Source organism: Globicephala melas, chromosome 6, assembly GCF_963455315.2.
Source record: "Globicephala melas chromosome 6, mGloMel1.2, whole genome shotgun sequence".
Taxonomy (NCBI): Eukaryota; Metazoa; Chordata; class Mammalia; order Artiodactyla; family Delphinidae; genus Globicephala; species Globicephala melas.
The window spans coordinates 16,462,995-16,535,083 of NC_083319.1; the positions used below are offsets into that span (position 1 = coordinate 16,462,995).

At 38.2% G+C, this 72,089-nt stretch overlaps 1 long non-coding RNA gene across 1 annotated transcript; it reads left to right on the forward strand.

Annotated features, from left to right (window-relative positions):
• The first annotated feature begins 9,959 nt into the window (after positions 1 to 9,959).
• Positions 9,960 to 32,915, forward strand: LOC132597395 (uncharacterized). The gene is made up of 3 exons (XR_009564169.1): positions 9,960 to 10,049; positions 10,318 to 10,406; positions 32,545 to 32,915. It is a non-coding gene; the product is annotated as an uncharacterized lncRNA (long non-coding RNA).
• The last annotated feature ends 39,174 nt before the right edge of the window (positions 32,916 to 72,089 follow it).

Genomic DNA, 72,089 nt, shown 5'->3' on the forward strand with positions numbered 1-72,089 from the left:
TGTGGGTGTTTTTTTTCTTTGTTTTATCTGTCCTTTGCTTATAGAATTTTTCTATTTTGTGATAATGATAATAATAAGTGTATATCACTTTAGTAACTCAAATCACTATTAAAGTCAAATAAAATTTGGTTAATTTATATTAAATATTAAAATAAACTTTTCTTTTACCACACCTACATGTCTTTGTCATTATTATACATTAAATAAAATTTACTTAATACTCATTAAGAAAAATGTTAAACTTTTTTAAACCATACACCTAGCAATATTCTATGTCCTCTGGGTTCAAAATGTATAAATTAGACTCTTTTCAAGAGCTCAACATCTTGGGCCAACAAGATATGACCCTTATGAATAAACAGTAAGCTAGTACTAACATTTTGTGCTATAGGAATCTAGCTGAGGGTGTGATGGATGAGGGAATTTATTTGCATTTGTCACATGGATAATTGCTAATATTTACAGAAAACTCAAAGACTTAAAGTCCGCAATGTCTATTATCTCATGTAATTCCGAAAGTAAATATGTGAAGTATTTAGGCAAAATATTAAGACCAGCTAATTGGTGATGGAGACAGCAAGGCTCAGAGAAGCTGAGTGACTTCTTGGGGGGTATATGATTAATATAAGGCAAAAGAAGGTTTTGAACACAGGGATGCTAACTCCAAGCCCAAGACTCTTTTCACTGTAGAATGTAGCCTCTTGTGTAGCATGTTTTGTTTTAGAAAATGTTTCACATTTGTTTATTCTTACTAAGGCATTTTTCTTCTACTTAAGTTGTATCTATTTATTTAAATTTAATAGGGATAATACGAGTTTGCTCACACACCCTTAAACTCCATGAGTTAAGTCAACTAAGCTAAGCTAAGTATTACTTCTATGTACTGACAGGATAGCAAATTATCTTACCTTTACTAGTTAGCTGTGATGATCATAACAACAAATATATATTGAGAAGTCTAGCGTGTTGCCAGATACTAAATTTAATATCTTTTTTAAAAATAAATCTTTTTCCTATTATGACAGTAATATATGTTCATGTTCATTGTTTTTAAAAATAGACAATACAGAAAAAAGAAAATAATAAGCCTATCAGAAGTTCATTCCCCAAGATACCCACATCTTCCACAATCACATTTCAAAAAACACACTGCCATATGTATTGCATTATGATTGTTTGCAAATGGTTTCTTTGCAGGGCTGTTGTTCTGCTGTTAAGGAAATTAATTTAACCAGTTTATGTAGAGTGTTCACTATATACCAAGAAATATGCTGAGTTCTGGGATTATAGAAATGAATAACCTCACAAGAAAATTATATTGGGGGGACTAAACACCTAAAGTATTTTTTAGAAACTTAACTACAGAAAGAAAAGTATCAGATAGTTTTTCCACCCTCCATTTAATTTACAACTCTGTATTTCCATAAATATTAAATTAAGTACATTCTATTTTCTTATAAATACAGTAAACTTCTCCCAACCCCCCTACCCTCTTTTTGTCTACATATAGTAATAATCTACTCATTTCTTTTTAACATATGTAGAAATACAATTGTAGAATATTAGATATAGAAGAGACATGATAATGAATATAGAGTAGTTACTCAAATATTTTTGTTCGACTAATGAGCAACTGAGTGAATGAAGGATGCCTGTTATTCAGAGGATCCAATGAGAGAAGTGAATGTTTTGTACTGAATTGTAGACACGAAACCTCCTGTGTGAGTGCAAATTGGCTACATTCTACCTATGCCCCTTGTACTTGAAGGCTTTTAAAGTCAGGACAAGAAAGCATGGCTAAAACTGGTGAAATCTGAATTCTTCCCTGATACCATATGTTTTTAAAATTATGAAATGTAATATGTAAAATTTTTACGTGATTGTCACATCTCACCCCGTCCTTATTTCATATCCATTACTGCCATCTAACAAAAATCCATGTTTTTCTATGTATCAATTATTATTTTTATATTTTATAATTAATACATTTCTATCACATAATTATAATCACTGTTATAACTTTTTTAAACAGACATGGCATCATACTGTGCATATTGTACTACAAAGAACTTGCTTTCTTAATCTGAAAAAAAACCCGATTTCTTGTGTTAGTTTGTGTTAGTGTTAAATGATATCATGGTTGAGAATATGGGCTCTGCATTTAGGCAGATGCAGATTTGATCCCATACTACCTAGGTCATCCTGCACAATTGATTTATCCTGTGAGCTTCAGTTTCCTCCACAGTTAACAGCAATAAAAAATATACCTTTCTAATAATGCTGTAGTGAAGAATACTTGATATAATCTGTAATAATTAATACCATTATTTATACAATGAAATATTGTAGAGCATGGATATATGGGTTGAATAGCACTCCCTCAAAATTAATGCAACATTATTTGGAAATTAAGTTAATGTTGCAGATGTAATTAGATAAAATAAGGTCATGCTTGATTAGAGTGGTCTCTAATCCAATGACGGGTGTCCTTATAAGACGAGGGAAATTTGGACACAGAGGTACACAGAAAGGAGAAACACACAGGGGGAACACAATGTGCTGTTTTCAGCAGAGACTGGAGGAATGCATCTGCAAGCCAAGCATTTCCAGCAACCACCAAAAGCCGGAAGAGGCAAAGATGCGCCCCTAGAGCCTTCAGAGCAAGCATAGCCCTGCCAAAACCATGACTGTGGACTTCTAGCCTCCAGGACTGAGACAATACATTTCTGTTGTTTTGAGCCAGTTAGTTTGTGGTAATCTGCTAATACTGCCCTATGAAACTAACACAATGGGTATAATTTTTAGCCATTTAAAAACTGATACACATTTAGAGTGTCTTTTCCTGCCTGTTTTTGTTTGTTGTTATACATAATGTTGTGGATATTTCTGTGACTGATTCCAGAAATATATTTGTTGAGCTAAGGGTAAATATATTTAAATTTTAGACAGCTACTGCCAAATTGCCCTATAAAAGGGCACACATATACACTATGGCATCAGCATGTAAGAGCGCCCTTTCTCTATATTCTCACTCAAAATGGATAGTATCAATTTTTGCACATGACAGCTGTGGAGGAGTACTTCACCACTTATTAAAACTTATCTGCGTCTTAATTTCTCCCACCTATAAAATTGAGATAGTAATAGCATTTACTTTTTAAGTTGTGTGAATTAAGGTGTCAGATACTTAGAATAGTACCTGATATATAAAGAACAGCTGAATAAATGCTTTTTTCCTTATTATTATTATTATGACTGAAATGTTTGGGAAGAACAACCAGCTCAGAAACCAAAATATTTTCCATTTAAGAATTCTTGCAAATTGTTGGTGATTGTGAACATGTCTCAGTCCAGCTATTTCCAAGTCTATTAGTTCTTATCAAGTAGAGTTTTTTCTTTTTTTTTTTAACATCTTTATTGGAGTATAATTGCTTCACAATGCTTAGTTTCTGCTTTATAACAAAGTGATTCAGCTATACATATACACACATCTCCATATCTCCTCCCTCTTGCATCTCCCTTCCACCCTCACTATCCCACCAGTCTAAGTGGTCACAAAGCACCAAGCTGATCTCCCTGTGATATGTGGCTGCTTCCCACTAGCTATCTGTTTTACATTTGGTAGTGTATATATGTCCATGCCACTCTCTCACTTCATCCCAGCTTACCCGTCCCCCACCCCGTGTCCTCAAGTCCATTCTCTACCTCCGTGTCTTTATTCCTGTCCTGTCCCTAGGTTCTTCAGAACCTTTTTTTTAGTTTCCATATATATGTGTTAGCATATGGTATTTGTTTTTCTCTTTCTGACTTCATAAGTAGAGCTTTTCTTGATCTTGGTCAAGCAACTACAAAAGAAATGTCTTATCTCTCTAGTTGCCCCTGACTGAGCACCTACTTTTTCTTTCTTTTCTCTTTCTTCCTCTCCTCTTCCTTTTTCTTTTTCTTCCACTCTTTTTCCTTTCTTCCTCCCTTCCTCCCTCTTTCTTTTTTCCTTTTTCTTTTCTCTCCTTTCATTTTTTCTTTCTTTCATTCTTTAAAAAAACAAACCGAGATTCAGAGAGGCAGCACACTATTTTGGGTAAATATGCCTCCTCAAAGATATACACTAGACATAGAATGAGAAAAAAACTGATTAATGTCCAATCTCTGCCATTAGTAAGCCCATTTATTTGGGACAAGACATTTAATTACTTTGGATGGTACTTTTGTTATTTATTCATTCATTTATTTATTTCACAAATATTTCTTGAGAAACTTCTATGGGCTGATATGTGAAGAGACAAAATAACAGAGATGTAGCAATTGCTCCCATGGGACTTTAATTTTATTGTGAGAGAGACATTTAAATCTAATATTCAATGATTTCTTTATTGTGGTGATATATCTACACTAGGGAAGTAAAAAAGCATGTAGCAGGGATGTTTATCTGGGGCTGAAAAGTCAGGGAAAACTCCTTTAAGGATGTGGCATTGAATCTGACATCTGAAATATGATTAAGAGTAATCCAGGCAAAATTGGAGCCAAGAAGAAGTTGTAAACAGAGGGACCATGGTATCCGAGAGGCTTGAGGCCAGGAGGTGTACAGACCATAACTGAGAATCTGAAAGAAGGCTTGTGTAGTTAAGGGGCAGAGAAAGTAGTAAGTGAAATGAGGATGGCTGAGTAGGCAGGGGCTAGACATGCACAGTTTATAAAACAGGTCAACAATCTAACTGCTTAAATGCAAAATAAATACATTTCCACTGCATGCCATGGTTGTGTGAGTGCTTTCATGACTACTACAATGGGTTAATAGCAACATTACCTAAAATCACACCAAGGTTGATTATGCTTTGGGAATTTCCCATTGTAATTATGGGGTATGGGGAGGTAAGACCAGATGCAGGGAAACCATTAAAGAAACTCTTATAATGGTTAAGGAATGAAGTGATATCATCTGAGTATCCTGTGTGAGACGAGTAATGTGTGAGAGACATTAAGGAAGAATGGACTTTTATAATTAAAGCAATGCCAAGACCATATAGCTTCCACCTGACGATTAAGTCTACTCACTATTCAGTTGGAGGTGGCTGCCTGAAGCACTTTTTGTTAAGAAAGATTCTGAAGCTACAACACGGGAAGGGGAGTGTATCCTGACCAATGAGCAATGGTCACCTTGGGTACAGGAAGGATGAGTGGCAGCAGAGATTCCCCACACATGCTCTGCCTGTCAAACGCTCATTTTATAGGCTAATAACTGAGACCAGAGAGACCAAGTGAGTTTTGATATTTCAGTTTCCACAGTTTGTACTAAAGCTGAGACTACTGCTTTTATTGCTTTCTTATTTCCTGTGCTCCCTTTACAGTTCACTTTGCTGGACCACACGGACTCTAAAGCAACCATTCCTCTTATTTATCCTTACATAGTTCCCTTCTAAGAAGTGTGAATCAGTGACCCACTCTCTTAGATCAGCTTCAAAACTTGTAAAGTCATGTAACATGCTCTATCTGAAATAACTGTAAAATACTTATCAAAGAATAGCTTTACATGATATTCTAAACAACTACTTGACTTAGGTGTTATTTCCCATGTAAGAAATGAATTTTGTTACTAAGCATTATTTTATATCGAATTTATTAAAGGCCCCAATTTTGGCCAGCCTGTTTCCATGGGCTCTGGAGGGCTTCATTGAGAAGAGACGTATGGAGAAGTTGGGATTGCTCTTTCTCTGAGAAGTATAGAGCAAGTTGAGAGGGTGTTGAGAAAGGGACTGGGAGCGCAGAAATAATGTTGTACAGGAAAAATGGTGAGAGTGGCAAGAGTAATAAAGATGTATATGTATTAGAGACATATTTTTGTGGCAGAATAAAAGTTCATTGCAGAATTGGACCTACCTTAGGTTATTCTAAGAGGGTCTTTTCATAATTTTTCCCCCACCATGGGTGAAACTTTGATGACACTTAACTCACTGTATTTTTCTAAGACATCATTAAAAACATGTGGAAATTACTGGCTATAGTAGAGACCATACAATGGTTTTCTGTCAAATAATTTCACTAGACTGATGGGCATTCTTTTCCTGGGAAACCACTCTGAGCCTCAGCTCACCTTTTCCTCCAGTATAGGCCCTATAGTATACAGTGTACCCTACCCAACAGATCCACACAGAGCCTCAACTCAGAGCAAGTGATACATGGGAAGCAGAGATTAAGTTGATCAGAATTTTTGAGAGACACTTTGTTAGACTGACCACATAACCCAATTTTCTCAGGACAATCCTGTTTTCATCTATTGCTGCAGTAACACTATTAATATCCTCCCCTTTCACTCTCAAAGTTTGGATGATAAATTATATGACCATCCTACCGTTTATACTTTTGTATCTCTCCCTTTATGTTCTTTTCTTCTTTTGGTATCTTTCTCTCTCATTCACACTTACTCTTTTTTCCTATCATGTACATCAATCTCATTGTATTTCAAGTCCCTTTACTTATGAAATGTTTCTTTCTCTTCATCATTTCCTCCACACTTTCTCCCTATCAAACAGCTATCCCTACTTCTTGTTCTTCACTCCTTCTTATTCTATTTTCTTCCTTCCTCAACGCCCATCTCTTTCTGTCCCTGTATCTTCATCTCTGTCTCTCTTCTACATTCTCCTCCTTCCTGCCTCTTATTTCCATCTCTGCCCTAGTTCTAGTATTTCCATCTGTATCACATACAGTGGAGTCTGGGAGAAGCATCCTTATGAGTGGACCAGTTGTCTTAGTTTAATTTTGGTCTGCAGATATGGGCCCAGGAATACAGGTGGCCTCTTAGGAGGATGAGTAATGACATGAAAATAATATATTTGTCACAGCTTGCTAGCAACAGAGGAAAGTTTAAAATAGGATTTGAAAAGCAGGGGTGGCCCAAACCCAGAATAGATGGCCTCAAAGCACTGATGATTTTAAATTTTATTTTATTTGCCAAAGGGCTGGGGTAAGGTTACTCACACTTCACTGCAGGCTTACCCTCCTTCCGGAATGTAATCACAGAGCAGCAGCATCATAAAAATAGAAATAGCTTATGCATCCATTTGTCACCCCTTAGGATACAGCTAATCAGAGCATCCCTGAGCGACAGCCAGGGAGCAGGGACATTAAAACAAATTTGTTGGTGCCACACAACAATTGAGTTCAGGGTTAGAAGAGAGGGCAGGATGGTTCTATGACTTGAGATGAGGCATATGACTCAAAAGGGTTTGCATCTTCCTAAAATGTGAACACATGTGACTCTAAACTCTACACGCTGACCTAGAAGTCAGGAAGGCAGGCTGTATCTTCCTATCAGTAGGATATAGGATTTGGCTGCTGACTCTGGCCATTTTCAAGTTTCCTAGAGAAGATAAGGGACCACCTAAGGTGACTTAGGTGATATTGGGTAGCTCAGATATGAACCCAGATTTGCCCACTTTCTATGATAACACACTCTTTATTTGTAATGAAGAACTGAAGGCCAATGTCTGAGGCTCAAAGAATATTAGATTTGAAAAAGACCCAAGGACCTAAATTAATATTTCTCAAACTTTAATGTGCAAATTACCTATGGATACTGTTCAAAAGGCAGATTCTGATTCAGTAGGTATGGCTGGAATTCTGCAATTCTCATAAATTACCAGGAGCTGCTGATTTGACTTTTGTCTACAGAACACATTTTGAAGAGCAAGGACCTAAGATGCTTCAATCTTTTTACTCATGTGAGAAAGACTTCAGAAAGAGGATGACTTGTCCAGGATCACCATATGCACTGCTAACAGAGGCAGACTAGACAGTTTTTACTTGTATGTTGTATCATTCTCACTAGCACAACCCCTGGAGTCAGACAAGTCCAAGTACAAACACAGGTCTACCCCACCAGCAGGTTTTAACCTCTCAGTTTCTTCACCCATGAAATGGAATAAATAATTCCTCTACCTCACCAAATTTTTATAAGAATTAAATGAGAAAACAGATAATAAATTGATTGGCATAGTGTCTGGCACATAGTATATATTTTCATAAAATAGTCTTCCTGTTTCTTACTACATTCAGGTAAAACTAATGATGAACAGAACTGTCAAAAAAACACAACAAAAATTACTAGATACTAAAGGGAAGAGAATGGCATTACTCACAGACAACTTGCTCTTCCTTCTAAGCATTTAACAACCAAATAATATAACCAAATTTCTGAATTTAAAGTTTCTGGTCTTAAGGACTACAGCACATAATTTTGCACATTGATCTAGGTACAAGTCTAGCAGCCACCATTCACATCATAGTTACCACAAAATTGCATATTCATCACAACTTTCTGGCAGGGAGCAGTATGCAGAATAAGAGGAAACTTTTTTCTGATTTGCACAAAGGTCCCTTTGGACTAGCATTGGTGCTGCCTTTATTAACCCTCTAGGTACGCTCGCCAAGGGGACTGTATAATATTGTAAGCATACTGCCTAATCTTCCTCTCTCTTGGCTCCTTGTCTGTCCTCAGAGACACAGGAAAAATTGTTTTAAAGATTTTACGAGTCAAATGCCCATTGCTCTTCTTCACAAATCAAGGAAAAATTTAATTATCTCACCTCTACTACTTACCCCACTTTCTCCCACTCAGTTCTCAAAAACAAAAAAAAAACACTCCTTGACCACAGTTGACTATGAGATCAATCTCACTCAACAAGTTAAGACACACTCACAACTAAGATGTTAAGGATGCCCTCCAACTTACCTGTAGTATGAAGACAAAATATCCATAACCACATTAATTATAGCATATATTGCACAGAAATTATACATATATAATATTAACATCTCAGTGAGATTAATTTTCTCACTGAGATTATGAGTAAACACTGGAGGATGTTAGAAGATTTGGGGACCCAATAATATAAAAAATTCTGTCCTCAGGCACAGATAGATCTCCCTGTATGGTGTCCATACTGTTAAAAACAAGTCCCCAGAAAGTCGCTGATGATAAGCCCCACATCACCAAACTGAGACTTAACTACAGTTTCCGCTCTCTCAGAAATGGAATCGTAACCCAGTCGATTGGGAATCTTCTGATTAGCAATAGATGGGTCATCTGCGTTACACAGCCCTGCCATTCCCTAAAGGAAAGTAACTATACACTAACCACTTTTTTTGCATAGTATAACTTCCTTGTTCTCGCTTCCTTCTGCTGTAAAAGTCATTCATTTTGTACAGCTCCTCGAAGCTCCTTCCTCTCTTCTAGACTGGATGCTGCCCAATGTGAATTTATTTTTGCTCAGATAAACTCTTAGAACTTTGAACATGTCTCAGTTTATCTTTTAACACTACAATGCAATATAATGTTTTCATTAGTTGAGTACACATTTGCTCCAAAGCCCGATAAAGAACTCTAGTAAGCTGAACATTATTAGTGCAATTTTGCATCAGAGTCAACCAACATTTTGTGGTCTCCACCATAGCTAATTCTTTTTGCATGGTTTTCCATTAATTCTCACAACAACATTGTGAATTGGGCATTATTAACATTTCACCACTGATGCAACAGTATCTCAGAGACGTAAAAACATCTTGCTTAAGATCACCAGCATGTAAGTTGTAGGGCCAGGATCCCAAACCAGATCTCTAGGATCCTTCTTTGTTATATTTTTATTTTTTGTAGATTAGGGCATCCTAGAGATTTGAAGAGACTCATCAGAGCCTAAATGGGTGGGTCACAGATGTTCCAACTTCTTCCCCACAGTCCATGCCACCTGGCACCACCTGGTCCTATGATCCACTGCCAGGTGGAAAGGCCACCTCATTCCATAACAATCAGAGCCTGGAATGAAAGCAGTGAAGTAGACAGCTGCCCTTTCCTGTGTTCTGTTTTCATTGCAATTGCTGCTGAGATAATCAGATGTTCCTTCCAAGTGATAATTTTTGGTTTGTTTACACTGGCCATTTGAGGCCCAAGCTAGGTTGTGGTTGGCAAGATGTGAATTCAGCAGGGTAGCTGGTGACATCTTAGAGTGGGGAGGCAAAATCAGCACCAAGAGGTATTCACAGCCAGCAATGAGCAGCAGGTAAGGTTCAGATTTTTCTAATATTCAAGAGGAGAAGGAAAGTCCCAGATCTCAGGCATTTACTCTGAAAATTTCAAGTTCTATTATCAAGACCAGAAGGACCACCAGTTGTAGGCTCAGAAAACCCGAGAGCACCTCCCTTACCCTCTCTTGGTCTTCTCTTATCTGTAAGAGAAAGCTAATGAATAATTTTGCTATAATCATTAAACTAGAAAGTGTATTCATCTATTTGAAATATAGATATTTATTGAGTGTTTCTATGTATCAGGCACTGGGCTAGTTGCAGCAGAGACAATGGAGAATAAGACAAACATGGTAGTTATTCACCCAGAGGTCAGAGTTCTCTGAACATCACAGGTAAGGAACAATGGTTATTTGCACTATAATGTGATAGTAGACAGTACTATTAAAATTCTCCTTGAAACTCTTTTCATTCTGCTTCTAGGATGCTATGATCACAGTTTCTCCTATTTCATTGATCTCTTCATATTTCCAAACACAAAAGACCTTTAAAATGGCCTAAAAAGTCCTACAAGGTCTGGCTCTATTATCTCTCATTGCTCTCCTCTTCACTGGGTTCACTCTGGTCTCGTGATTGAATACTGCTAAGCAGGCTCCCCTGCCTCAGGTTTAATGTGCTTTCTTGTCTTCTGCTAGAAATGCTCTCACTCTAAGAATCTGCATGGAATCATCTTTGTCCCTCAGCTTTGTGCTCTACTTTCACTTTTTCAGCATGTCCTTCCCCAACCACGCTACTTAAAAGTGCAACTCTCTTCCCACAGTCACCACACATCCCTTGCATTATTCTTCCCCCAGTCAGTTATCACCACATGAGACACTTTATGTAACATAATAAACAATTATATGGTAAACTAATAACTATAAATTCATGCTCAATAAGGAGAGGGGTCTTCACCTGATTTCATTCAAGGCTGTATCTCCAAATACAGGTATAGGCCCTGGCATATAGTAGGTGTTTGATAAATATTTATCAAATGCAGATATGGATGGGTGAATGAATGAAAGAATGAGTATAGTGTTTAACAGGAGGACCAAAACTTGTCTTGGATTATTAGGGATTTTAAGGTTTTTGTTTAGCTGTAAAAAAAAGTTATGTAGCTTTTATAGTATTTAATAACCTCAATTATAATTACAATTATTATTACCATTAGTAGAGTTATTAGTAGGTTGATGTGGAATCTGCTTTAAGTAAGTAAATTGAATCAATTTCATGCTGACTGCATTTCCTTTCCCCCCTCAATCATGGTACCAATCATTCAGTGTGATAAAATGAATTTCCTCCATGGAGAAAAATACCTTTTTCTCTCTAATGTACACTGTGCACACCAAGTGGGGCTCTCAAATACATTTGACAATACAATTAAAATATGTGGTGTCCTAATAGGGATCATTAAAGCTAGGAGAAGTTTATTAACATTGCATATATTGTAGATTTTGCCATGTACCTTTTGAAAAAAGATGTGTTATACATTTGATTAGACTCAGAAAAGCCACACAACAGAGGTTAATCTTGTTTTGCATCCATCTCATTCATTCTAAGGACAGTTCCAAAACATATTACGTATATTTAATAAGCTGTACAATGCCCTTGTGAACTGGGCACAGACCTTAACCTTATTGCACAAGAAAAGGTAGTGGTTTGTTGTGGAAACCAAATGACCAAGTTGGGAATGAAACTGAGATCCAAAATTGCCATGGAAGCATTATTGTACACCTCCTGGAAATTCTGCTTTCATTTTCAACAATGCACAAGTCAGTTGGAGGGATGATGGGTTTCTCTTTGTGATACATATTTGTGTCTCACTGTTATGCCTTTTAAATTATCATGGGACACCAATCTGGTATGCTTGCCCAATAAAGAATCATTGTGACTTAGTATAGGGGCATCAGTAATGGAGAAATGATTAATAGATTTTACTTCAGTTCTGTATTACAGCCAAAATCTTCTGAATAATCCATTTATAACTTCCTCATTCTACACCTGTAGGCATCCAAAAGGAGAAAAAATAAACAGAAATCAAAGGCTCAGTTAAACATTACCACTGAGTAGAAATATCACTTAGAATACACAGCCCTTCAGCCTTGAAAATTTTCTGTTGAAATCTACTAATTTGACTTGCCAGGTGATCATGAACAATTCTGATTTTCTTTTATCTTCTCTTTTTATTGAAGTATAATTGACCTATAACATCATGTTAGTTCCAGGTGCACAATAGAGTGAATTGATATTTCTGTATCTTACAAAATGACCATCATGCCAAGTCTAGTTACCATCTGTCACCATACAAAGAAAGTTATGACAATATTACTGACTTCATTCCCCATACTGTGCATTTCATTCACATTACTCATTTATTTTATAACTGGAAGTTTGTACCCACCTATTTTATTTTTTAGTCCTAATAGTGTTTTGGTGGCGTCTTTAGGATTTTATATGTAGTATCATGACATCTGCAAACAATGACAGATTTACTCCTTCCTTTCCAATTTGGATTATTTTTATTTCTTTTTCTTGCTTAACTGATGTGGCTAGAACATCCAATACTGTGTTGAAATAAAGTGGCAAGAGTAGGCATCCTTGTCTCATTCCTGATCTTAAAGGAAATGCTTTTAGCTTTCACCACTGAGTATGATGTTAGCTGTGGGTTTGTCATATATGGTCTTCATTATGTTGAAGTATGTTCCCTCTGTACCCACTTTATTGAGACTTTTAACCATAAATGGATGTTAATTTTTACTCAAAATGATGTGTTAAAACAGTATTCCAGAACATTATTCTTCATAAGTATCATCCCTTTTCATAGTTATCATACAAAATATAGTGATCCATGGACAGGTCTAGCGTGTCTATCCAGTCAAATTATAACTATAAGGAGAAATCCCAGAATGAGGGTTAGAGTTAAACCATGACCCAGGAAGGGAGGTTCTTGGAGAACACACCTCTGCTAATTTTTATGTGTGTATGTGTATGTGTGTTTTTGTGTATGTGGGTACATATATGTGTGTGTGTATATATATATATACACACACATATATGTTTTTATTCTGAGATTAGTTTTTGTGATTTAAGCCTTCATTAACAATATTAAATGCTATTTTTAAAAATACTAGCTTATATTTTCAAAGTATTTTAAAGCTCTAACATACTAAATTTAAATAATAGTTAATATTAATGTTTACTATTAATGGCTAATCTTAAAAAAAACACATAGGAATGTGTGTAAAAGAATATCTGTAAAGGAATATTCCAGTCCATTTTTTAAAACCTAGAGAGCACTTGTAACATATTTAAGTAATCACTGAACTACGCTCAATGGATTAGATGTGGCAGTAAATGTCTCAGTAATTCAATTCTGGCAGTTTACTATCATCATCACTCTTGGACCTATTGTGATCTCAGTTCTTTGGGGGTAGTAATACTACAGAGTTCCTTGTCCTCAGCTTCTGCAGAGTGGGAGGAGAGAGAAGGTTGGAAAAGTCTACTATTTCAAATGCCTACAGAACATGTACCTTCATATTTATGGGGAAATCAGTAGTCTCAAGCCCCTACATGGTTATTACTTTTTGGACTTTTTTTGGTTTTTTGTGGTACGCGGGCCTCTCACTGCTGTGGCCTCTCCCGCTGCGGAGCACAGGCTCCGGACACGCAGGCTCAGCAGCCATGGCTCACGGGCCCAGCTGCTCTGCGGCATGTGGAATCTTCCTGGACTGGGGCACGAACCCGTGTCCCCTGCATCGGCAGGCAGACTCTCAACCATTGCGCCACCCGGGAAGCCCTACTTTTAGGACTTTAACAACTACAACTTCCTGCCTCATCCAGTCCACTCAAGTCACCTGGACTCTTGATGTTATGCATCAAAAATAACAAGTACACTTCTGCTTCAAGACCTTTCTTGCTCAGATTGCCAATACTAACTTCAGTCGGCTCCCATGTCACCTTGTTAAGGAAATGTGCCCTGATCACCACCACCAACTGCTACCCCTAGGCCTCCCTTTCCCTTTCCTTTATTTTATTAGTCTCTATAGAACTTACACCCACCCAACGTATGATATATGACCTCTACTATTTGCTTACTGACCACTGTACCCTACTATAATGGTAGGCATCACAAAGTCAGGGGAATTTTCTGTTTTATTTACTATTTACTGTTTTTGTAGTTTACTGTTATGTGCACAGAGCCTCTAACAGTGTCTGGCACATAGTAGGTGTTCTTTGATATCTGTTAAATGAAATGATGCATATAAATAAATAAACCAGTGTGATAAGTTCAGGTGATGATATGTGCTCTAAAGAAATAAATGAACAGTGGTATAAAAAAACAATTGGGCATTATTTAGACAAGGCGCTAAGGAAAAGTTTTTCAGAGCATTTGAGATAAGACCTGAAATGATGACAAGGAGCAATCCTTGGAAGAAATAGGAACAGAACATTCCACACAGAAGAAGAGAGTCTGCTGAGAACCTAAGTGGGGAGGGAGTGAGCTCAAATTGTTTGAGGGGCAGAAAGAAGGCCAGGGTGGCTTATGTGTAGAGAATAGTAGAAGAACAGAATGAGTAGAAGATAAGGGTGGACAGGAAGACAGGAGCCAGACAGTGTAGGACCCCATGAACCATGGTAAGAAGATGAATTTGATTTTCAGTGTAGTGGGAAGGTTTTATAATACCTATATGTGTAGGCAAATCATGGAAGTTGTATGATATTGCAGCAATGGAGATGAAAATAAAAATAATAATAAAGCTTCCCCTCATTTAAAACTAAAATTGCCTTTTAAAATTCAGGACCAACCAAGCAAAACAATTTTATCAGGCTTAACGTTTTGGGTTTAAAAGAATGATATTTACTTACACAGATATACTAATACTGAATAATCTTCAAACCACCTGACCCGCTTTTTTACAGACTTACTCAGAAGAGTGTTGCCTACCAATCCCACTTGAATATCAGTGTATTTTAATTTTTCTCATACTTAAGAGATTCTAGTCAGCTTCCTTTACGAAACTGAAAAACTTCACTGTTCATCATATTCACTGTTCTACAGTTTCAGGCTGTTTTTTTTTTTTTTTTTTTTCCACTTTGCATGAAAAATATGGCCAACATGCTCATCTAATTTACTCTACTACTGAGGAATTTTCAGAACCAATTAAATGTTTACACTGTTCAAAATTAGATGATTAAAACTAATAATGTTAAGATTCCTTCAGTGAAGAAAATAATGCTAAAACAAACAAACAAAAAGCCTTGAAACCCAGCAGAAGGTACTTATGGAGACATCCGTACCTTGGTAAATAAACACTAAAGTGTCAGGAGTATAGAGAAAATTAGAAGAATTGGATTCCTTTGAAAATAGCACAGAGTTCCTGATACTGTTATTTTTTGTTTTATTTATTTATTTATTTTAGGTTTTTTTGTTTAACATCTTTTTTGGAGTATAATTGCTTTACAGTGTTGTGTCAGTTTCTGCTGTATAACAAAGTGAATCAGCTATATGCATATGTATATCCCCATACCCCCTCCCTCTCTCTTGCATCTCCCTCCCACCCTCCTTATCCCACCCCTCTAGGTGGTCGCACCGAGCTGATCTCCCTGTGCCATGCAGCTGCTTCCCACTAGCTAGCTATTTTACATTTGGTAGTGTATATACGTCAATGCTACTCTCTCACTTCGTCCCAGCTTACCCTTCTCCCTCCCCATGTCCTCAAGTCCACTCTCTATGTCTGTGTCCTTATTCCTGTCCTGCCCCTAGGTTCATCAGAAACTTTTTTTTTTTAGATTCCATATATATGTGTTAACATACAGTATTTGTTTTTCTCTTTCTGACTTACTTCACTCTGTATGACAGACTCTAGGTCCATCCACCTCACTACAAATAACTCAATTTCGTTTCTTTTTACGGCTGAGTAATATTCCATTGTATAAATGTGTCACATCTTCTTTATCCATTCATCTGTCGATGGACACTTAGGTTGCTTCTATGTCCTGGCTATTGTAAATAGTGCTGCAATGAACGTTGTAGTACATGCTGATACTGTTATTTTTAAGAAGTTGGAAGCCAACAATCCTAGTGAGTGAAAATGACTGAGATTAGGTGTGTGAGTGTGCCATGTGTATGTAACACCTTCCCTTATTTCTTTCATTACTGCCCATTAATCCATGTGTAGATACTACCTATGAGGTCACTCAACCTATGACCAACAATATAGACCTATTCTATATCTTTGGCACTTCATACCTTACCAAAATCCATCACATATACCATCTTGCCTAACATGAGAACTAAGTGGTTTTGTTCTTATTAGCAACAGAAAATTCCCATGAATAATTGTGGGAAAGAGAAAAAATAAAGTTGCTACCAAAGGGTAAGCCTATAACACACTTAGGGCCCACATCTTGGTCTCTAATATAATCCACCAACCAACAAAACAAACATACAAACAAACAAAACAACACGACTCTTGGAGAAGAGGCTGATTCTTTGGCTCAGGCATGATTTATACAAGGTGAGCCTGAAGCATCTTGTAATGGTAGCAAGTAAAAAAGGGCTCCATATATTTTTCACCAGCAGTTAGTTGGTTGGAACCACAGATGTGGGATACAGAGGGCTGACTGTATTTCAAAGGGACACAAGAGCCAACCGAAAGGGCCCCCACTGGTTAAAGCTGGAAAACATTTAGCAACAAAATAAACAAAGTCATATCGGATCACAACCCCAAGTGTAAAATGAATATTCATGAGTCAACAGTGGTACAAATAAAGATTGAATACATAGATTAATGGGAGAAAAAAGGCAGGCCTTCCATGCAGAAGAATGTTAAATAACTTATGTAGACCCTCTGTCATCCTAGCTCCCTCCACATTAAGTGTGTACTGCACGTAGCAGACTTCCTTGGAAAGGGAAAGATTGGAACTTGCCAGAGGAGAGACCTGGCAAACTTGACCTCAGCTGGTTGATCAGGATCAACATCAGTAATGATTTATGTTGAGAGCATGTCCCTTTGATATGTTATGATAAAAATGGCACTGTACCTCTACGATCTTGCTCCCCCAAACATATATCTCCATCTAATCCTGAGAAAAACATCAGAGAAATCCAAATTGAGAGACATCCTACAAAATACTTGATCAGTTCTCCTCAAATCTGTCAAGGTCAAAGTGGTCTTAGCTTGGATTGCCATAACAAAATTCTATAACATGAGTGCCTTAAAAACAGACAATAGTTTTCTCACTGTTCTGCAGGCTAAAAGTCTGCAATCAGGGTACCAGCATGGTTGAGTTCTGGTGAGATTCTCTTTCTGGCTTGCAGACAGTCGCCTTCTCACTGATTCCCATGAGGGCGGGGTGGGGGGTGGTGAGAGAGAGAGAACGCAAACTCTCCGGCATCTCTTCTTTTGAGAACACTAATTCTATCATGAGGGCCCCACATTCCTGACCTCATCTAAACCAAATTACCTCCCAAAGGCCCTATCCAAATATCAACACACTGGGTGCCAGGGCTTCACCATATCAATTTTGAGAGAGACATAATTAATTCAGTTCATAGTAGTCATTGAAAAGAAGAAAAAACCGGATAAACTGTGATAGGCAAGAGGAACCTAAGGAGGTATGATGACTAAATGTACTGTAGTACCTTGGATGGGATCCTGGAACAGGAAAAGGAAATTAGGTAAAAACTAAGGAAATCTAATGTATGAACAGTAGTTGATAACAATGTATAAATATCAGTTCATCGATTATTACAAATGTACCATACTAATGAAAAATGTTATTAATAGGAGAAACTGGCTGTGGGGTGTATAAGACTCTGTGGGGTGTGGACTCTCTCTGTAAATTTTTTGTAATTCTAAAACTCTTCTAAAAAATAAAGCTTATCTTTTAAAGTACAAAATTAGAAGGTCATTTTAAAAGCCCAAACCAGGATATGCTAGTTAACTGCAGATCCTCTTCTCATTACAAACCATAATCCCTTTTAAATATCCTGTCTAATCTATCTGCTTTGAGACCATTAGGTGGCAGAGGTCTCTACAGGTTAATTAAGTTGTTGTCATGTGTGTGTTTTTAAGCATTTGCATTTGCACGCTATGTACTCTTTCTATATTTTTATTCTGTTTGGCCATTTCAACCTTTGCCCTCCATTTTACCATTACAAAGTGCTGGTTAAATGGGAAAAGTCCAATTGGCCCTTTCTGCAGCCCTTATTATTAGGTAGACCTGGTACTGTATAATCTTTATCACTGTGCAGCCATCGGCTAATTAATCTGTGTAATATTCTTCTGACAGGACTATTCAAGTCACTTTTTTTACAGCATAGAAAACGAAAAGCTAAGTGACTTTTCCAACCCTTCCTTGCAAGTTCATTAGGATGTTAACTAAATTCTTAATCCAAAAGTTCTAACATAGGCAAAAGAGGATGCTGGACTTAGAGGAAAATATTCTAGGTCATCCCCTTCAAACATTTACAGTTTTTCCCTCAATGTATTTGATGGGTCATTCCAGGCTCTCTTGGAATATTTCCAATACTGAAGAACTGGCTGTCTCATAAGGTAGCTCAAGAGAGAGGTCACTAAAAATGGAAATAGAACTTGCTGTCACTGTCATTACTGCTGTTATTAGGCAGCACTTCTTGGTACTGACCTGAAATATGCTTCCCCTTTTACTTCAGTTCTGTGGATCTAGTTGTGCTGCTCAGAGCAATACAACATTAAGTCTACTTTTGAGGTAGTTGGAGGTTGCAAGAGGACCTTCGTCTATAAAGAAGACAGTGAGAGTCTAACTCCACCTCTGAAGTCATCAGAAGATAAAGATAATTTAAGAAAAAAGAATTTAAATCACTGATTAAAGAACAACACCAGGAAACAGTAATACAAAATAACTAATACTCAGACATATGCTTCTAAATTACCGAATTTGAAGATATTCTTTGTAGTTGCGTTTGTCACACCAGTGAATCAAAGGTGATCTGGCTCTATATCAATAGAGGAGTGGCTGAATAAATTACACATTTCCCTAGAATATCTCAGGAACGACACACTCAAAACAGATAACTGTGACTTGATTGCCTCCTTCTAGGGAAGGGAAGGAAATCATTAAAGACAGATGGAAAGAGGCTTGAATTTCATGGTATACCCTTTGTTCTCATTAGATTTTATACTTTTGCATGCCTTAAATATTTTTAAATTGCTTACTTCATTTAAAAATTAACTGGGAATTTATGCAATATATAGACAATAGGTAAATGTTTGGAAATGTACACAATTATGAAGAGAGAAAAATATCCTGCATTAATGCATGATTTAAAATCTTGGCTGTTGACCATATTTTGATAATTTACATCTAAGTCTTCTGGATATATTTTAAGTAACTTAACTCATGCTATATATTTTAATTTTACCCTAATTTATTGGCTTAGCATCCATCTTATGTACATGCATTTTTTTCACTTCACTACAAAATCATTATCAGTATATATTTTTTTAAATTTATTTTTGGCTGCGTTGGGTCTTTGTTGCTGCGTGTGGGCTTCCTCTAGTTGAGTCAAGCGGGGGCTACTCTTCTTTGCGGTGAGCGGGCTTCTCATTGCGGTGGCTTCTCTTGTTGCGGAACACAGGCTCTAGGTGCACGGGCTTCAGTAGTTGTGGCTTGTGGGCTCTAGAGTGCAGGCTCAGTAGTTGTGGTGCACGGGCTTAGTTGCTCTGCGATATGTGGGATCTTCTCGGACCAGGGCTCGAACTCATGTCCCCTGCATTGGCAGGCGGATTCTTAACCACTGCACCACAGGGAACTCCCTAAAATTATTATAAGTATTTTAATGGGTACCTGATATTTCAAAAGAATGTGTGACCAATAAATTAATATTTTATTCTTTATAGAATTGGCTCCATAATGCTTTATTTATTCTAAATACTTTGTCCTCATTTCAACAATCTTCACAGCATCTTCACCAGGAGCAGACTCCATCTCAAGGAACCACTTTCTTTGCTCATCTACAAGAAGCAACTCTTCATTCGTGAAATTTTATCATGAGATTGCAGCAATTCAGTCACATCTTCAGGCTTCACTTCTAATTCTAGTTTTGCTGCTATTTCCACCACATCTGTGGTTACTTTCTAACTAGAGTCTTGAACTCCTCAAAGTCATCCATGAAGGTTGGAGTCAACTTCTTCCAAACTCCTGTTAATGTTGATATTTTGACATCTTCCCATGAATCATGAATGTTCTTAATGGCATTTAGAATGGTGAATCCTTTCCAGAAGGTTTTCAGTTAATTTTGTGCAGATCCATCAGAGGAATCACTATCTATGGCAGCTGTAGCATTACAAAATGTATTTCTTAAATAAAAGAATTGAATGTCGAGATTACTCCTTGATCCATGTGCTGCAGAATGGATGTTGTGTTAGCAGGTATAAAAATAACATTAATCTCATTGTACATCTTCATCAGAGTTCTTGGGTGACCAGGTGCGCTGCCAATGAACACCAATAGTTTGAAAGGAATCTTCTTTTCTGAGCATAGCTCTCAACAGTAGGCTTAAAATACTCTATAAACCATGCTGTAAATAGATGTGCTGTCATTCAGGCTTTGATTCTCCACTTATAGAGCACAGGCAGAGTAGTAGGTTTAGCATAGTTCTTAAGGGCCCTAGGATTTTTGAAATGGCAACTGAACACTGACTTCAAATCACCAGCTGCATTAACCCGTAACAAGAGAGTCAGCTTCTCCTTTGAAGCTTTGAAGCCAGGCACTGACTTTTCCTCTCTAGCTATGAAAGTCCTAAATGGCACCCTCTTCCGATATAAGGCTGTTTCATCTACATTTAAAATCTGTTCTTTAGTGTAGCCACCTTTATCATTATCTTAGCTAGGTCTTCTGGATAACTTGCTGCAGCTTCTGCATCAGCACCTGCTTCTTCACCTTGCATTTTTATGTTATGGAGACAGCTTCTTTACTTTAGCTTCATGAGCCAACCTCTGCTAGCTTGAAGCTTTTGTTCTGCAGCTTCTTCAGATCTCTCAGCCTTCACAGAATTGAAGAGAGATTGGGCCTTCCTCTACATTAGGTTTTGTCTTAAGGGAATGTTGTGGCTGGCATGATCCTCTGTTAAGACCACTTAAACTTTCTCCATATCAGCAAGAAGGCTGTTTTGTTTTCTTATCATTTGTGTGTTCACTACCACAGCACTTTTAATTTCCTTCAAGAACTTTTCCTTTGCATTCACCCCTTGTCTAACTGTTTGGTGTAAGAGGCCTACCTTTTGGCCTATCTCAGCTTTTGATATGCCTTCTTCACTGACCCTAATTATTTATAGCTTTAGATTTAAGGTGAGAGATGTGTGACTCTTCCTTTCACTTGAACACTTAGAGGCCGTTGTAGGGTTATTAATTGGCCTAATCTTAATATTGTTTTGTCTCAGGGAATAGGGAGGTCAGAAGAGAGAGAGAGACGGCTGAATGTCCAGTCAGTGGAGCAGTCAGAGCACACAAAACATTTATCAATTAAGTTCACAGTCTTATGTGGGTGTGTGTCAAGGCACCCCTAAACAATTACAAAAGTAACGTCAAAGATCACAGATCACCATAACAAAGGTAATAGTAATAAAAATGTTTGAAATATTGCGAGAATTACCAAAATGCAGAGACATGAAGTGAGCAAATGCTGTTGGAAAAGTGATGCCAACAGACTTGCTTGATGCAGGGCTGCCACACACCTTCAATTTGTAAAACAACAGCATATCTGCAAAGCGCAGTAGAGCAAAGCACAATACAAGGTATGCCTTTACTTGCTGCACTTATATTTTCTTTTCTTATTGAAAAATGTAGCCATGGTCTTCCTCCTTTTCTTTTGTGAAATGGCTCCTGGGTCCTTTCCTGTAGATTTATTTTAGTTTAACAACTCTCCCATTTCTTCATTTGTTATTTGTAACAAAAATCTTAAAACCTAAAATGTCCTTGGTATCCTGAAACGGCTGCATCATTCTTCTAAAACCATTTCTATTTCTCCTCTTCAATGTTATTAACCTGAAAACATAATCTATGAGAGTGACTTGTGTAGCAGTTAAATTAGTTCTCTTTTCTTAAAAGTCACTTTGCCAACTGCCAGGGCATATGCATCTCTGAAGTCTTTATTGCACTTCCTGCCATGACTCGTCCATCCCTCTCATAAAAGGCTTTCAGCACCCATCTTCAGGTGGAGTCATTAAGACAATCATTTCGACCAGCCAGCCCATCTCCTCTACCCAGAATCTCATCTGCTACTGGGTTGCTGGCTCCCTCAGACCTGTTAAACATTTCCCAGGTTTTATTAGAACTAATTGCTTTCACACTAACCGGACTGGCTCACCTCTTGATCTTTACCTCCCAGGATACATAATACCAATATGTTCTCTACTCCTCTGACTCTTACTTATTAATGAATAGATAGAAGCTAGAGATGATAGGAAGTCCCAGTGCTGTGCTTCTCTTTGTGAGACTCTGATGAATCTCCTAACTGGACTTGGCACGCTAGAATTATCACCATATCCCAGTGCTGCCTTTCTCATTGGATGCAGGTGGCATTAGCAGATAGTGTCTCTTATCTAGGCTCTTCTCTGGGCTTCATTACATTTAAACTTTCTCCAAGAAAACAGAACACACTGAGGGAAGAAATAAATGTAAAACCTGATAAATCTTGTACTTAAGACTTTTTGTTGGTTTGTTTGGAGATGGTACATTTCCTTTTTAAACTTGACCCTAGGTTTCATATCAGAGCTAAGAGAGCCATGATTTGATGTCACATTTTTATTTCTGAGAGAGGGTAGTAAAAGGGATCAGAGCATGTCTCCCTATTTCAAAAAGTCTGCAGAGGAAGGCAGTTCCCCTCTGATGTCCACACCCAAAAATCAAAAGGGATCTACTGAAATATCACATAAATCCACGGAAAAAAAAGGACTCTTGGAAAAAAAAAATACACTCCTGTTTTATTTTTTTAATTGAAGTATAGTTAATTTGCAATGTTGTGTCAGTTTCAGGTGTACAGCAAAGTAATTTAGTAATATATATATGTGTGTATATATATGCACATGTATTTTTTCCAGATTCTTTTCCATTATAGGTTTTTACAAGATATTGAGTAGAGTTCCCTGTGCTATAGAGTAGGTCCTTGTTTACCTATTTTATATATAGTAGTGTGTATATGTTAATCCCGAACTCCTAATTTATCTCGCTCCACCTGCACTATCCCCTTTGGTAACCGTAAGTTTGTTTTCTATGTCCATGAGTAAAAGACTTCTGTTTGTTTGGTCAGAGGAATGATACTGTCTAGAAAATATGAGTGTTTAGTTCATCACATTTATTAAGACATGTAGACAGAGTAGAACATTTGACTGATTTTTTTCTGTTTTATTGTTGTTTCCTGAACTTTCCATATCAAAGTCATTCAAAGAATCTAAACCAACGTGTCACAACTAGAGAGAGAAAAACCACACTCCAAAACTAGAGAGAAGCCCGTGCACTGTAACAAGACATCCACATGCCTCAATGAAGATCCCACCTGCTGCAACTAAGACCCGACACAGCCAAAAAAATAGAGTCAGAATCAAGATCTATGTCACTTAAATCTTTCCCTTATGTTCATTTTATACTCTTCTGGTATTTATTTGAATTCTTTATTTCCACTTTCTTAGTTTAGAAACATATTGATAATTTTGTCCTCATGACCATCTCCTATTAAATTTTCAAATTAAATACTCATTAAATGTGCTTAATTTTAAGTAGGTCCCAATTCTTCCCATAGCTGCAGCCCCTTAGCCTCAAACAAAGAAGTTTTTAAGAAGCCCTGTCCCTATTCTTAACTCTACTTCTAAATTTTCTGGGTCTTTATTTCTTTATTTGTCTGTTAATGAGGTTGAATCTTTACATCATTTAAGGAAATACCTATCACTGTCACACACAAACCCAAAATATATGATGGATCAAACATTATAGAAATTTATTTCTTACCCAAATAACCTCAAAAATTGACTTTCCAAATCGATGGGCATCTCATAGATGCAATATCTTTCCATGTTGTACTTCTGTGATTGCCAATCATGCTTTCCAAAGATGTCTTGCTTATTTGCATGAAAGGGAATGGGAAAGAGCATGGAGGCTTACCCTTAAGAGGGTTTCATGGGCTCAGCCTAGAGTAGCACATGTCAATTCTTTTCATGTTCCACTGGCTAGTACTCAATGACACAAACACAAATAATGGAAGGAATGCTGGAAAACGTGTGCTCAGGAAGAAGAAATGTTTTGGTAAAGTGCTACAGTTACAGTGCCTATAAAAGTTCCACCTCCCTTCTCATATTCTGAAACTGTAGGATAAGTAGGACTGTATAAAATATTTGATAAGGTATAGGGCTTTATTTTGGATATCTACAAGACAATATTTTTAAATTTTTTCTTTACTATTTCTCTTTTTCTATTTTACTGTCCCTTAGATAGAACTCTCACCATTGGAATGACATACATAGACTAGTCCTATACTATTCAAAAGAGAATTCTTTGACCTGAATCAATTTCTCTTCCTGCATCCAGCTAGTCTGCTTCTATTATCACCCTCTTAGCTCCTATTTTTTGGTTGTGCTGTAGCTGACAAATCTTTGGGATTCTCATAATTTATTCTTAAACCCATTTCCTTTGGATTCTATGGATTTTAATTTTATAACTTTCCCTTCAGGCAGTTTCTAGCTCATTCTATTTTTTTTTTTCCTTAAAGTTCATCGAGCCAACAATACCTGATATGATTTCCAGTGACGATGTCAAACTTAATTATAGAACCATCATCGTGCCTTATCACTGCAACCTCCTTTAACGGCACTGATGGCACCAGTGTTTTACTGAAGACAAAGTCAAGAATAGCTCCTTGTCTTGTAAGCTTTAGTGTGAACTGTTCCCCAAACCAATTGTCTATGGCACTGTGGAATTAGTTCCACACACTATGCCCCAATATGACATTCATCATGTCCATTTTATTGCAGCCCATTGTTTCCTCAACATTTTGAATTTGCCACCACTTCTGGTTTGTTCATTTCCTTTGCCTTGTGGACGGTGATTTAGTGGAATAATACGCAACTGGGTTAGAACTCTAGCTCTGTGTCACTTACAGGATGTGTGACCTTCAAGATGTCATTTAACATTTATGAGACTCTGTTTTCTCATTTGCAGAACAAAAAAGGACAATTACACCTGCTCTGTGGTGCTAGTTTGACTATCATATGGGATTATACATGTAAAAAGGCCATCACATTTCCTGGAAATAAGAGGCATTGAATGATTTTTCTCTTTCTTCTCCTTGGTTGAAGAGGCCCATAAAACCAATATCATAGGTTCAATTTCTGTATGCCTTATGGCAGTACACCAAAATTAGATGTTATCAATGAAACCGGATTGAGTTATTCCAATATATTATTAGGTTTGGAAGGATTCTAATTTTGTGTAACCTCTTACCTACAACTGTATGCCAGGACTTTTTTTGTGAACTGTAAGGAACACAAAGGTAGGTCTAAAGGTCTATACTCAAAATGAGTTTATAATTTAGGAGGGAGAATTGGATGCCAGCCAATAATTATAAAAGGGAGGGCTTATTTCTGATAAGGGAGAAGCAAGTAGGGTTTCTTGGAGGATATTTTATTTAATTTCAGCCTTGATGAACTAGTAGAATTTTGGCAGGTGGGTATAGGAAATACTATATGCACAGTGTGTTTTTTTTTTTTTTTTTTTTTTTGGTGGTACGCGGGCCTCTCACTGTTGTGGCCTCTCCCATTGTGGAGCACAGGCTCCAGACGCAGACGCGCAGGCTCAGCGGCCATGGCCCATGGGCCCAGCTGCTCCGCGGCATGCGGGATCCTCACAGACTGGGGCACAAACCCGTGTCCCCCGCATCGGCAGGCAGACTCTCAACCACTGCGCCACCAGGGAAGCCCAGGGTGTTTAATTAAGGTTTAATTCAGGTGGGATTGTTTGAACCTCAAGTTGTATACTCTCGTGTGATAGGAAAAACCTTCAACATTGCCTCTGTTCTTCACCAGAAACTCCATTATAGGATAGATATAAAGGACAGAAATTTGCCATCCTTATTAAATTTTAACAATCAAAGTTTCAAAATTAATACTTTCACAGTGCACTCAGATCAGCCCTTCTCTGAAGGACATTTTTCACCCAAGAATGGAGTAGATCTGCTCCTTCCTTGTTACAGCAGTGCTTGGTCATAGTTATATATGCTCTATTTATGTATCTGTCCCCCCATGTGTTATGAATTCATTTATTATTTACTGAGTATCTACTCTGTGCCAGATATTTCTACAGGAACAAAAGAGACAGAGATTCCTGCCCTCATGAAGGGTACATTCTAATGTGTAGAGACAGACAATAAGCATAATGAATAAAATACATATACACATTATGCCACAAGGTAATATAACCTAGGAAATAAAGGAAAAGGAGAGGGAGATAAAGATACCAGAGAGAGTTTCAGTGGAGCAAACAGTCTGCAGTTTTTAAAGAAGGGCAACAGGGCAGGTATCCTTGAGGAGAACATTTCATTAGACTTCAGGAAGTGAGAGAATTACCCTTCCAAATATCACTGAAAAGAGAATTCTGGGCAAAGAGAACAAGTACAAAGCTCCTAAGTTATGACTATGCCTCGTGTGTTGCCAAACAGCTAAAAGGCCAGACAGCCTAGAGAAAAAATGAGCAAGGATAAAAGTAGTAGGAAGTGATAAAACATTATCTTGGGCAATAACATGGTGATGAAGGTGGGAAGAGTGAAAGGACCTTGTAGATGATAATATGGACTTTACTTTTACTGTGAATGAAGTGTGGAGCCAGGACAGCATTTTAAACAGTGAAGCTACACAGTATGACTTATATTCTTAAATAATTATTCCTACATTGTAGTGAAATTATATTGGTTGGGTGTGGCAAGAGAAGGCAAGTACAGCAGGCTAAGGCAGTAATCCAGGTGAGAGATGGTAGTGATGTGGTGATGCAAACCAGGATGGTAGAATGGATTTTGGACTTATTGTGATGGTAGAGCCAATGGGATTTGTGATATAGCTACTGAATGTGGTAGAGTAAAAAGAGAGGAAAGCCAAGGATAAATCCAAGGAAGAAAACCTTTCCAACTTAGATGGAAAAGCCTATGTGAATAACAGATTTGGAGGAAAAGATTAGTTCAGTTTTGGACTTTCAGTTTGCAATATCAATTCTATATTTAGTTGTACATACTGAGTAGGCAGATGGATAGATATATGGATCAGAGGGCAAGAGAAAAGTCTAAACTAAATATATAAATTTGGACGTCTTCAACAGCAAGACAGCATTTTAATCCAGGTGGCTACATGAGATCACCAAGAAAGTGGTGCTGATAAAGAAGAAAAGGTCAAGGAATGAGCCCTTAGATACTTGAACCATTAAAAGGTAGGAAAGAAGGAGAGGAACTGGTAAAATAAATTATGTAGCAGAAACCAGTGGAAAATTATGTAGTAGTAGCAAGAGGAAAATCAGCAGAGGGATATAGCAAGACAGGTAACAAGTGACAAGAAGCAGCAAAAGGGAGGAACTGGGTAAATACCTATGAAAGAACAGGTAGGCTGAGAACTGACCCCTGGCTTTGTTAACATGGAGGAGGTCTCTGGTGAACTTGCACAAACATCTTTAATAAAACCATGAAGGCAAAGACCACACTGGAGTGAGTTCAAGAGTAAACAGGAGGAGAGCTTCCCTGATGGCGCAGTGGCTGGGAGTCCGCCTGCCAATGCAGGGGACAAGGGTTCAAGCCCTGGTCTGGGAAGATCCCACATGCAGCGGAGCAACTAAGCCCGTGTGTCACAACTACTGAGCCTGTGCTCTAGAGCCCATGAGCCACAACTACTGAGCCCATGTGCCACAACTACTGAGCCCACGTGCTGCAACTACTGAAGCCAGCGTGCCTAGAGCTCCATAACAAGAGAAGCCACGACAAGGAGAAGCCTGCACACCGCAACGAAGAGTAGCCCCTGCTCGCCTCAACTAGAGAAAGCCTGCACACAGCGACGAAGACCCAATGCAGCCAAAAATAAGTAAAATTAAATCTTCAAAAAAAAAAAAAAGAGTAAATAGGAAGAGAGGGATCAAAGACAACAAGTCTCAGCACCTTCTTTTGAACATATTTTATCCTAAGGGAAACAAAGAAACAGGGCATAAGTTGAGTCTTCATTGTCACCTCACAGAATTTTCATCGCAGCTAGAACAATGCAGTCACTAACAAAATGGTTTTGGATGAAGGAATAAAGAAAACAGAGATGATGTTAACTAAATTCAACCTCTTTGGCTCTAGGAGAGTGTTTGGTTAATGCCTTCTCCTCAGCACCCACGTGCATTCAGATGTCCCAAACTATAAATCCCATTAAAAAAAAAAATAAAGCTGTCTGTTAAAAATATTAAAAGTAAGTTATTTTTATGCTGACACATAATTTTTAGATTCTCATTGAACCTCGAGTGCCTTGTACAGCTGCCTCTAACTGATCTCCTTCTGTCCATTTTCTTACTCCTCTAGTTCAGCTTGCAAAAGCTGCCTGATGAACCTTTTCCTAGGCCCTGCTTCACTTACAGCATCTCTGCGTTACCTCAAGAATAAACTTTATAGTTGTTGTCTCCATCCAGTGCTTCAGCCAAATGAAACGATGCTTCTCCCCCATCCCAGGAATACTCTGATTTCCCATCATCAAATTTTAACTCATTCTGTTCCCTCTTTTCTACTCCTTTTCTTTTAACAATCTAACTATCTCTAAATAATTCATTACAATGACCTCTCTCCATTAAGTCTCTCCTCATTCCACCAAGTTTTCAAAATGCCCAAACTCCCACAGAATTTTATGAGAACTTTTTGGGTGACCATTCTTGTCATTCTATTATATGTATTATAATTATACTGTATGCATTATATGTATTATATACTATATGTATTATATGTATTATGTACCATATTATATACTATATGTTTTATATGTACTATTTGTATTATGTATTATATGTATTATATACTATATATATTATAGTTATACTATATGTATATAGTTATTGGTATAGTTACTCATCCAGTCACTATTCATGTTTAAATATAAATAAGATACTGTTATTTAACTCATTTTTTCTCTAATTTTTTAAGGGCAGATTTAAAACTTAGGTTCATTATTAAAACCATGGTCATGGAATCCAGATTCTCACTCTATAACCAAATGTTTTCATCTCTTTTCTTTAACCTACAAAAATTAGACTACAGGAACAGAAAAAAAAAATTATGAATCTTTAGAATTATGATGCTATAAAATATTAATATAGTAACACTAATTATTAATAGTAATATACTACTTTATAGTTTAATAATATTACTATATGCTAGGTATTCTTCTAAACTCTTAAACTGCCAATGATCCTGACCTCCTGATACTAATGCACTTGTGTAGTTCCCTCCTGTACCGAATACGGTTGACCTTGTAACCAATGGGATATTGCAGAAATCACGTTGGATGGCATCTAACATGAGGTCTTTTTTTTTTGTGTGTGTGTGTGTGTGTGTGGTACGCGGGCCTCTCACTGTTGTGGCCTCTCCCGTTGCGGAGCACAGGCTCTGGACGCACAGGCTCAGCGGCCATGGCTCACGGGCCTAGCCGCTCCACGGCATGTGGGATCTTCCCGGATTGGGGCACGAACCCGTGTCCCCTGCATCGGCAGGCGGACTCTCAACGACTGCGCCACCAGGGAAGCCCTAACATGAGGTCTTAAAAGATGTTGGGACTTTGGCCTTGATCCCCTTTGGATCACTCACTCTGGGAGAAGCCAGCTGCCATAGCAAGGGGACGTTCAAGCAGCCTATGGAGGAGACTATGTAAGATGAAGTCAAGGCCTCCTGCCAATGGCCATTACCAATTTGCTGGCCATATGAGGGACCTACCTTGGAAGCAAATCCTTCAGCCCCAATCAAGATTTCAGATGACTGGAATTCCAGTCACCATATTGACTGCAACCTTGTGAGAGATTCTGTGACAGAAACACCCAGCCAGTTCTCTCCAATATTTCTCTTGCATGCAAACTGTAATAGATATTAAACGTTTACTGTTGTTTTAAGCCTTTATGTTTGGGGATAATTTGTTATACAAACATGGATAACTAATCCATCTGCTATTCCTTTGGCTCACTCTGTGACTTTGGGTAGATGGCATAACGTTAAACTTCTAAATTAACAAAAGGATTGAAACAGAGCATAACAATGAATCCTTGTACATTGAATGCTCTGTAATCATACATGTCCTACGTCACCATATATCAGGGAAAATAATTCAATATTCCCTGAGAATAGCCTTTGTCAATGACCATTCATTTACTCTGCAGTGACGTTTTGCCATGTCTAACTCACTGGTCTTTAATGGTTTTTGATATATTGCCCAATCCATCCATAAACCCACCCCCAGAATGTTATATGAGGCTGGCATAATGCTAACTCTTTAAACCACAGTGGAAGCAAATGCTAATTTATGCTGTCTTTTATTCCCTACATAATTTTGATTTCAATGCTCCATCTTGACCATATCAATATAATTTTGCTACTAGCAATTGAAAACAAAAAGCAAATGTTTCATTTCTCCTCTTGGCCAACTAAAGGGGAATGCTTACGGCTCTAGGCCTTGGTATGAATGGAAGGATTTATGATTGACTTTGTAGGAGAAATAATTTAATATATTGGAAAGCACTGGGTTTGAAAGTCTAGAGATCTGGTTGCTGGTTTCTACCCTGTCACTACCAACCTGAAAGTCTTTGGCTAGTTTTTTTTTGTTTTTTGTTTTTGTTTTGTGTGTATGTGTGGCAGACTAGAACAAGCTATTCCAACACTTTTAGTTTTTTGTTTGATTTTTTTAAGTTATCAACTAAAAGTGTTGGAATAGCTTGTTCTAGTCTGCCACACACATACAGTAATTGGGAACATACTGAGTTCTAAGTTAATTTACAGTACAAGCAGGTTCAATGGTAACAGCACGTTTATTAACACATAACTTGCAGTCCATAGCCCATAGTCAATGGAACAATGTAAGGCTTACTTCTAAATCTTTATGTATATGAATACAGAATAAAGGGCAGTGGAGTTGGATTCGAACATTGGGTACTAGTGGGATCAAAACGGACTCTTGATTTCATGACAGGAAGGCGATTTCAGAATAGCACAGGCAGAATTACCTAAGAACAGATATTTGGATTCCTAATCCAACTATCTGTTCAGCATCCAAATATCTGTTCAGCAAATATCTAATTCAGCAACCTCTTGGGTTAATATGGGAAGAAGAATTCTCTGATCATTTTAACTCAGAAAGAAAAAGGGGCCCATCGCACTAGCCATATCTGCCACAGACACAGGATCAGTCAGTGATAGGATGTGTAATAGGAATATGCCAGACCTAGACAGGAGACAAAGAGATTTAGGGATAAGTGGGCTCTTTGAGCTCCAATGTTTTCATTTTACAGATGAAGTGGTAGAGAGCCAGAAAAATTATGTGAACTGCTTAAAGTCATATAACAATTTAATCTCAGGGCTATTTCTAAAATTCAAGTCAGTTGACCCTCCCACCCACCTGCATTCAGTATGCTTTCTGCTTTGTGCCTCTATTTCCAATTAAGAAGGTAAAGAAGAAAATAGTAGAGAAAGGTATAACTTATATGATGGTTCACTATTGCAAGGTCAAATTTTATCCTTACCTCATACACTAACTGCAAAATAAACTTACATGGGGGAAAGGGTTAAATAAAAACACTGTAAAAGAAAGAATAGGCACAAATGAATCTGATTTTAGGAAAGGGAAGCACTTGCTAAGCAGAAAACCATAAATTACAAAGAAAAATGATAAATTTGACTACATGTGAATTTTAATATGCCATTTATCAAAAGTAATATAAATAAATTTAAGGTGAAATCAGAAAAAAATACACTAACCTTGATGGGTAAGGTCTTGGTGTTCTTAATTAAAAAAAGAAATACTTCATTCCAAAACACAAAATATGATAGAAAAAGGGCAAGGATCCTGAATAAACCAAACCTAAATGGTACAAACCATGAAAATATTCTGAGTCTCGCAAGTATGTAAATGTATAAAATTATATAAGATGTTACCATCTTCCTCTATCAAATCTGAAAATATTTAAAATTTAAAAATTGTCATTCTCAGTGTCAATGGAGCTATGGGACAATTAGAATTATTGTAATGTTAGTATATTGCATTATTTGTTCTGAACATTTCCTGCCATTTTCTACCTGTTCCATCTATATAGGGTCCCTGGCTGTACCCTTCTCTAGGGGAGGAGTATATTTTTCCCTTTGTTTTGGTGAGCTTGACCAGGTGACTTGCTTCAGCCAACGGTATGTGAGAAGTGGCCTGCACTTTATCTGAGCAGCAGCATTAAGAGGCATCATGTACTTGTACCATTGCTCTTTTCCCAGATGTCCCAGCATGCCCCAGATAGAGCTGCTGCTTCATCCTGGATTCCAGAATGAAGGAGACACATGGACAGGAGCCAAACTGATCCACAGCCAGTGGAAACTGTGAGCAAGAAATCAGCCTTGGTTGTTGAACCCACTGAAATCTGAAATGTAGATGTTGTTTTTACTGCAGCATAACCGAGCGAAAAATGTAGATGTTGTTTTTACTGCAGCATAACCGAGCGAAAGCTAATAAATATAGTAGGAATATAAACAGCACATTTATTAAAAAAACATTTTAGCAATATATATCAAGAGCTTTAAAATTAGCTGATACTATTGACTTAAAAATTCCCTTCAATGATTCTATGTGCCAAGAGGTTCATTACAATATAACCCTTGATGCTGAAAATTGGAAGCAAGCCAAATGTCCAAAATTAGGAGAATGATTAAATAAATCATGATAAATACATACTCTGGAATGTTATAGAGCCATTTAAATGGTATTTACAAGGAATATTTAATGGCATAAGAAAACAGTCTCTGTATAACATGAGGTGACAAAACAGTATACAGTTTGAAAATGTAGAATGATGCCAGATTTGTAATACACAAATGCGTATGAAAGAAGTTGAAAGGAAATATATCAAAAATTTTATGAGTGCTTATTACTTGATGGGTGAGAAAAAGAGTTATTTTATTCTCTTCTTTATGTAGCCCTGTATTTTAAAAATCATGAACAGTAAGTGTGCTTATTTTATAATCAGAATATATATGCATATAAATATATATTAAAAACCACCAGATTGACCTTATTTTGCACATTAGAGAATAAAATCTCAGACAGGTCGAGTAGGTCTTGGAAGAGCCAGATTAGAACCTGGTTCTATCTATGCTTTTAACTATTATACATTTATTGCTTTAACATTATACTGTCTTGACTGTAATGTTCCTGCTCAAATATCTCTATCATGCAGATGACAATCTTATACCCATTAACCTACTTGATACCTCATAATGAAATTATACCAAAACCAGAGCAGAAGCATAGGCCTTCTTATTGGGGTAGCCCAAAAGTTTTTTTGTTTTTTTCCATAAGATGGCTGTAGTAGCACTTAGTTGTCTTTAACTTCATTCAAAACAATTTTGTTAGATTGTATTGTGTAAGCTGTCATATCAGCATACATTAAAAAAAAAACTTATCAAAATTGGTGAATTTTAGTGTAGCTGTTTTAATATTAAAGATGGAAGAAAAAAAGCAACATTTTTGGCATATTATGCTTTATTACTTCAAGAAAGGTAAAAACACAACTGAAACACAAGAAAAGATCTGTGCAGTGTATGGAGAAGGTGCTGTGACTGATCGAATGCGTCAAAAGTAGTTTGCAAAGTTTTGTGCTGGAGATTTCTCACTGGATGCTGTTCCATGGTTGGGTAGACCAGATGAAGTTGATAGTGATCAAATCGAGACATTAATTGAGAACAATCAATGTTATACCACAAGAGAGATAGCTGACACCCTCAAAATATCCAAATCAAGTGTTGAACATCACTTGCATCAGCCTGGTTATGTTAATCGCTTTGATGTTTGGGTTCCACATAAGTGGGAAAAAAACCTGCCTGACCATATCACCTCATGTGATTCTCTACTGAAACATAACAAAAATGTTCCGTTCGTAAAACAAATTGTGACGGGTGATGAAAAGTGGGTACTGTACAACAATGTGGGATGGAAGAGATCTTGGGGCAAGCGAAATGAACACCGCCAGTCGCATCAAAGGCCAATCGTCATCCAAAGAAGGTGATGTTGTGTATATGGTGGGATTGGAAGGGAGTCCTCTATTATGAGCTCCTTCTGGGAAGCCAAACGATTAATTCCAACAAGTACTGCTCCCAATTAGACCAACTTAAAGCAGCACTCCATGAAAGGCGTCCAGAATTAGTCAACAGAAAACACATAATCTTCCATCAGGATAATGCAAGACTGCATATTTCTTTGATGACCAGGCAAAACTGTTCCAGCTTGGCTGGGGAGTTCTGATTCATCCGCTGTATTCACCAGACATTGCAACTTTGGATTTCCATATATTTCGGTCTTTACAAAATTTTCTTAATGGAAAAAAATTCAGTTCCCTGGAAGACTGTAAAATGCACCTGGAACAGTTCTCTGCTCAAAAAGATAAAACATTTTGGGAAGATGGAATTATGAAGTTGCCTGAAAAATGGCAGAAGGTAGCGGAACAAAAGGGTGACTACGTTGTTCAATAAACTTCTTGGTGAAAACGAAAAATGTGTCTTTTAATTTTACTTAAAAAACAAATGAAATTTTTGGCCAACCCAATATTTTATAACTCAGATTTCTAACATTCATCCATTCATTTATTCAAAAACTATTTATTTAGAATCTCTCAGGTTCTAAGGACTATGCTTGGCACAGGAGATTCAACAGTAAATAGGAGAAAAATGGACCATCCCCTCACTGAGCTTCAGCCAAGTAGATACAGTACACTCTTTCTTCATCATACCACCTTCTATTATTCCCTTATTTCATCTTTAAAGCATCACTCCAATTATCAGAGTGATTTTTAGATGTCTAGTAAATGCTATTTGCATACCTTTATTTTTTTGTTTGATTTTAAACACCCAAACTCAAGTGGCAGAATGCTAGCTAGCACTTCTCTCTATAGCATATAGAACACCATTGACTTAAGAAAAGAGTGAAAATGTACCTTGCGCTTTTTTTTTTAAAGATTTTTTTGATGTGAACCATTTTTAAAGTCTTTATTGAATGTGTTACAATACCGCTTCTGTTCTATATTTTGGTTTTTTGGCCGCGAGGCATGTGGGATCTTATTTCCCTGACCAGGGATCGAACCTGCACCCCCTGCATGGAAGGCAAAGTCTTAACCACTGGACCGCCAGGGAAGTCCTTGTACCTTGAGCTTTATAATTTTCTATAGATTTATTAATTTGCCTTCACCTTCCCGCACTGATAGACTTTTGTTATCCTTCCAATATTTACTTTATAAACAATGCTTCAATTAATATCATTCCAGTAGATAGATAAACAACTGGTTTTTGCATGTTTCTCTTTTAAGAAGGCCTTCCTCATGTGTACCTAATAAACTCATCTTCACCCTTGAGAGAATCCCTCACTCTTTCTCTCTGAAGATGTTTTCCACCCATTTTCCTTGCTGACAATTCATACATACTTCAATGCCTATATTAGTATTCTAGGGCTGCCTTGACAAAGTGCCACAGACTGCATGGCTTAAATAATGGAAATTTATTTTCTCAGACTTCTGGAGACTGGAAGTCCAAGATCAAGGTGTCAGCAAGTTTGGTTCCTTCTGAGGCCTCTGTCCTTGGCTTGCAGATGGCCACCTCCTCTCTGTGTCCTCATATGGTTGTCCCTTGATCTCTGTTATCTATGTCCTAATATTCTCTTCTTATAAGGACACCAGTCACATGGGATTAGTGTCCACCCATATGACCCCACTGAAACTCTTTAAAGGTTTACCTCAAATATAGTGACACTCTGAGGTACTGGGGGGTAAGACTTCAACATACAAATTTAGAGGACACACAATTCAGCTCACAACAGTGCCACTGGTTTGCTTATCTGCCCTCCTGTCAGGTGTGTGAACCCATCCAATGGCAAGGTCAACTGTCAATGGCCTGTACCTGGTCCATTGTAGGTATTTGATAAATGTTGGCTGGATCAATCAGACTATGAATGTTGCCGAGCATAGAAACCAAAAGAGTACAGAACAGAAGGAGGAGGAGATGAAAGGAGAATTTCAGGAAAGGTTTCATGTGACATTGACTGAACTTTGAGGAAAGGGTGGATTTGTACCTACAGAAGACAGACTCCCATCCCAAAGTGGAAGAATATATCCAGAATCATGGAGGTTGACATGATTTGACAGATTAATGGAATGGTAAGGAAAATCAAGACTTTCAGAACTGGTGGGGACCTATAAGTCATCTAATCCAAAGGGATGCCTCCATCATCTCCACACAAGGTTACTCAGCTTCCCCTTGAACATCTGCAAACATGAAGTGTACTTGTTCCAGCTGTGGGGTTGAAGTATTTCAGTCACTACCATGGTATCTACCAAATTTTCCTCATTCAAATTTGATCTGAATGAGTTTGGCCACATTTGCATATCATATCTCTTATTTCCTTGACTGATACTTTTAAATTTAATTCTCATTTTTTATACAGTGCATTTAAAATGAAACTTTATATTATTACCACAACTACTTGAAAAACAGTGTCTGTTGGCCTCAATAGAAGGTATCAGTATAAAGAAAGCCATAACTATACCTATTATTATTATTATTTTTTTTTTTTCAGTACGTGGAACTCTCACTGTTGTGGCCTCTCCCGTTGCGGAGCACAGGCTCTGGACGCGCAGGCTCAGCGGCCATGGCTCACGGGCCCAGCCGCTCCGCGGCATGTGGGATCCTCCCGGACCGGGGCACGAACCCGTGTCCCCTGCATCGGCAGGCGGACTCTCAACCACTGCGCCACCAGGGAAGCCCTATACCTATTATTATGAATATAACTACACACATGTACTAAAAACATGCCATTTACCATAAATGCTAGGTAAACCACACTTTTGGAAAAATATATTAGAATAAACCTCTTTAGGTGAAGTTTAAACTAGTCCATTTCCACTCGGCTATCTTAGTAAATGCAACATATACAAGTTATTACAGGGAAGAAATCCTGATTTTGGGTGAAGGTAGAGTATGTTGGGGATGAACAGTTGGAAGAGAGTCAGTCAATGGAAGAAATTTCCCTGGAATTATCCCTAAGTGCAGTGGCCAATAGAAAGAATATCATTGCCATGGCAACACTAAAAGGTCAATCCCTTTACTTAGAAACAGGTTCCTCCTAGTTCATGCTTTAATTTAAACTCAAAAATAATAGAACTCTATTTTAAGTGATTAAATACAGATTAAACATTGCCCCTACAATCTGATTTCCTCTCTAAATTTGCTCAGCAAATCCTTTCTCCATAAAGAGTAGAAAGGGAAATCTCTAACCAGCTCCAATTTGAATGAGGACTTAAAAAGCTTTTGCCTAAAAGACTCCTGAATTCCTAGTCCTGGCTAATTTCAATTTGCTTTGTGACTTTGATCAATCATTTTGCTTCACTGAACCTCAGTTTCCAAGCCTGTGAAACAACAGGATTGTGGACTAGACCAACAGTTCTCAGAGTGTGGTCCCCAGAACAATATCATGGGCACCAGCATGGAACCTGCAAGAAATGCACACTCTTGGGCTCCACGCCATATATACTGCATCAGAAACTCTGGAGTGGGGTGAAGCAATCTGTGTTTTAACCAGTCTTCCAGGTGGTTCTCATACTAAAGTTTGAGAGTCACTGCACTAGAGGATATGCAAAGCTCCCTTGGCTCTGCCATCTGTGAAGTGCTGTGATCTTGTGCTCTTTGAATGAGAGGGAGCAAAAGAGACCCTGTGTTACCAGTAGGAGGGGAAACTGGCTGGGTTGAGCTGCTTGAAGAATGGATCTACTCTTCGGAGGAGAGTCGCCTGGCCTAACTAATGACTACAAATCCCATGGGGAGAAAAGCCTGGGAAGGGTTACTCTGGCCCCCTGGAAAGGAAGTGGTGACAATATGGGAGAATTCTCTCCTGGTGCTTAGGGATGGGAAGAGTAGGCAGATAATGTCTTTATTAGGAACAGCCTGGCATGCATCATGCACCGTGTATACAAACAGGAGTGGTGTGTGATTTGGTCCCAGGAAGAGGGTTCCCAGAGATATGAAAACTCCCATAAACCACTGTCCTCATTGTTTTCCTTCTCCTAAATTTTAGTAAGAGTAGAGTTTTTAGTGAATTGGGAAGCTGTGGGGAGGTAAATCAATGCAAGACCAAGGGAAGAGAAAGTTCCACAATAGCTGAGGCCATGAGGCATTTTCTGTCCCACAGATTCCTAAGGGAGAAACAATTTCCCCATCAAACAAATTCACCACAACCCCAGTGGAGCCTGCGCAGATGCACAGGTGGCTGGGTGGGAGCTGGAGAGGTGGTGGTAGGGAGGAGGAAGAGGCAGAGAGGAATTCTCACGCCATCTAGTGGCCAATGAAGCAAGGCTCTTGTCCTAACAGTCACATCCAAGGATGACTGGCACTGAAGCATCTTGTTTAAAAGAAAGCCTACAATACAGTTTAATTGCCAATCCCCAGGGAATTAAGTAAACCCTGAGTTCCCCACCATGCATGAGCACAAAGTGACAGCCCTGATGGTAATGGCAGAGATTAGTGGGCAGGAGGTTGCCAAGTGGATCAAAGAATCCTGAATATATTAACAATTCCTTTCCATTGAAAAGAACTCCACCGTTTACATGTGAAATAGCCCACTCCATCCTCACGTTAACCCTGAGAAGCAGGCACTAAGGGAAGAGCCATTCCCCCTTTTGTAGATGAGAAAACTGATGTCCAGAAAGATGTGACTCAAAGTCTCATAGAGCAAATGGCAGGGACAAAACACCAACCCCAAACAGCTCTGTCCTTTAACACCAAGCCCATAGTTCTCTCAGCCAAGGTAAAAAATACTCTGAGAAGATCAGGGCATATGAAACCCAGAAGTCCATCCCTTCTCAGAGGCATCACCCTAATATCCCAGAGAGTTTGCGGCTTTCGAACGCCAGAATCAAAATCAATATTTCTACCATTTTTTCCCCTTAGGTGCTCTCCTGCTTTCTATCCTGAAGAATATAGAGATAAAAGTTCTTTCCCTTATAGGGTCTGTAAGTGGATTGGGGGAGCCAGGATTCAAGCACAGTGAACAGTTAAGTAAGATGACACGATCATATGAAATGACGTACCAGATTGGTTGGAAGAGACTGCAAATGCTTAGATACTTTAGGGACAAGAAAAAAGTAAGGTTCCTCACCAAACAGAAAACAAAGCTCTCAGTTGAGCAAATTGAGGATGAGAGCCTTGGTCCCCCTTGGGCCCCTGCTCTATCCCTACACTAAGTCTTGGGGACCGCTGCAGAATTCCTACTCCTTCTTTTGCTTTGATTCACCTCCTCACACAAAATGTATTTTCTAGACAACCATGTAAACTAGATTGTGACATTTTGCCCATTACAACTCTCCAGTGGCTCTCCGTTGCACCCTGAGAAGAACACAGAAAACTTTCACCATGGGCATGGACCCTAGTTGATCCTGCACTTGCCTCTTGCTCCTTTGGCATGCCTTTTCCTGCATCATTCACACCTCCCTGCCACACTAACCTTCAGACAGATCCCACAGTGAGCCAAGCCAGGTGCTGCTCCCGCTATCATGCAGCTGATTTTTCTCACACAGTAAAAGCATTTCCTTGAAGTGCAGGCATGTTCCTTCAGGTCTCTGTGTAACCATTACCGTCTCAGAGACCCCTTCCTCCACCATAACCACTATATTGCTCCTCCTTCAATTCTCTACCACAGCAGCCTTTTCCCTTTCTCTTTTCTTCTCATTTCCTACTCATCCAATGAAAAATGACTTATTTGATGGTTCCCTTATTTATTATCTATTACCCCAACTCGAATATAGGCTAGAATAGAAAAGATGGTTTCTGTTGTATTTGCAGTACAGGACTGAGATCAGAGTACGTACTCAATAAACATTTTCCCTCTGTTACCAGGACTCAACACAGAACCATATCAATGGATATGCATTGAATATATGTTGTCACCTCACTTAAGGAAAAGGTGAAACAGAAGTTCAATAGAGAAAATGTGGTCATTTCAGTAAATGGTACTGTGTGGGTTAATGGGATATCTACCTTTAAAAAAGGGGGTGTACAGAGATGGAAACAACCTAAGTGTCCATCATCAGATGAATGGATAAAGAAGATGTGGCACATATATACAATGGAATATTACTCAGCCATAAAAAGAAACAAAATTGAGCTATTTGTAATGAGGTGGATAGACCTAGAATCTGTCATACAGAGTGAAGTAAGTCAGAAAGAGAAAGACAAATACCATATGCTAACACATATATATGGAATTTAAGAAAAAAATATGTCATGAAGAACCTAGGGGTAAGACAGGAATAAAGACACAGACCTACTAGAGAACGGACTTGAGGATATGGGGAGGGAGAAGGGTAAGCTGTGACAAAGCGAGAGAGAGGCATGGACATATGTACACTACCAAACATGAGGTAGATAGCTAGTGGGAAGCAGCCGCATAGCACAGGGAGATCAGCTCAGTGCTTTGTGACTGCTTGGAGGGGTGGCATAGGGAGGGTGGGAGGGAGGGAGACGCAAGAGGGAAGAGATATGGGAACATATGTATATGTATAACTGATTCACTTTGTTATAAAGCAGAAACTAACACACTATCGTAAAGCAATTATACTCCAATAAAGATGTAAAAAAATAAAAAATAAAAAAGGGGGTATAGAGCACCTACAATTCTCAATTACTGCTGGTAGGCTGTAAATTAACACAGGCACCTTGGTAAACTGCTTGGCAATATCTTCTGTAAGTGAACATACCCAATAACCTCACAATTCTTTTCATGGTTATATACCCAAAAGCTATATGGAGGAATGTTTCCCCCCAGAGAGGTACAAGAATGCTCATAGCATAACTATTGGTAATAGCTATTAGTACTATCACTAGTAGTGTTAATAATCCCCAAATTGGAAATAAGCTAAGTGCTCATAAACAGTAAATTAATAAACTTTGATATATGCACAGAATGAAGTGATATTAAGGAATGAAAAAGAACAAATTTCTGCTCTACACAGAGTATTGTTCCCTCTATTTAAAGTTCAAAAACAGACAAAACTAATTTCTGGTGATATGAATCAACAGAATGGTTAACTTTATGGGACAGGATAGTAACAGACATGGGGTTAGGGTGGAGTTTTAGTGTACTGATATTATTCTCTGTCCTCATCTGGGTGCTGGTTCCATAGTTGTGCTGCCTTTGTGAAAAATCATCAAGATGTACACTCAGAATTTGTGCACTTTTCTATATATGTATACTTCAGTAAAAAATAAATTACATAAACAAAAATATTTCTTGGATAAAGGAAGAAAGATGGAAAGAAGAGGTAGTAAGAAGGAAGGAAGGAAGGAAAGAAGGAAGGAAGAAGGAAGGAAGGAAGGGAGGGAGGGAGGGAGGGAGGAAGGGGAAGGAGAAAAAGAAGAAAACAAAAGGAAAGAAATAAAATAATATTGATCCACTTTTGTTACTTCTCATCAAAGTACTGGAACTCCCACCATCTCACTGTGGGTACCTCACCATCAACTATGTCCAGTTCTGCATTCAATCCTCACCTACTTCTGGAAGTCTGTGTCAGTATCTGCCACATGGGTCCCCTCTCCTGACCCCTTCCTACTACCTGTCACCTCCCTATCTGGCAAAAGTATCTGATGCATCAGACCGAGCCCAGATGTTTTAAACTAGTTCCCTCTTATCTTCTGTGGAAAGCCATGTCTGGAAAGAATATAGGGTTTGACGCTAAATTGTCACTGACGTGGCAAAATCACAGAGATGCATGCTCAAGAGGAAGGGACACTGGAACCAGATCACCTGAGGAATGGTTTATCCAACGGGGAAAATTCAGTCTGGGAAAAAGAATGGATGCATATGTGCTGGGAACACTCCCTACTTCGCCGCTCTCTCCTGTCCCCCACCACCTCCTAACGGGAAACTCCTACAGCCCAGGTCTTAAGAACTGACAGTTTAAAAGTGCCCTACGTTGTTTTGACTAGAGCAGGTTACGATAGTCTAAATCAGCGGGACACAAATCTTGCTGCTATCAGATTCACCGAGGGAGCTTGTTCAAAATATATTCTTCAACCTTATCCCAGACTTACTAATTCAGAAACTCTGGGATCTATACTATTTAGCAGGTTTCCTAAATTGGTCTCCAGCAGGAGAGCACAGGGGTTAAGAGCATCTATTCTCAACAGTCAGATCTCTGTTGGAATCCCAGTTTTATCACATCCTTTTTGTACAGATTTGGGCAATTTATTTAACTTTATCAGCCCCGCCTTCCTTATTAGCAAAATGGAGATGATAACTGGATTTATCTTTTAGGGCTGCTTTGAGTTTTAAATGAAATGCCAGGTCTAGCATGATGTTTGACAAACACAAAGTGCTGAAAAATGTCGTGCAGCATGTCCACTACTGATATAAAAATCAGTACAGGTATTTGGAAACCACTATTTTAAAAGACTTCTCCCCCACTATCATTTACACAGAGGATGTTAGCACAGTGATTATTGGCTTAGGCTGTGTATTGACAAATTCACATACTGGTGATATGCGCTCTGTCCCCATATCATTATCACTTTGGAGAATTTTCCTAAGAGATATTTATTTATTAGACTGTAAGCTAAGTGAGGGCAAGGTTCAGATCTACTTAGCTTACCATTACATCAGATATATTTAGCTTTTTATGTATCATTGTGCCTGACACACCATAGGCATGCAATGTTGCATGAATGAATGCATAAATTAATGATTGAAGCATGCGCAATCATATAGTACTGCCTCTCAGGGTTATGTGACCATACAGTTTAGAGTTCAAAGAAAGAAAAAAAAAAGTGTCTGGTCAAAATTCTCTCTAGGGAATCTAAGACTCAAGGGATTGCCAATCTTTGTAAATGAAAATACAAAATGGATGCCCAGCTACACATCTGAATTTCAGGTAAACAAAAAAATGGCTTTAATCGATAGTATAAATGTGTCCTATACAAACTGGGGGCATACTTATACTAAAAAATGGTCATTATTTATCAGAAATTCAAATTCAATTAAGCCTCCTTGTGTTTTGTGTGGCAACCCTAAAGATCAGTCTAGTCCAGGGTTGGAAATGAGAAACTATTAAACATGATGGGGGTGGTAGTTAAAAAAAAACTCAGTACTTCATAAAGATCTGAGTAACTCTGTGTGTGTGTGTGTGTGTGAGAGAGAGAGAGAGAGAAGGAGAGACAGACAGACAGAGACTCAGATTATTAAAGCCTTTTATGGCAACAAGTAAAAGATTATAATTTTAACCATTATGTTTAGTTTCTTGCCAGTTTTCTTACAACAGAACGGTTTCAGGTTCTCAGTTAATCCTTTCTTATGCTGATTTCTTTAACTAAAACTGAGGCCCATGTTTTAGCTAACAAATAATTAGCCTTCATAAAAGATATGTAAACAAATCATTGACTCATGAACCTTCTAATTGTTCTCACCTATTACTTGATCTAAGCTCATAATGCTGCCATAAAAGAGATTCACATGCCACTGGGGGATTAAATAGATTATCTTTAAAGTCATTCCTCTATCCATGAGTTATACATTCATAAACATTCGCATGCCTTCTTGTGTAATCACATATGTTCAAACACATTTTTGAGAAATACACTGTCCAGAAAAAGGTGTTAAATAAGATGTTTAAAGGGGAGTTTTGTGAGACTAGGGACCATACCTAGAGCTTCCATGCTTCCTCGCATGGCCTATGATGACCACTTTACTTAATGCTGTCTGTGACTCCCCATTCCTTGCCCTCTTAATCCCTCTTACACTACTCTATTTTTTTCTTTTTTTAATAACATTTATGAACTTCTGACTTACTATAAAATTGACTAACTTATGGCATGCATTGTTTATTTTTGATCTCCACTTACAAGATAAGCTTGTTCTCAATAGATGGCCAGTTTAGGTGCAAACTCTGTCTTAAGTGCAAAAAAGAATTGTTGATGACAAGAATATTTAAGACCCACTGCCCATCTAATATTATCTTTACCCCATGTGTCAGAAATACCTAAAAATGACCTGGTCCTGCAATACTCTTACACAAAGCACTACCTCTCCATTTCTATTCTCTGCTCCCATGAATAATTTGGTAGGAGGCAACATAAGATATGGAGTAAATATGATTCCAATGACCTGTATTTCAACTCCAGCTCTATTAAACACCTCTGCAATTTCAAACCAATCATAGCATGGTTCATTTTCTCATCTGTGCAATGACAGGATTGTGCCAACTGAACTCAAAGATACCCTCTATATCTAAAGGTACTCTGACTTAAAATTCCTGAAACTTCCCGTCAGTGTTACAACCACCAGAAACGAAAGGCTGAAATAAAAATGGTGTATGTTTCTGGGAAGAGGCAAGGTAAGTGAAGTAATGACATCACAAGGAACCAGAGAAAGTGGGACCTATTACAAAATTCTGTTGATTTTACACTTTGTAGTGGACCAGCTGTGTGCAGAGCTGAATCTAGAAGTAGGAGAAATAGTACACTGTTGTAAACCATTAGAAGCAGCAAATATTGATTTAAAGTAATTTGTTATAATTACTTTAACACATAATTTTGTATAGTCAATTACTCCATACTTATGATATAATAGCGCCTTGTTTATAATAATGACAATAATAAATTCTAGGACTTATTGAAAACAGACAGTGTGCCAAAATCATTTTGTACACACTATCTAATTTGACGCTCAAAAGAGTCCTTGTGGAGGTACTGTGTATAATCCCCATTTCACAGATGAAGAAGCTGAGGCTTAGATGATTAACTAATGTGCCCGTGATCACATGATTTTTAAACTAGAATCTGGAGGTTGAGTTCAAGTAGGTGTTGCCAGGGCATGCACCCTGATCCCACTCAACTGCTTTCTCTCTGCTCTGGTGGTAATCATTCTGTGTCCTGGTTAACCACATTATCTTTCTCCATCACTAGTACTGCTATGTCCTTGAACACAGGTAGAGATAATCCTTCACCCCTGCCTGTGCTTAGTCCAAGGGAAAGTTTGGTCCATTTATAATGAGGGCGGAATGTCTGCTGTGATAACTTGAGAACACATGATACTTAGCTTTATCTCTTCACATACCTCCTAAGAGTTTTGCCTGTATCTGATTTGATTTCCCAAATTGTGCCAAACAATGATCAGATGACACCTAGGAATTTAGTAACATGCATTAAATTACTTAACTGGTGAGACTTCAAGCCCTTAAAAAAGAGAAGAGGAGGTTTGGGGATAATGAGTTTAAATATTGGCTTAGTCTATAGATACATGAGAAAAGGACTGAAGTAATCCTGGAAACACTGACTTAATGCAAAACTGATGTTAAAGGCCATTAAGGGAAAGCCCCTCCATTTAAAAAAATTCATTCATGGATGTACTCATTCACTCTACAGATAGGAATTAGATGCTGGGAATTCAAATGTGAACAACAAAAATGTGGTCTCTCTCCTGAGGTCTCAATCCTGTCTTATGCTGGCTCCTCTAAACAGGAGCTTATAATGTGTTTGTGAGTGTGTGTGTGGAGGTGGGGGAAGCATAGAAAGAATACTGATTTATAGAGTGGCATGAAAATGTTGCTGTAAGAAAACTTCAGAGGTCTGTGGAACCCAAGAAGAAATGCATTTAGCTCAGACTTTGATAGAAGTACGTTGATCAGAAAAGACCTTCAAGGACTTACCTGGTGGCTCAGTGGTTAAGAATCTGCCTGCCAATGCAGGGGACATGGGTTCGAGCCCTGGTCCAGGAAGCTCCCAAACGCCACAGAGCAACTAAGCCCGTGTACCACAACTACTGAGCCCGTGCGCCTAGAGCCCATGCTCTGCAACAAGAGAAGCCACTGCAATGAGAAGTCCACGCACTGCAAAGAAGAGTAGCCCCCACTTGCCGCAAACAGAGAAAGCCTGCATGCAGCAACGAAGACCCAACACAGCCAAAAAAAAAAAAAAAAAAGAAAAAAACATCATTAAAAAAAGAAAAGACCTTCAACATGAAATGATATCTGAGTTCAGACCTGAGAAGACAAAGGAGTCAGGAAGGGGAAAATGGGTAAGGCTGACACTATCCTCTGCCAAGCAAAAAGTTATTCTCCTCCCCACTCACTCCATTTTTTTTTTATTTTTTTATTTTTTTTTTGGTTCAGAGATGTTGAGTCTAGGATGTATCAATGCAAGTCTACCATGGAGACAATGACATTCTGAAAATGGTCTCTTGCTACCTGTTTAGAGAAAGGCACAAAGAACCTGTCTGCCTCATGTAGAAAACTGCTTCATGCCTCTGAAAGTTGTTGTATAAATGGAAGCTGCTGTGACTATCTTGTTACTGTGAGGCACGGACCAACAGAATCATGAAGCTGACATTCTCAGAATCCTTATATTATTGAGTTACTGAATTAGTGCTAATAAACATTCATTTTTAAACTTATCTTCAGGTGAGAAAAATAAATCTCTATTTGTTTAAGCCACTGTTGTGATTTCTGTTACCTGTGGATGAAAACATTTCCAATCAAATAAGGGACTGAGGGGTATAAAGTGGTTGAAGTAAAGGGCTTGAGGATTAAAAATACATTAACATATTTCAGGATATAAAAAAAGCTTCAGAGGAGTTGGAATGATCATAGGCAGTTTAGGTGGAATGATAAGAGAAGAGAGGGACCATAGCTTGCCCAGCTTTTATTCTCCTTAATTCAGAAAATATTTAAGGAGGAACTATTTTCTGTTGGGTTCTATTCTGGGCACTGGGATAGAGCCCAAATAAAACAGACAACAATCCTTGCTCTCATGGAGTTAGCATTCTAGGGGGTTAGGAAGTGCTGGGCTTGGTGCAGTTTTAAATAAAGTAGTCAAGTAAGACGTCATTGAAAAGGGGACCCTGGGACTTCCCTGGTGGTGCAGTGGTTAAGAATCCACCTGCCAATGCAGGGGACATGGGTTCAAGCCCTGGTCTGGGAAGATCCCACATGCCACAGAGCAACTAAGCCCGTGCGCCACAACCACATAGCCTGCACTCTAGAGCCCACAAGCCACAACTACTGAGCCCATGTGTCACAACTACTGAAGCCCACACACCTAGAGCCCGTGCTCCACAACAAGAGAAGCCACCGCAATGAGAAGCCCGCACATGGCAACGAATAGTAGGCCCTGCTTGCCGCAACTAGAGAAAGCCCGCGTACAACAGCAAAGACCCAACACAGCCAAAAATAAATAAATAAATTTATTTAAAAAAAAAAAAAGAAAAAAGAAAAGGGGACCTTTGCACAAAGACCTAAAGGAGATGGGAGAGCAGACAAGGTGAATAGTCAGCAGAAAAGCAATCCAGGGAGGGGGAGCAGAAACAGCAAAGCCCCAAAGAGAGACTGTGCCTGGCACTTTCAAGCAATGAGGAATGAGGGGGAGTGTGAACTGGAGGGAGCGTCTTAAGAAATAAGTTCAGAGGAGTAGTGGGGAGGGGAGCATTGTGTAGGGCCCTTTAAGTCATTGCAAGGTTTTGGCTTTACTTCAAATGAGCCACAGATATGTCAGGGGCTGAGGGAGGGGGCTTTGATCAAGGCACAGCATGATGTGTTACTTCTCACAGAATGACACCTGTAAAGTTCAAAATAGATAGAGGGGAGTGGGGGCAGAAGTACGGAGACCAGTTGTGGAGCTACTGCAATAATGCAGGTAAGTGATGAGAGTGGTTTAGACAAGGTAGGGCTTGGTAAACATGGTGAGAGTATTTGGGATTTTTTAATCTTTTTCTGATGACTGAATGCCAGGGTTTGATGATGGATTGAATGTGAGCTATAAGAGAAAGAGAAGAGTCAAGACTGATTCCAAGGGATGCACACTGAACGACTGCAAAGGTATAGATTTGTGATTTATAAAGAAATACTGGGAAATACTGTGGGGCGATCAGTTTTGTTTTGGCTTTGGCAATTAAAATGTTACTTAGGTATGTAAGTGGAGATGTCAAACATGTGAGTGGATGTATGAGTCTGGAATTTAGGAGAGAGTCTTGGGCCGGATATAGAAGTATGAGCAATCTTCCAAGTAGAGATGGTATTTAAAGCGACGGGACTGGAAGAGATCACCAGGAGGGTGAGAGAAGGAAAAGCAGAATTTCAAAGACTGACACCTGGTGCATTCCAGTGATAAGAGATGCCAGAGATGAAGAGAAACAAGCAAAAGAGACTGAGAAGGGGCACTCTGGCAGAAAAGGTAGGCGTTATGGTGGACTGGAAGCCAAGCGAAGAAAGTATTTCAGGAAGGAGAGAATGAGTAATGAGCTGATATCACACTTTGAGTTAGTTAAGGCTGAGTTTAGATTTCCAATCTACTGATTCATTTCTTTATATATAAGTTTTTACATTCTTTTTTATAATATTTATTTTATTTATTTTTTGGCTGAGTCAGGTCTTGTTTGCAGCATGGCGGGGGTCTTCGTTGAGGTGTTCGGGATCTTTCATTGCGGCTCTCGGGCTTCTCTCTAGTTATGGCGTGCAGAGTTTCTCTCTCTAGTTGTGGCGTGCGGGCTCCAGGGCGCATGGGCTCTCTCTTTAAGGCATGCAAGCTCAGTAGTTGCGGCACACGGGCTTAGTTGTCCCACTGCATGTGGGATCTTAGTTCCCCAGCCAAGGATTGAACCCATGTTCCCTGCATTGGAAGGTGGATTCTTTACCACTGGACCACCAGGGAAGTCCCTGCAATCTACTGATTCTAACTCTAAACACAAGGGAAATGTTGGAGTGGAGTCACCAGCCCCAACTTGCTTCAATCGCCAATTCAATAAATCACTACAATGTTTTCTATTCATTTGGCAGAATGAAGAAGGGATAGAATTGGAGTCCACTTTCTGGAAGTCAGAGAATAATAACATTGTCAGGATTAGAGGATGTTTAGGGCATGGTAATTTTTCCTTTTTTTTTTTTTTTTTTTTTAAGATTAAACAGTTATTCTTCAAAAAAGACAGAGACTGCTTTTCCCACAAGTTGATGAGCCAAGACTACTCAGGAAGCATACCAGCAGGATAAGACGGCCCTGACGAGTCTTTATCATATAACCATGCATGTCAAATAACGTAAGAAATTCCTAAGACAGAGGAGGAAAAAATTAGCCTCAGCTTTGTGCATCATTAATGACCAAGAAGGAAAAGAAAGCCATCTCTCTCCAGTATGGAGAAATGATGGAGCAACAAACTCTTATCATACCACTCTCTGGCAACCAGTCAAAACGAAGGAAAAAATATGCAAGTCGCACACGTACTCTTCTGCACATGCAGGGTGAGACAGGAGAAACTAGAGCTTCAAAGCTTATTTTCTGGGGATGGGAAGCTAAACTATTGTGTGTGTGTGTGTGTGTGTGTGTGTGTGTGTAAATTCTGGAAGTTGTGGCAATGTCAAACACATTTTCTACACTGACTCTCTTAGCATCTTAACTTGTGCCTGCACATGTTCCTTTTGGCTTTTAAAACATGAAATGACCTTTTATCAACTTTTTGTATACAATATCAATGAATTTTGGCACTGAGAACATTCAGAAAAGGACTATACTAAACTTTCCCTTAATTTAAGAAAGTCCTTTTATTTTCAGAAATAGAGAACTCAGTTACGTTAATATTAAATAGTTCAAGATAACTTACTATTTTCAAATATTCCAAAGCACATTCAAAGCATCTAGGAATACATAATGGTTGACAGAATAATTATGTGTGCTTACAATAATTATTAAAATAGGTCCCCTAAGGACTTCTATCCCACCACATTTGGCTAGGCCTATTTAACAGGAACCACAAAGGGTTATATCTGGAAGAAGCTATGGTGATACAACTGAATTTTGTTAAATCTAACATAAATAAAATAATTTCGTGTTAAAAAGTACTCTATATATATTGTTTCTTGTTACTGTTGTCATAATGATTTACTGCCAAAATCTGATTGAACTTTTCCAAATTCTGTGTAAGTTAAAGAGATTTGGCTCAAGTTGTAAATTTGTATTATGTGTAGAAAGAATGCGTTTCTGATATGATCTGCATATCTACTGAGGTTAAGGTCAAATCTCAAAAAAAACACCAATTTTAGAGCTGGAGAAAAACCTTAGAGATCATATAATCCAAACCTTTTATTTGACTTAGGTGGAAAACTACAGAGAGGATAAGTGACTTGCCTAAAGCTATACAGCAAATTAGCAAAATCTATAATTATATTTCACTTATTAAGAATAAGGGTAGGGCTTCCCTGGTGGCGCAGTGGTTAAGAATCCGCCTGCCAATGCAGGGGACATGGGTTCGAGCCCTGGTCTGGGAAGATCCCATATGCTGCGAGCAACTAAGCCTGAGAGCCACAACTACTGAGCCTGAGTGCCACAACTATTGAAGCCCGCACGCCTAGAGCCCGAGCCCGTGCTCTGCAACAAGATAAGCCACCGCAATGAGAAGCCCACGCACCACAGCGAAGAGTACCCCCTGCTCGCCGCAAATAGAGAAAGCCCACGCTCAGCAATGGAGACCCAATGCAGCCAAAAATAAATAAATAAATTTATAAAGAAAATAAAAAATAAACATCCATTTAAAAAAAAAGAATAAGGGTAAACAGTCACATGGAAAGATGGTCAATATCGCTAATTATTAGAGAAATGCAGATCAAAACCGCAATGTGGTACCACCTCGCACTGGTCAGAATGGCCGTCATCAAAAAGTCTATGAATAGGGCTTCCCTGGTGGTGCAATGGTTGAGAGTCCACCTGCCAATGCTGGGGACGTGGGTTCGTGCCCCGGAAGACCCCACATGCCGCGGAGCGTCTGGGCCCGTGAGCCATGGCCACTGAGGCTGCGCGTCTGGAGCCTGTACTCCGCAATGGGAGAGGCCACAACAGTGAGAGGCCTGCGTACCACCAAAAAAAAAAAAAAAAAAAAAAAAGTCTATGAATAATAAATGCTGAAGCAAGTGTGCAGAAAAGAGAACCTTTCTACAGCTGGTAGGACAATAAATCAGTGCAGCCACTATGGAGTGGTTTGGAGGTTCCTTAAAAAACTAGAAATAGAACTACCATATGGTCCAGCAATCTCACTCTTGGGCATATATCTGGAAAAGACAAAAACTAATTCGAAAAGATACATGCACCTCAATGTTTATAGCAATACTATTTATAATAGTCAAGGCATGGAAACAACCCAAGTGTCCAACAGAAGACTGGTTTAAGAAGATGTGATATGTGTATGTGTGTGTCTGTGTGTGTGTGTACATACACACACACAATGGAATCTTACTTAGCCATAAAAATAATGAAATATTGCCATTTGCAGCAATATGGATATACCTAGAGAATATTACACTAAGTGAAGTAAATCAGACAAAAATAAATATTATATGATATCACTTTTATGTAGAATCTAAAAAAATAATACAAATGAATCTATATACAAAACAGAAACAGACTCACAAACATAGAAAACAAACTTATGGTTACCAAAGGGGAAAGGGAAGAGGGAGAGAGATAAATTAGGAGAATGGGATTAACAAATACAATTTTTATATATAAAATAGATAAGCAACAAGGATTACTGTATAGCACAGAGAACTATATTCAATATCTTGTAATAACCTATGGAAAATATTCTGGCATACACACACACACACACACACACACACATATATATATATATCCCTTTGCTGTACACCTGAAACTAATACAGTATTATAAATCAACTATACTTCAATTTAAAAAAAAGAATAAGGGCAATTTCCTTAGGTAAGTCCCTCTTTTCTGAATGTAAATTCAGTCTAGTCGGACATATTCCAAGACTGTTGTTCTATTTCCTTACTGTTTACCAAGAAGTGAAGCTGGTACCTTTTAACATTCTTTGGTCTATCCATGATGATAATCACTTGGGTTTGTAGAAAACTTCATAGAGTTTCCATTAAAAAAGCACTCACACATCCATTTTCTAACATGACCCTATACATGAGTATAAACAAATAGAATTAACGTGATCTCAGAGAGGGGAACTGAGGCTCAAGTTTAGTGATTTATCCTATTTGACCTAGCCAGGTCATGATGGAGCTGAACTAAATTCAAATAGATGGTTCTAAAAGAATCAAGTGACCTGAATCCAGTTCTTAATTCCATGACCTAGATTCAATAAACAATATTGCCCTTCCATGCCCTGTGGTTTGAGGTCTTCCAAATCCATTCAATTCCTTGCTAAGATTACTGATCTGAAAGAAGCAAATGAGAAAAACCCAAGTTTAGGTTTGTCTTTGTTATTTATGCACATGATGTGTGAGCTCCATCTACATTATGCAAACAAAATATACATATATATATATATGTATTTTTTTCCCCCCCAAATCTTCCCTTCTTCCAATGAGCTACTAAATAAGATGGTTTATTTCACATGATTGATTACAGGGATTCTGCTCATATATCCAAGGGCTGACATTTTAAATCACATCTTCTTTTCAATTGAAGAGAATAAAATGATTTTCATATCTTGACATGATTGATTATTTGGAAGCTGAAGCCAAAATCTATAAGAGTTCAATCTATGGCTCCCACCAGCTGATAGCATATTATCAGACCTTATTAAGATCATGCGTGACTTGCAACTATAGCTTTATATCTGACAGTAAGCAAATATAATGGCCTTTCGCCTTTAGATTGCACATTTGTATTAATGTGGTGGTTGGTGTATCTATTTATGAAAGGATTATAGGTGATGTAAATTTTACCTTTACAGATAAATGATAATTCCTTTGTGTTTAATCTCCATAAGAGATTGGGGAAATCTAAAATACCAATGAGGCCGAATGTTTATCAGAGGCAGATCTATAAAGATTCTCTAATAGCAAACTGCTAGTTCCAGTAGGATACCTCTTCCTTATTTTTCTGAGGATCTCTTACTTTAATCCAAACCCTGAGAAGTACCTCAACTATAAAGATGAGTCACCAGGGCATACAAGCTGAAATTTATACACTCTGGTGTAAGTCAACTTATTGAAAGAGGTTTCATTCATCTGAAGTTACATAGCAGGATATCTAACGTAGAGACCAGCCAGTGTTTTGAGGGTTGGCACGTTTATGGGAAAATCAATGTTTAAGTTATCGTTTCACCTGCTTTAATTATAACACCAATTTTCTTTTTGGATGATGCAGATCAAATAAAAATGGGTCATGTCTTTTCATTGTAAACACCACTCCATAAATCTGGGCTCTGTCGTTGCAGGACTCTCTACAGACATTCAAACTAGCTCCTTTGTATCTAGAGTTAATTTCAGTTGTGAGGTTTCCAGGGTCAAATAGCAAGTTTACTAGTAACCACATAGATAACATCCATTAAGAGGACACCCAAATCACTCTAAAGGAGACCAAAAATTCAAGCTCTCTGCTAAGAATTAAATAAGTAAAAACTTCTCTTTAAAAAAGTTATTCAGTAGACTATAAACATCTTGAAGGAAGAATCTACATCTCTTTCATTTACATACTGCACACATCTCCTAGAGATGGGTGATGAATTCCCATCCTACAAGCACTGTTGTAAGTACTAGAGATATGATGGTGAACAAAAATGGTGTGTGGGGCCCCTGAACTCAAAGAATTTACTATCCCAAGGGTAGACACTATAACTAAACAAAAAAGTAAAGAATGATGAATGCTATGTTACAGAAAATAAAGCTTAGTACAGGAACACAAGCAAAGGCCTCAGTAAAGGATGTTTCATGGATGCCAGGAACATGAAGTAGCATCCTGGTGGATAAGGTGAAGATGTGGAGACAAGTATTCCAGGAAGAAGGAGTGGAATGTAGAAAGATGGCATGGGGAGCTGGTCTTAGAGCTGTTTTGATAGACATGGGCCAGAAAAGGAATGGCCCTACAAATCATGATGGAAAAGTTTCACTTAATCCTGAGGTATACAGAAGTCATAAAAGTGTTTTGAGCAGGAAAGTTACATGACCACCTTTGTGTTTTAGAATGTAGTAATGGGCATTAAGTGGTTCTAGAAAGAATTAATGAAGGCATAAAAACATTATTACTATTAATGGTAAGAATGACTAACATTTTTGGACACTTCTGATTCTCTAACTTTTCCTGATCAATAATCTTATCAAAGTATCCTTTAGTGAAAATGATTTAGATATCCATATTTCAAAGATGAGAAAACTGAGACTCCTAGTAATTCAATGGCTTTTCTAAATGTCACAAATCTAGTTAATTATGAGTCACTATTTGATACAAATCACCCTGTTCCCAACTCTCTAAAATGATATGGCTTGCTAAAATCCCCAAAACCTGATAAAAATATCAAATTGGAGAAAACTAACTATAAATTTCCAGTGCTGAGAGAAATTTAAAACTCTGTTCCCTCACTATTAGATTATCTTAAAGTGATTTTACTACTCAAAATATCTGAAGAATTACCTGGACATTATAGTAAGAGATCAGTTAATATTCATTAAATGGATATTGAGTGTTTTGTGTAAAAGTTTTGCTCTTACCATTGTTGTTTTTTGTTTGTTTGATTGATTGATTGACTGAGGGGTTGATTTCTGTTTCGGTTATGTGGTTGGTGGGATCAATAAAAGTTTGATTGTCAACCTGAGCTAACAAACTGTCAAACAGAAACATTTTAAGTGGAAACATACCGATACACCACAGGCCACCATGAGAAAATACGCCCTTGAGAATTTACAGGAAAACTGGAGAGAACTGTAGACTTCCACAGAACAGAAATCTGGGATTGAGTACATAAAATCTAGAGATTCTTGCTGTAATCTGGGCTAGAAACAGTTGCACTGAAATCATATTCCATATTTTCCTATTACAATGTTTGTCTTTCTTCCCTAGTAAACTTCTCTACAACCATGGCTGCATCCATCCTCTCCACTGTCATGACTCACATATTTATACTGTCAACATTGATCTCACCAATCAGCACTAGATTCAGTTCTCCAAATTCCTATAGACTTTGCCATAAGGATGTCCCCTACTCTCATATTAAGTAGTGCCAACATTTGTTCCCACTCTACCTACACAAACTTGTCCTTATGTCTTTTAGTCATGGCATCATCAGCATCAAATCTTCAGACTAGAAATTTCTAGAACTACCTTTGTCTACACCTTATCCAAACTACCATCACTCATATCTAAGGAATCTCTAAGACCAGTTAATTTTACATTCTTAATGGCCTTGTCCCAAACCCCTTCTTTCTACCCCCACTGCCCCATCCCACCTTTATAGCTGAAGTCACTAAAACTTAAAGAAGTTAGATCATAGAGCTGGCAGAAAAAGAAGGATTCAAACCTGGCCTTTTTGACTCCTCAGTACCATGTTTATTTATCTATGCTGATGTTTAGATTACTTGCTTGCCTGCAAAACTAACATAGCTGTACTGTAATTTTTTGTAGTGCTGTATTGCATAAAGTAGATATTCAGTAAATAACTATAGAATGAAAGTGACCTTAACCCCATGATACAGCATTTTAGACCCATACAAATCATCATCTTGCAAATTGAGGTGAAAGGGCCTTATAAGTGTAAATAAAGATTTAAAATAAAAATGATTACTTAATGGATACAAGCTAGTGATCTGAAATCAGTGGGCGAGGGCCTGTGTATTTGCAGAAGCTTTTCTGGGCCATCAGGAAGTTCTACCACCCACCGAGATATGAGCCACACTGGAAATGAAGGGCTTGGCACTAAAAACATGAAATTTCTTGTTCACTGCTTCCTGTGAAGGGTTCCTCAATTTTCACAGCCCAGGGCTAGAGACAGGAGGAATGAGTCAGCAAGGAGTCCAAGAGTGAAACCTATAAGCAAGCAGGTCCAGGAAGCCCCATGAAGTCCTGTGTTGAACTCTACATCAACTTTTTGAAATTGACAGATTCCATCTGTAGGAACCAGGTGAATCAACAGCATTCCGATCTCAAACATCCATCTACCTATTGGTTGTTGACAACATGGTGTGGTATAATGAATCTAAACCACCCAAGAACGCATATACAGACACACACACTCATACACACACAATGCTGCAGTATTATGGGTTTGATGGGATACCTTGAACGCTTACTAAGACCCCTAGTACAAAATCCTTCATGTAGAGGGAAGTGCCTAGTTTGAGGGCCAAAGAACCATGTAAAGCAACCTTAAGCCAATTATTTTATCTTCTGACCCTTTACTTTTTGGCTGACAAACCTAAGCAAATAATAACTGTGCTACCTAAACTGAAATGAAAAAAAAAAAAATCAGAAAATGTAAGTATGTGAAAGTGCTGTAACGTAAAGTTATATATCAAATATGAATGCAATTATTTGCCCTACCACACTCAGCAAAGGTAACAGCCTTTGAAAAGTAATGAGCAGTAAAGGAGTTGTGAAATCAGAAGAGAAAGGTGGTTTCCAATTTCCCTGTTTTCTATAAATTCAAACTGGTCTAAATGTATAGAAATTCAGATGACAAGGTATAGTGGTATTAGGACCATTTCAAAATATTCTGATACTCCTTCTGGGCACATGGCAGGGATACAGGCAGGGCCATATGACTTACTTTGGACAATGAGATGTAGGAAAAATGATGTGTAATCACTCCCAGGTGGAAGCTTTAAGATCCAGAATGCAGTGTACTGTGTTTTCCTCTTCTGCTACATTGATACTGGAAATGCATCTAGAGGTAGAGTCTAATGAGATGAAACTCCATCAGTTCGAAAGCCTGATCAACTACAATAAACATACTCCCCTCTGACCAATTTTGTACACACAGTATGAACAAGAGTAGATTTATCGTGTTAAGTCTCTGTGGTTTGGGGCTGATTTTTCACACATGATATAACCTATCTTGACCTACACACAGTATTTAAACACCATGCCTTGTCCAGCTTCAATCCCCACCTCTACCGGTGGATTAGTTTCATAAGTAAATGAAGTATTTTAAGCACTTACACATTTTAAGAAAACCAGGGAATGAGATTATATCTTATAAATGGCATATAACACATAAGACTCCAAAGATGACCACCATGCATTACTTCTCTCATATCACGACTTATGTCTAATTCTCCTCCCCTCAAATCTGAGCTGGCCTTAGTAACTTGCTTTACTCACAGAATGTAGTGGAAGTGATATTCTTGAAAATATAAGGTTAGGTTATAATAAAACCCAAAGCTTCTGCCCATGCCTCTGGAATGCTCCCTCAAACAACCCAGCTGCATGCTTAAAAGCTCAAGTCACATGAAGAAACCACAGGTGAGATTTTCAGGTGACAACACTTGCTGATCTCCCAGCCCCAAATCAGCATCAATTTCCAGCCATGTGCATGAGTCATCCTGGATATTCAACTACGTCAAGCCTTCAGATGACTGCAGCCCCAGTCAATATCTGCGTGTAATAACATGAGACCCCAATTAAGAACTGCTCTGTTGTGATACAAAGACACCTATGAGATATGAGAACCTTAAGAGATAATAGTAAATTGTTTTAAGGCACTAGGTTTTAGACTTCTTTGTTATATAGCAATAGATAATCTGAGTTCTGTGGAATATGCTTAATGCTTAAATGAAATGGAAATAATAATGCATATCACACAAGATTATTATAGAGATTAAATTCTGTAACATACATAATATGCCTTGTATAGTGTCTATAATATAACATGCATTGATCAAGATATTCTTGGTCATGAAAGGTTAAAAAAACAAACCAAAAACCCTCAAGCATTAGTGAATTAAAAGAACAAGTTATATTTCTTCTTCATTCTGTTTGTCCATCAAGTCTGATTCTGGTTGCTCAGGGACCCAAGATGACAGGATGTGGTCACCATGAATTTTGCTGATTCCTATGCAAGATGAAGAAAGAAGCTCTGGAGCCTTTTGTTACGGCACTTGAATGTGCTGGATTGGAAGCAACACACATCACATCTGCAAACAATTCATTAGCCTGAATTGCAAGGGGCAGAAAGTAAAATCCTACAATTTGCTCTAAGAATAGGGGGGAATAAAAGCATGATAAAATGTGGGGTTTTTTCTCCATAAAATTATTCTATCCTAACATATCATAATTTACTTATTTATTTTGTTACTGTCTGTCTCCCCCTACTGTAATGTAGGCTCCACATAGACAGATATGAGTTCGCCTCTGTATACCAAGCACTCAGGGACGGCAGAACTCAGGCACAGCAGTTACTTATTAAATATATGATGGAAATATGGGCTAACAGCATAGTAACCATCATATTCTCCACTTCATTCATAATGGTGACCACATAAGCTACATTTTCAAAGACAGTAAGTACTTGGAGAGGTATAGGCTAGATAATACCACGAGGAACATGAAAATTAAGTATAAATATCTAGAAGGCTTTAACTTAAACAACAAAAAAGTATTCTATATAATTATTTTCATTCCAAATCCATAGTACTAATGGATATATGTATGTGACTCAACTATCAAGTATAAATATTCTGGTGTTAGGCAAACGCAAGTTTGAATCTTGGCCCCCCAAATTGCTAGCTCTGAGCTTTGGGTTTTAAACCAAACCTTCTTCTTATACATCTCACTCTTTTCATTTTCTCATGGTGACCTGAAAGTGTAATTCTCATGTATTTGGAATTACCACCCTCCCTGCCATTTCTCAGATTCTGGGTTCTCTTCCAGGCCCTCCTGCTCTCTCTTGTTTTAGAGAAATACTTCAGTCCAATTTTCTCAGTGGCCCAAAGCAATTCCAGTAAATAATGTTAGCTGGATGCCGAATCTCCTCTCTGATAATTAGCACATCCTGCTTTCCTCCATAGTGGCCTCCACTTCTTGACAATACTTGATAGCTGGCTAAAGAGGTTTCATACAGGACAACAAGCTCTGAAAGGCAGATGCTGAGTGGAAGCAGGTTGTTTCAAATCAGAAAGAAGAGAGCATCAAATCATCCAGCCATCCTTTTGTAACCAGCTCTATGGTATGTGAAATTAAAAGAATAGAAAATGTGTTACCAGTAATATACTATGTTTTCCTCACTCACAGAGCCATCTTTGGTTTACTCAAGATCACTGAGCTGCACACTGCAGAAAGGTTTAAAACACTATACAGATAAAAATAAAGTCTTTATTTATATGTTCTAAAACAAAGGTAGTCAAGGTTTTTCATTTGAGCAGTAGGGAGGGGATGGTGTGCTGGAGGTTAACTTTGCCACAAAAAAACTTTGTTGCCCTTCAAAGATAAGCAAAATTTGAGAACAATTACAAAGAATCTCTGATTAATTAGACTCAAGCAATGTCAACCCCTTAGTTAGCCTATACAACCAATAATTTTAAGAGGTAGATGGTAGTAAATGGTAGCTGAACTATGTGACCCCAAGGACATTTGCTCTAAGTCAAAAGCAAGGTCCTCAACTCACAATACTTAATAATGCACTTAATAGCATATATCACCCGCCCACTACCCCGCCGTTTTCTTCCACTGGCCCAAAATTAGAAAAACGTGTATTTGTAAATTGTGCTTATATGATACTTTCATTTATATTATCTGTATGGTTTTCTCAACTGCAACCTAAAAAAATAGGAAATTTATGTGACATCTACCATAGAAGGACAGATGTTAACTCTAGGTGTGACTAGATAAGAGATTTAACTAGATGTCATCACAACTTGTTTTTTAGTTTTTGGTCTTTTTTTTTAAGTGTTTTTGGGGATAGTCTCTCAACTACAGTTTCTTCTGTATAGCAGATTTTCCTCATGTGGTGGCAAAGATGGCCACTGGCAACCTTGGACTTAACCTGGGCCTTAGTGCTCACTATCTCAGAAAGAAGAACTGGCTCTTTGTGGATGGTTTCAGGTTTTTGATTGATCTGGCTTCAGCTAAATTCCCATCCAGAATTTAGCCAAGGTTTTCCAGTATTCTGATTGGTCAGGCCTGTGTTATAGCCTCACACCTAAGGCCAGGCATAAACTTAGACATACTTGAAACTCAGACTGAAAATTGGAGCAGGTTTTCTGTGTAGGAAAAATATATTTTCAGTACATTCTTTTTATGTGATTATCATAACAACCCCATAAAAAATCATGGACAGAATTTCTAGGAGAGGTAGGTCAGGAAACTAGAGACATCTAAGTCTTAAGAGGCCAACTGGTGTCAATGTATTTCTGACTTTTCTAAATTTAGCTCTGTGCCTTCAGAGATTATTATATAACTATAATAATCTCAATTTCTTGTCTGTAAATTTAATGTCTAAAGTTAATATGGTGTGCATGATTGTAGCATGCATTAAATAAGGTATGGAAAGAAAAAAAGAGCATTGCATGTTGTAATTCCCCTGTGTAATAAACAACCTCAAATTTCAGTGGCTTACAATAAGTTTATTCCTCAACTCTGTGGGCTTGGCTCTTGGCTATATGTATGTTCACATCTGCTCAACGTGTTTCCTCATTCTGTGACCAACAGCTACCCAGGGTATGTTCTTCCTATGGCAGATGGCACAAGCATCAGAGGATAAGGCAAACCACATAAAAACACTTAATGGTTCTAATCACATTACATTTGCTGACATAACATTGGCCTAATCAAGTCACGTGGCCAAGCCCATCGTTGGAGTAGGCAATACACTCTCCCTAGTCTGGTGAGAGCCATCGAAAATTACTTGAAAGAGCCTGTGCCTGTTTAATTCCCCTACAGAGAAGGATTGAAGAATTGGGAAAAATAACCCAGTCTACCACAAAACCATAGTTGGTAATAAAAAATATTAGCTTCATCACTGTAATTCATCCTGGGAAAAAACACTGTAGGATTTAGGATAGGGAATTTAAGATTAGAAAAAGTGTGTAAAATTTCTTTATTGACCATGATTCCGTACTCTTTCCTGCAACACTAGGTTTCCTAAGCAGCCTGGCTACTGGCTTCTGACTCTCTTGGTACTTTACTTCCAGTGTTTAACTCCTGGCTGCATACCACATGTCTCCTGAATCTGCTATACCTGACCTGGATCTTCTCTCTTCTTGGCTCACAATAAGGCAGGTGATATCTGTCCCAGTCACTTCTGCAGCCACAGTGCCTGCCACATAGGAGGGGGTCAATAAAGAGTCATGAACTCAGTAAGCGGAAGAGTGGCACGTCGCAAAGATGTGACCTATCCCAAATTCACCCTTCCAGTTTTCCTTACTAATAGTAAACAAATTAATTTGGGGGTAGAAAGAAAGCAATGAAGAACTAAATTAAAACTACATTTTCTATCCTTCCATGTAGCCAACGGTGGTCAATGAAATGTAAGTGGACAGTATCAGGAAGGGCTTCCAAAATTATTTTTAAAGTAGTCCTATCCCTTTGCCATTTCCCTTCTTCCTTCCTGTAACACAGACTTAATGGTTGGAGTTCTAGTGGTCATTTTTAAGTCATGAACACACCCTAGAGTTGGTCAAGTCGAAAGCTGAAAAGAGTCCAGGTCCCTGATGACTTTGTGAGCCCAGGACTATCAACCTCTGGATTTTTTTTTGTGTGTGAGAAAAAAATGAACTCAATTTGTTTAAGTTACTATTTGGGAGGTTCTAATACTTGCAGCTGAACACAATAATGTCATAGGTTCCTGGTAGATGTTAATTGGATCTGATTTTAAAAGTGGAGTCATAAATGGATTCTCAGTGTAAAAGGAGCAGAGGTAGAAACAGAATCAAATTGGGGTAAAATGGTTTCCTTGGCCATAATTGAACAGGAAGCCTTGACACAATTAAGATCACATCAAGAGTTACCATCAACACTTTCTTTTTGTTTCTCTCTGCTATTACTTATTGTGTATTTCCCATAGATAAAGTAATGTACTAAACCCCTTTATATACATTATCTAATTTAATCCTTTAAACAGTCCCATCAAATACACAGCATTATCTCTGCATTATTTAATATAGTATTTACTACAGAACAAAGGACAGATAAATGATTTGCCCAAGGCCATTTAAGCAGATCCAAACATAACTTATTTCACTGCTAAATCCCATTGACATTTTAAACTCTACACCCTGTTATACATACATATTTTTTAATGAATGAATATTTCTTGGGAAAGAAACCAAACACACCAAAAGTAAAGCATTAATGAAAACCTATGCTCCTAAGCACTGTGATATGTTCTTCTTAACATGCTTATGCCTTGAATAAGAGTGATTTGCCATCAAGGAAGATGCGTCAGTTTCTGTTCCAGATGATCGGGAATGAGGCACCAAGTCACAGTATCCACTGATCATCTTCTACACACTGTGACCACACAGAAAACAAGGGTCAAATTGTTTCTTGCCAATTCTTTACTTTTTAGAAGGGCTAAGACATGATTATGATACTTGCTATGAGCCAAGAGAAACTTTTCTAATATTTAAGGTGACTTACCTAGAGAATAGGAACCTGCCAATGTCATACTGGAAGGAAGGAGGGAGGGAGGGAGGAAGGAAGGAAAGAAGGAAAAGAGAGATAAATAAAAGAAAGAAGGAAGGAATGAAGGGAGAGAGAAACAAAAGAAATAATGGTGAGGGAGGGGAAGGAGGGAAAGAAACAAAGAAGGAAGAAAAAAGCCGTATCTTCCTCATCTCCAAAGTAGGATTAGCAAATCTCTGAACTACTTCAGGACAGAGTGTGAACATGCATCAAGTAGTCACTGTCTTTACATACATAATTCATACACTTTTAAGTACACTGTGAAGAGACAGAAAGGATAACTGCCCCTCAAAGCTCAGAAATGCACTGTGTAATTATTCAAAAACATGTATCTATTGCCTTCAGTATGTAAAATGTTATGCTAGGTGCTGTGATGAGAAAGGCAGGGAAGATGAAGTTGTAGAAGATGGAAACAATAATCTCAAAACTTTCACTGTCTAGAAAGAGACAAAATACATGGATAAATAATAAAAATAACTACTGTTGCATCTCTCTCTACATGAACTAATTCAATTAGCAAATATTTATTCAGTGTTTACTATGTATTAGGCACTAAGTCCTTGGGATATATCAATGAACATAAGAGACAAAAATCACTGTCCCTGTGATTCTTATATTTTAGAAAATGCCACTGAATCCTTAGGTGCATAGCTATGGCAAATATTAATGCATTCCATTTGTTCCCCTAAATTCCCTAGACTTTTTTACAATTAGGCAGTTGGGTATCCTGTAACTAGCTCTGGCCAATGAAGTAGTAACAGAAATACAGTTTTACTTCTGGATAGAAGCAGTGAAGAACTGAAGACTTTATGTATGGTTTTCCATTCTTGCTCTTCCTCCACCTCAGCAAAGCTTAAAATCACAGTTTGAGACCTACCACTCTGAGTGTCTAAGGTACTATACAGAGCAGAAGCCCACATCAACCCACATGGGGTTGGATATGAAGCATGAACAAGAAAATAGCTTCTTTGTTGTGGTAAGTCATTGAGAATTTTAGGAGTGTTTGTTATCCCAGTGTAACACAGCCTGTGCTGACTAACACAGAGGTGCGTTTCTTACCATCTGTATAGCCACTGCTCTTGGAAAGGAGTCTGTCAACAGAGGGTATTTTAAAAATTACTTGAGTGAATATTATTTACCAAAGCAAAGTTTTAAAAGGTTCTAAAGAAAGGGCCAATTTCTTTTGGTTTGCAATATCAAAGAAGAGTTTATGGGAAGGGTGACATTTAAACAAGGAAAAAATATAGAATTCTGATGAGGACTATAGACTTTGGCTTTCAATAGACCTGGGTTTGATTCCCAGAACTACCACCTATCTTAGAAAAGTTATTTAATCTCTCTGAGCCCCAGTTTATTTATCTTTATAATGGGGATGATGTCTGCTACTTAGTATTTTGTGAGGATTGAATGAGAAAAAACGAGCACAAAGAGTTCATACAGTGCTGATCACTGTAAGAAATGTATAGACATGAACTTGAAGGCTTTGGATGCATGGAGACAGTGGTGGGGGGGATGTGTGTACACAAATGTGGGAAAGTGTGGGGGGTGGTCTTACATGGCAAACAGGTGTATTCATTTTAGCTACAGCTTCTAGAATAAAAATCAGTAATTACACTTAGCATTTATGCAGCATTTTACAGTTCTAAAAACCCCTAAGCAAGTGTCATCTCATATATTATTCAGATCAGCTCTCTGAGAGAGTTCTTTAGGACTATTAGCATTAACAGATGTGTGTACCAAGGTTCAGAAACATGCAAATAGTCACCATAGCAAACCAATAGAAGTGTTGGATCCGAAGCTTCTGTTTTCTTATAAAACACTTGGTGCTTTTCCTAGGATTCCAAGTGCCATAGGTGAGGAGCTCAGTACAAATCACAGAAACTTTTTTGCTAGGTACTCTCACTGTTTTCTTGGTCAAGCTTCACTCATGCAACACTGCCCTTCCCTGCTGTACTTGTGATAAAGTTCTGCCTCAGCCAATGTGATCTCAGATTTCAGAAAGCCTATTACGTGGACTGAAAAAAGTGGATGTCTATAACCCTCTTCTCTTTGTCTTGGTGACTTTAACTTCTGAAATGCCAATAGATACAAGTAATCACACTGACTCTTTGAAACATCTGGGTTATGTTAACAGGACACATATTGGTTTGCAAGCAACTATACTTCTTGATTGTTCTTATACATAAGACACAACCCATACTGTTGTGAGCTGGAGGTGCAGAAGACCTCTTTGATTCTCTCAGTGAGAGCAATTTAAGATCCACCTGCCATGTTATTGCAGCTTCACATCTGTGAGTGCTGAGATGTCCTCAAGAGGTGAATGCCTTATGTAAACGAGGACCAAATTAATACGATTTTTGTAAATAAGGCAAGTGTTGAAGGAGACAGCCAAGGCAGCCATAAAGCATTGAATCCGGACTTGCACTGTTTTGTAGGACTTTAGAACTCAAAGATGCCTCTTTTTCATTTCTCTCCTTCTATGCCACAAATTGCTTATTCAAAATTAATAACATCACCACATTTAGAAAATGCTTCTCTTTTCTCTGAGAGTTTCTCCCACATCTCATAGGACTGGATACCTGGCTCAAAGAAGACACACAAGGATCTGGCCAATGACCTATTGGTTTATCTCTTCTCACAATTTCAAATAAGACACACGAGACTTGGAGACTGGAGTTATTGAGTCATATTTGTAGTAAACCACAAAAATTAGAGACTATGAACAACTGTTTTTGTCCTAGAACTGCCTTATTCCTCTGGCGTGGCTGTTGAACTTTTTCTTGGATCATGTGAGATACACCATTATCCTTCCAAAATTTTTCTTTCATTTAATTAAAAGAGTGTGATACGGCTTTCTCCCAACCTCGCTGTCTTTAAGACACTAACAATAACAGTAATTCAGGATAAAAGCCTCTCACTTCTCAGTGGCCTTTCCTCCTCCAAATTGCCTATGTAAACGGGTGTTAAGCCCTGATTATTCTATCTCTCAAATCCATTCTCCACTTTATACATTTCCATAGCTCTGGTTTTCACCTAGGTTTTCATCTTTCTTAACGCGTGTACCCATCTCTAGGCTTGCCTCCTTCCAATCAAGCCTCTGCTCAAAAGAATAATCAGTTTTAATAGAGGGAGAAACTAAACTAGCATCACCAAGCTTCCCATTTGTGCAGAGATTTTACATTCCCTGCCTCATTTAATCCTCCCTAAGAATTACAGGCTGGTTTTTCTTGTTTGTTTTTTTTTTAATCTTTATGCCCATTTTACAGATAAAGAAACTGAGACTCAGAGATGTTAATCAACCTTCTCCTGGTTACATAGTTGGCAAATTATGAAGCTAAGCTTCAGACTCAAACAAGCAGACTCAAGGACCCACGCTTTCAACCATTATGTTAAATTTCCTCCCCAGCGAGATGTGAGCTTAAACACATTTTATGAGCCTACCTGTTTAGTGAAGTCAGAGACAGGATATGAATCCAGGTCTGTCTGACTCATGCTCTTTACACTATATTGTGTTTTGCTCATGCCATTCCCTAGAGTAAAAATTCCTTTGGCGACATTATTTCCTTTTACTGATATCAAGATCCTTCACAATCTGACTCTAAATAAACTTCCCAGCCGTTATCTTCCATCATCTTTGCCTTCTGCCCTCTGTATCTAACCATCTAACCATTACCATTTAACCATTTTCTCTTGCTATTTCCCTCTTTCACATTTCAAGCTAGTAAACTTCCTATAATGACACAGTGAGATAAATATTTCTACCTCCGTTTTGCATAGGAGAACTTTAGGCTTAGAAAATTTGAGAAAGTTCCCATATGGTCACAGTCTGATCAGTACCAGAGCTGGGGCTGAACTCTGATCTGTCTCATTCTTTGTTCTTAATCCTGATACATCACCTCTCTTTGGTCCTGGTGCCGCTATTACATCACGCTGAATACATACTCTTCATCTTCCCCATGGCACCACTACAGATATTTGTAGGACGTGACATATTTCTCCTTAGCTGTTTCTTCTCCAGTTCAATATCCCCATTTTTTCAATAGATTCTCACACAATTTTTGACTTCTATTGAACTTTTAGGTCACTGTCTTCAGTCAGTGTCTCTCTCCCTACAGTTTTCATTATAACTATTGAGATTCCCAAGGTGTTACTCACAGCTTCTTCAATAGACACTTCCCGACTGGTTTTCTTGTCTCATAAAAGAAAGATTATAAATTTTCTCTCTTTTCATTTGGTTGAAGACAAGATGAAGCAAAAGACTGTGGCCCAAGAAATCCCATTGAGAGAGACAATATAGCTTTGGTGACAGTGAAATCTGGGTTCTAACCCTGTCTACACCACTTGATTTTGGTGAGGTTATTTATAATATCTAATATTTAGGTTGTCTTTCTATAATATCAGACATTATTATGATATTATGAATAGATTTTGATAAGATTAAGCAAAATAGTACATTTCAAGCAGAAGGCACATCGGAAGATCTAAGTAAGTGGTCATCATCATTATTTTTATTAGTTCACCACCCTCCCATTCTCAATCAAACAGCATTAAACTATGTTTATTAGTGAAGCACAACCTCTGTCTTCATTCTAAGTCATGGAATGACTTGTGGTTATGTCCATGTTTTCATATATGTTATAAAGCTAAATTGACTTGAGTTTCCCCCCCATGATTTAACTTTAAACCTAAAGAAATAGCATCCAAGATAAAAGAAAGGATTTCCCCCCAGGATCACATAGGTAGCTAAAGGGAGAACTAGAAGTAGAACCCATGATTTTTGAGAACCAATCCAATGAACTTACACCTAAATCAGTGATTCTCAAGATTCAAACTTGGATGATAGGATGATGTTGACTAATGGATTGGCAATCCAAGTATTCTACCCAGTTCAATTATTTTTCCTAAATCAAATGACCAAGAATACGAGATAGCAAAGAGAAAATTTATTTGTTAACAGGGGCATTTGAAATACTTTTCACCAAGTCAACTAAGATCACCTGGTCACCAAGCTTAGCCATACTCATGGTGGGCCCAGCCTGTGGTGACAGAATCAGATGATTTGAGTTCCAGACTTGGCTCTGCTATTTGTAAAGTGACCTTGAGAAAGTCATTTTACAGCTTTTAGATTATTTTATCATCTGCACAATGAGAAAATTAAAGCACTGGTGATTAACTGATATAATACATTTAAAGTTTTATTTTCCTAGTTTTAGTTTTATTTTGTTTTTCACATGATTATTAAAATAAATTTACATACAATTAAGTGCCCAAATCTAAAGTGTAAGGCTAAATGAATTTTTGCATATCTATACGCTTAATTTTTTCCTTTGCAAATAGGATGGGATCTATCTCATACCCTCCTTACTTCAAAGAATTTAACTCAGATCATTTATCTGAAATTTGAAGTTCTAATAAAAACACTTTATTACATGCTTACTAAATATAAAGTTTTGATAAGGCACCATTATGTCATAAGGTATCTTGTTTAATCTTTGCAAAAATCCTGTGATGTATGTATTATTACCTCTATTTTATAGATAAGGAGAGAGTGTTAGAAGGGGTCAGGTAACTGGCCTAAAATCATACACCTGAGTTGCAAACCCAGGCCTATTTTCATCTAAAGGCAACCTGTGTAGCCATCATCACCATAGTTGCAACCTGATCACTAAGTCACTGCATGAATGTAGCCAGGTCTCAGAACTGAATAGGGCAAGAACAATATCTTAAGAGTCCTAACACCCTAAACCATATTTTTTCTTTTAGTCAAAGAGAAAAAAGAATAGGTGTTACAGCACTTAAACTTTTATCTGCAAGTCCTATTCCCATTCAAGACATTTTATTAGTAAGTGTTGCTTGTGCTTCATTCAGGCAAAGGGAAAGAAGTGTGCAGGTGGAAGAATTCTTGGTCTTCTCTGGGGATACACAAATAAGATTAAACCAAAAGAGAGACTCTTCTTTCCTGGGATCACCAATCATGTCCAAGGAATAGGCCTATCCAAGAACCACCTGCAGGCTTCATTTTGATTAATCAGTCTTTGGGTTCAGCAGAGTGTGGGTTACAGGGCTTTCCAGGGAGGTAATCAATGGTGCTAGCTTCCTCGTCTTTACACAGTGACTCTGGTGTATTCATAATTGTTATATCCAGGATCTAGAAAACTGTGCAGTAAGGACATGCTGGGATTTATCTGGCAAGAGAAAACACTCTGGTCGAATCTAAAATGAGCTGTGTTTGCAGGCCTCATCTGCCCGGTAAAGACCCAGGGGAGGCAGAAACAGTAGAAATGAGAAGGATACTAGGACCCAGGAAACAAGACCTCCTGGCTTGCCAGGAGCTGTCGCTTATCTGTGAAGACATAGGAGGCTTGGGAAAACACACGGTAATGTTAATTAACAAAACTTCCAACTTTAAGTAACTCTAACATTTATAAAATGCATTCACACAACCTCAGTCCTCTAAGGGACTTAGGGAGGTGGTTATCATTGATCCTCTTTGTTGGGTGAAGACAGTGTGGATCAGAGAGGTCACATAGGCTACACAGCTAATGACAGACAGAACTCGGGCTCCTTGTATCCCAGGTCAGTTCATTTTCCATTATGCTGGGTAGTTTTCAAGGATCCAGAGAGAAAAGCATCCCAAATCAAAAACGGAAGTGTGGAAAAAGCAAAAAAGATGGAGGAGCAGGATGCTGTAACCCAGAAACAGAAAATGTCTTAATTCAAAGCTTGGAAAAGAGAGGAAGACAAAATTGGTATATTCCAGAACAACTCAAATTACAGTGGAAATTAAATGGCATCTTTGCAGGATGGAGCAACACACTGGACCCAGGACATCCCTGCTCTGCGACAGATTCCACTAATTAATTAATAGCTTTGTGATTATGTGTAAGTCACTCAATGCCACTGAACATCTAGTTCTTCATTTAAAAACTGAAAAGAGTGAAGGAGGAAAAGAAAAAGGGAGAAAAGATGAAGGCAGGGTAAGATGGAGGTAGTAGGAAGGAAAATAAGTGAGGAAGATAATGTAAGTTGCAGGAGATGTTTAAATGCAGGAATAGAGTATGTAAGTATCACAGTAGTAGTGAGAAAAAGAAAACAGAACTTTGTCCATGAGTCAACTAGGATGTTTGGAGCTTACTTAGTCATTCACACATTCATTCACTTATTCGTATTTATGATTATTCATTAAGTTACTCATTTGTCCATTCAATAAATAATTACTGAGCATCAATTTGATACCAAGATACTAGAAACTGAAGACAAAGAGGTGGGTAAAACATAGCTCTTCCCTTCAAGGAACTCTCAGTGGGAAGATGGACAAATAACATATAAATTTAATACTATGTAGGACGAGTATCTGGAGATCATGAAAGCACAGAGAGGCCCTAGCTTAATTTTGTGTCTGGTGAATGGACAGCTGAGAGTTTAGAAAGGAGTGGGATTGGTTAGAGCATGTGTCTCCTGGAATAGGTGACAGCTCAGGATGAACATCAGAATTAACCAGACAAGGGGTTTAGGGGAGAAGGCTGAGGAATGCATACGGTCTTTTCAGTATGAGAGCATACTGGAATGAATACAGAGCAAAAAGTGAGAGAGAATGATGAGTTTAACAAAAGGAAGGAAGTTTGGTCCTGCTGCAAATTCGAGAGCAGAGATGAAGCTGAAGCTGAACAGGTTGTGTGCTGGATCAGGACATGTGGACTTTATCCTGAGAACAGGGGGCAGTCTATGAATGACCTTAACCTGGGCAGAGATGTGATCAGAGTTACATGTTTAAAAGAACATTCTGGCCTCATTAGAGAAAGAATTGAAGTGTGATGAGTCCGGATGCAGGGAATCTAAGTTGAGAGGCTCATTGCCATGATCCAAATGGAGCTGATATAGACTTAGACTCAGGTGAGGCCGTGGAAGTGGCCACCAGACTCATAGTGCATGGATGTATGGGCCTAAATTAAGAAAAACAGCTCAGACTGGATATAGTCTCAGGTCTTTAGATTCTGATTTCCTCTGTTACTGACGCACGATGATTGCAATGATGTACATTAAAAGAAATACCTTCACTTTTAAAAACATTCTTCACTTTTCTACCTTTTGCCATTCTCCCCTGTAAAATGCCTATTCAAATTATTCTGGGGTAAAAGGTTCTTCTGGAAGAAGCAGCTGAACGCATCCCTCTCAGGGAATGCCAGCTCCCTGAATGGCAATGATGGAAAATCCCACATCCCCCAGTTCTCACACACATGACTCACCTCCACCCAATTTCAAAAAAAGATGTCTCAAGGACTCCTTTGGAAAAATAACCATTCAATAGGATGTGACTAGGCTGTTTCCATGGCAATTCAAGCTTTTTTACATTGTGATAATTTCTGAAAATGGAAGTTTTCTTTTAGTCTTCTAATGTTATTTGCTTTTGTAGTGTATAGGTATTCACACTCACACAGAGGCAGTTTGGGTCAAAAATAAAGTAAAAGAAAAGACTTAAATCTCTTGGTTATTTTCCTACTTCTTACAGCTTACTAGCCTGGGGAGATTGTTGAGCCTTTTAAGGGATGTATCAAATAAAGTGTCAATGTGGGGGCTGGAGAAAGGATTATCCTAGTATTTAGACTTTTTTTTAATACAGGCACTTCAGGAAAATAGAACACTGTGCTTAATACCCACCACTTCCAAACTCTCTGGAGCATACACCATGCCCTCAAAAGGCAGTTTCTTCCCAATTAAAACCTTACAAGGCCAGAGATGAGGGACCTTAGCCAGGCAGAGAAATCTAACCCAGAGGAAACAATGTCACCTGACCAGCAACTCTCAGCTCCATCCCCATAGATAGAGAAAGGGTTTGAGGATTATGGTGAAAGTTTATTTTTATGAGAGATTGGTTCAAGATGGCAGAGCAGAAGGACGTGCACTCACTCCCTCTTGTGAGAGCGCCAAAATCACAACTAATTGCTGAACAATCATTAACAGGAAGACACTGGAACTCATGAAAAAAGATAGTCCACATCCAAAGACAAAGGAGAAGCTGCAGTGAGATGGCAGGAGGGGTGTAATCACAATAAAATCAAATCCCATAGCTGCTGGTTGGGTTACTCACAAACTGGAGAACAATTATACCACAGAAGTCCACCCACTGGAGTAAAGGTTCTGAACCCCATGTCGGGTTTCCCAACCTGGGGGTCCTGCAATGGGAGGAGGAAGTCCCAGAGAATCAGACTTTGAAAGTTAGTGGGATTTGACTGCAGGACTTCGACAGGACTGCAGGAAACAGAGACTCCACTCTTGGAGGGCACACACAAAGTAGTGTGCACATCAGGACCCAGGGGAAAGTGACCCCATAGAAGACTGAACCAGACCTACCTACAAGTGTTGGAGGATTCCTGCAGAGGCGGAGGGCGGCTGGGACTCAC